Source organism: Coccinella septempunctata, chromosome 2 (genome assembly GCF_907165205.1).
Source record: "Coccinella septempunctata chromosome 2, icCocSept1.1, whole genome shotgun sequence".
Taxonomy (NCBI): domain Eukaryota; kingdom Metazoa; phylum Arthropoda; class Insecta; order Coleoptera; family Coccinellidae; genus Coccinella; species Coccinella septempunctata.
In genome coordinates this window covers 16,816,548-16,888,636 of record NC_058190.1, presented here as the reverse complement: position 1 = coordinate 16,888,636, position 72,089 = coordinate 16,816,548, and the positions used below count along the sequence as shown (strand labels likewise).

Genomic DNA, 72,089 nt, shown 5'->3' with positions numbered 1-72,089 from the left:
AAACACAATCTATGAGTAAGTTTTAACATAAAAATTCTATATATGTATAGACTTTCGCCAAGTTTTTGTCATTTGAGGTTAGTTTTTTTTTTCTTATCGTAGATGAAAGGATTTTGTAGATTTTGTTCAAAATAAACTGAATTAAATATTATGATGCTTGAAATTTTTATAATTAGGCTTCTTTCCCATTCCATATAACATATTTCGGCCAATTTTTAAAGTTTTTGATTATTGTACGAGGATTATTGTATTTAATCATTCCAGATGGAAGGAAAAATGTTTTCGAATAACTTATTTGAGTGGAATGATATAATGATTATTGGGATACAATAGCAGGGTGTTTTTTTTTTTGCGTTAAAATTCTACTTTTATAGACTTTTGACCAGTTATTCTCATTTCAACTTAGTTTTTTGTTTCATCGTAAAGAAAGAACTTTGTAAGTTTCTATTCAAGATGAACTGAATGCATGGAATCTCCGTTATAAGGCTTCTGTCCAACTGAATATAACTGATTTTTGCCAATTTTTAAGCTGTGTATGAGATTATTTGTATTTTTTCGTGAAATTTGCGACAATGCCTGTATATATCGAACGCTGTGAGTTATGTGTGATACTCAGTATTGTATAGTATTCGCGTATCATTAAAAGCGAGGGCCGTAGGCCCGAGCTACGGTCGGAAGGTGAATGGCGAGGGCCGAAGGCCCGAGCTACTGACGAAAGGCGAATCGCGTGGGCCGTAGGCTCGAGCTACGGCGGAAGGCGAATCACGAGGGCCGTAGGCCCGAGCTACGGACAAAAGGCGAATCTACCTACAAGGTGGATCTCATGGCTATACTGATCTGCCAAAAAAAGTAGATCTATCAATAAAGGTAGATCTATGGGCTTACTAGTATTAATAAACTTCATACGCTGATAATTGATTGATAAGGTTCGTGATCTCGGTGTAAATGAATTTGGACAGTTTTGAATAAATATGCTTATGTCTACGATACTTCGTCCGATAGGGGAGTTTAATACCATATAGGTCCCAAAATGAATGATGCATGAAAATGAAATTTTCCGTGACATATAGGATTAATTCAAAAGACAATTTTACCGAATTTGTTCTGGTATGAAATAGTAGTCTAATTTTTGGGCATTATATTCACGACATTAGGAACTCCATATAAATGTTTTTCCTGAATGAATCAATAAAGATATACGTTTTACTTTCAGCTTCTATACTTCATTCACTTTCATTTTAGCACTGGATTGGCCATGGAAATTGGATACCTTTCACTCTGTATGGTACGAAAATGTTGGGTTAAGACGCTTGTCGAAACATTCTTGAGTTTTAAATCAGTACTACGTAGTCCGTTCTACGTGAGTCTCTCAGTAATTACGTATTTCATCACAATGTCAAATCACTTCGGAAAATATTGAGTCGAAAATATGTAACGAACATAATTGACGTTTATACAAACTGATTGAAGACATACCAAATCTATTTATTTATATGGAAAATACAAGTGATCAGTAGCTTGAGGAGAATTACTGTTGTTTTTTCTTCTTTGGCTGGAGGTTGAAAACGTTACATCAGTTGTAGAATTCAAAAAAATCAACCCGAAGATGAAATGCATTTGAAGCAGTGTTAGCATTGAGTTGAATAATCAAAGGTGGTAGGGAATGGGTATCTCTTGAAGAAATGAACGGATAATTACAAGAATGTTGAATTCTTCAACAAAAATCATCTTGCGTGAATAGTAGTCAAAATAATTAAAAGATGTTTGAAGCAAGAGGGGCTTCACCTCACAAAACAACTGGCTCGTATTCATGTCTGTTTATTTTCAATACATTGATATAATGATAATAATTATAGAGGGTGTGGCGTAATGAATGGATAATATGGATCCTGCGCGTAGAGGACTCTTTGGCGGTTCAGATATATATATTTAACGTTTGGTAAAAGTGCCTTGGTTTTCGAGATATTGGGGATTTTCGATTAATCACCCCAAATAATAATAATATCTGGATATTGACATTTTCCATCATAGCGGATCAAAAGAAACTCCTCGATTTATAGGCGTTTCTTAATTGCTCGAGGTATCTTTTGCGATTTTTCAGTACACAGGTTGTTTCACAAGTAAACGGACAAACGAAAACCGTGAATAGAGGGCATTGAGCTGAGTTCAAAAACACCTCATATGTGTGTCTTGTGCATTCCGTTTCCGATATACAGAGGAGTTTATTCAAATTTCCCGAATTTTTGTTCAGCTATAACTCCAAATAATTCAGTTGTATTCGTGTGCTACGCCGATGATACTGTGCTAATAGCTGAGGATGAAGATGACCTGCAGAGACTACTGCACCAGTTTAATATAACCGCGAAAAAATTCAATATGAAAATATCAGCAGAAAAAACAAAATCAGTAGTAATCTCTAAAGAACCAATAAGATGCAAATTAGAAATTTATGGCCAGATGATAGAACAAGTGATGTCGGTTAAATATTTGGGAATCAAGTTAACATACAACAACGATATAGAAGAGGAAGTGAGAGAACAGACAATGAAAGCCAACAGAATAGCAGGTTGTTTGAATGATACGATATGGAGGAATAAGCACATAAGAACGGAAACAAAATCTAGAATATACAAATCTATTGTTAGACCAGTTATGACCTACACCGCCGAGACGAGACCACAAACAAGTAGAACTCAAAGATACCTGGAAACAAGCGAGATGAAAACACTGAGAAAGATTGCAGGAAAAACATTGTGGCACAGAGAAACAAATGAAAGCATAAGACGCATATGCGAGGTTGACAATATTAACACTTGTGTAAAGAACAGAAAACGGGAATGGAACCAACACATAAACAGGATGACGGAACAGCGGATAGTAAAGATAGCCCGAGATAAGTCGCCGGGAGGTCGAAGAAGTGTAGGACGCCCGCGAAAACGATGGAACGACGACAGGCAGAAATGCCTATATATAGAGAAGAAGAAGAAGAAGTATTCGGCTAAAAACTCATTATCCGCTTAAGCTTGTAAGTTTCAATAAAACAGAACATTAAAAGTTGACGAACACAGGACCGGACTCATTGAAGCCATATTCAAACTTAAACTCATGCAAAACACTCTGTTTGTAGTTTTTTTCGTCATAATTTTGAATTTTTCAGGTATCTGCATAGATTTTCTCAAAATCAATGAAATTTTGGTATGCTTTATCAGTGGATATTTTTTAATGAATAATTATTTGGTGGTGAAATGCCTCTAGAAAAAACAGCGCTGCATATTGACTTTTACTTCACAATAATTAATGGTATGAATATGATCGCCAATCAGATGTGGAAATCTAAAAATGGAATTGGAAATGTTCAACTGAATTTTTTCGTTTTTGATATTTTAGCATATCTGGTTATTCAGATAAATCATTCACAGTGATAATAAGCTTTATTATTGATAAAGAACAAAAATAGCAAAAAAAAACTACGCTATCATGAAAATAATAATTATAACTCGATATCTTCCGAATAAATCGCTCTTTATGGACAACGTGGACCTGAAGTAATTTTTCGAATTGATTTTCACCTCATTTGGTCTTTTAGTGAAGGTAATGGTTCGCACTTCGAATAAGTATGATAAATGCACTTTCGAATTCTTCACTTATTCCGTTATATTCATTATTGGATCTATGGAAATCTATGGATTGGTCTGGTCTTATTACAATTTGTTATTGAAACATTGATGATATTCATGCACCAGCAAAAGTATTTATCAGTATTTCAGGTCATTTCATTTGAAGGGTAGGACCCCAACATTGGACTGCTAGATCTCCAGATCTGACACCCCGCGATTTCTTTCTTTGTTTTCATTCACACAACTAGTTGTCCATAGAAAAATAGATTAATTCTGAAGATCAAGTTTTAATATTTAGTTAGCGTAGTTCTTCCATCCATATTTGTGCATTATCAATTTTGAAATATTTCATTATTGTGAATGACTATTTTGAAGACCGAATATGGTATAATTGTTGAACACATTCATTTCATTTCTTTGAAAGAAATCAATTAAGAATTTCTATTTTTCATGAAGTCCTCTATTCCTTAGAGGCGTCTGACCAAAACAATTTTTTCTAGAACATGATCAACAGGAAGGGCAACCCAAAAATCAATTCATTTTGAGACAATAATAATGCAGATAACAAAAAAGTTTAAATTATTATTAAAAAACTACATACACGGTGTTTTTATGAGTTTGAAGTTAAGTAAAGCCTCATTGAGCCCGGTCCAGATTTTTGTCCAATTTTAATGCTCTGTTTCAATGAAATTAACAACTCAAGGCTAAATAAATTTTCAGTCGACTTGATAGAGAATTTCAGGAGTTATAGCCGAACGGAAATTCGAGAAATTTCAAAAAACACTGAAGAAACCTATATATAGGGTGCCCCAAAACTATCGAAACAAACGTCACACCACGATAGAGTAGATCAAATACTATCGAATGACAGCAACATTAGTTGAGCGAAAATGTACGGTTTCTGAGGAAACCTAACCTAAAGTTTCCGATTTTCGAACTATTTTTTCAATCACAAGGCCAATTTGTGATTAAGGATAGCGTTTTTCTCCCATATTATCACCCCTCTTTAATCTGAATATCAAAAATCATGTAGAAAAAACAATTGTTTCAATTAACATCAACATAGGTCGAGACTTAGGTTATGGTTATCGATTAACTACTTAAAATAATTTCAATTAGGGGAGATAAAACAATAATCTTAGTTCAATATAATTTAAAATCGATATCCTTCTTCACAAACTGGCCCTGTTATTAAGAAAAATAGTTCGAAAATCGGAAACTTTAGGTATTTTAATAAAATTCTGATTATTTTGGAAACGGTACGGTTTCGTTGAACTAATGTTGGTGTCATTCGATAATATTTGGTTTACTCTATCGTGGTGTGACGTTTGATTCACTAGTTTTGGGACACCCTGTATATGGGGTGATTTTGAACTCAGCGCAATGCCCTCTATTCACGGTTTTCATTTGTCTGTTTACTCGTGAAACACCCTGTATACTCCTTGTACTCTGAAAATTTTGAAACAAATGCCCTCACCCTCATATGAAAATTCAAATTCTTCTTGTTGTGAGAAACGTTCGTCCAGAGACTCTGGTTCATCCCCCCGACCCTGGATACATTGCCCGTTGAAAATGAAATCGGCATCTGTTTACTGCAAAACACGTGTTAATGCTGATACGAAGGGTTCAAACTTTTCTACCTGATTCGAGCTTTTCAGGAGAGAATTGCACAAGATGAGTTCGAGTAACATTTCGTTTTGCGTGTTATATTGGATAAAATTGAATTTATGCCATGGATGATTCGAGAATTATTGATGTCCAGAATGCTCCAGAATTATGAAAATTTTCAGATTTCATTGAAACTCTTGCGAAAACTGTCTCGTAAATTGTCAAGTTTAGATTTTAATTCATTCAGAACTTTGAAGTTCGACAAATAATGATGTAAATAATTCAATATTATATTTGCCCCAAGACTCGAAACTTTTCGAGAAACGATTTATTTAATGATTTGATGACGAATAAATCAAAAAATTATGTGTGTTGATATTATATTTTCATTCATTGAAGAATATTTAGAATAATGAAGTTCAATTAACCTTATGATCCGAAACATTTCAGAATTTATTTCGTGTTTAGAGAATCCGCTGCATATCGTTTTTCACAATACGACTGTCAATTTAGGACCAATTTTTTATAGCGGAGAATAGTGGTTTTCAGCCTCGGTAGGTATTCACGAAATTCATTTTATTATGTTTTTTTAAGGTGAATCGGCCCGAAATCTTGGATCCCCCGACCTGCTAGTTTCGTATACTTCTATGACAATAGCATAATAACTCAAATTTCAACATTTCCACAGAAATTTTTGAATTTAAGGGAGAGACACATTGAAAAATTCGATAGCAATTTACCGCCTAAACTACGAGCTTGCCGAAGTTGAAACTGGTAACAATCTACTCAGTGCTTCATAATATGTATAGTTTTATGACTCAGTGTTTTTTAGAACCTGTAAAAAAAATTAAAAACTGTAAACTCGTCATCGCCTTCCAAAGGCTGTATCTTGGAAGGGCTGTCGATTTGGAAAATTTACAGGAAATACCCCCGCTTATTTTCATTAAGGAATCACCTCCCTTATTCCTTCGCATTTGTTTACAGATATCCTGTATATAGCTATATTTTATCTATGTTCCTTTTTATTTTAGATAGTAGAAGTTAATCAATCATCTGTATCTCAATCATATGTATCCGAGTATGTATCTATATTATTAACTTAATTTTGAAGATTCATTATATCTTGACAAAAATATAGTTGCAATTTCAAAATATGTTGACTCGAGGCCTTCCAAAGACTTCAATATTGTTTATTTTTTCCCTTACACCCTGTATGATCTATCGAAAAATGCAAATCTGTTTTGGCGAATTCTTCATAAAATCTTACTTGTTTCGATATAATTGGTAATTTTCTTTATGATACATCACTGAAATATTTGAACCAGAGAGATGGTACAAGCTCTTCAAATTTTCGGGAAAATCCAATATTTAAACATAATCGATAATAAAAGAGATGTTTCTGAGCAAAGGATTCCTCAAAATCATTGAGAAATCTGATTCAAGAAAAATATAAAGAGCGTTCCATTTGAAATAACACAATGTCCAACATTCTGTTTAGCCGACGTTGTTCATTTCTGTGGTATTGTGAAATTTGTAGCATTTTTTTCTCCTGATTCTGAAATGAAAATTTTCGGATTGGCTCATTGTCCTTGAATATTCATCACCATTAACATCTGAATTTTCTTATCCAAAAAATGTTTTTCTCTGAACAGGTTATTTTATTATATGCAATGTAACAATACTGATTATTCGTTATACTAATAGGTAGTATTATCTATATGGATCATTTCCATAGAGAGAAGAAATATCATTATGGACAAGACTATTAGGTAGTATTATCTATATGGATCATTTCCATAGAGAGAAGAAATATCATTATGGACAAGACTCAAATCGATTCGTTTTCAGATAGGTAATGAAATAGTTCGCCAAATTCAGAATTATAGTGTTAGCTTGAGATGAAAGAAGTTCAACGGATGCATAGATATACGCACGATGAAATATAAACAGTCATAATCCCATTCGAGAGAGCCAAGATTGGTTCTCTTTCACGTGATTCTTTCCCCTACAAAGGAATGCGATAAAAAATCGTTGAGATACGCCGCCTGGCTTGCAATAATGGAGGAGAAAACGCGCTGCGCCTCTCTTTACTTAATTCCTCCGTATACTGATATTCCGCCTGTCTACATCTGCTTGCACAGTACAACGTTGCCATTTTCGGAGGTGGTAACGAGCAAAGAGTCTTCCAGAGCAATTCTTCGATATACAGCTCAGCACACTAGCGCCAGTGATATACACTCGAACTAAAAGATTGTTCAGTACATAAAGGGGGTGCGTTGTGACCTCAAAACGATTTTTTGATATGTTGGTCCCTGAAGCCTCCTGAATCTAACAAGCTAAAAAACAAGGCAAAACGTTGTCACCTCCGATTTCGGAGGTGACAGCGATATATATGAGGTGGGAGCGTTAAACGAGTTACTATTTTGGAGGTGGTATTAACACTTTATAACTATATATATATATATATATATATATATATATATATATATATATATATATATATATATATATATATATATATATATATATATATATATATATATATATATTCTATTTTACAGTCGTACTTTTAGTATATAGGTATTGGTTAAGGGTACTCGACTGATATACAGGAATTTAATTATTCTCTTTACTCCATGCCGAGCTTTGCCTTGATACGAGGGTTATTCGAATGAATAACTCAATTAAACTAGACTGGTATCGGAAAGACACGAACTCCAATAAGTTTATTCATTTTAAGTCTGAACATCCGATTAATATGAAGATAAATTGTGTAAGGGAGATGAAACACAGGATAAATAAAATTTGTCATCCAGAATTGGTGGATGCGAACATCAAGAAACTCTATGTTATTTTTCAAGAGAATTCTTATCCGAGACAGTTACTCAACAAATTATTGTATGAGAGTACCACAACCTCCATAGAAGAACAACCAAGATCTCAGGAAAGTGAAATTGACCCTACAACAAAATATGGCAGCCTTCCCAACTTAAAAAATTTAACAAACAAAATTAAAAACTGCCTTAAAGAAGAAAATGTTAAAATAGCTACGTACAATACGAAGACCATTAGGAATCTCTACAGCAATTTGAAGGACCCAACACCCACCTTACTTAAATCGAATGTAGTGTATAAAGTTGACTGTTCTGAATGTGACGGCACCCATGTGGGACAAACATCCCAGTGGCTCAAGAGTCGATTAGCGCTACACAGAAGTGATATACGAACTAAGAACCCTCGTTGTGCACTGACTATTCACTCATTGGAGAAAGAACATAAGATTGATTTCGATAGTGCAGAAGTACTTTGCACACAACCAAAATACAACAAAAGACTAAAACTAGAGATGATAAATATAAATAATCAAGCCAACCCAATAAATAAGAAGACTGACGTACAAAGGCTTAGCAATGTATACACGTATTTATTAACTTATCCAAATCGTGAAAGAGAAGAATTCTATGATGGTCCACTAGATTAACAAAATTATAATAAACAACATTATCTGTGATATATGCCAAAGAAAATAATCAAGTTAGGTTAGATGTAGTTCAAAATATTCACATGACAGCTTGATATTTACGTATTTTAATCCTAAGACTTGTCTCCATAAGAATTGCTTTTATATTTATGTTTGTTTTATGTTTTATTACAATATTATTAAGTTATTAAGAAGGAAAAAACCTCACATTCTGTAAGTGTATTTTGTTTTGGTGTATTGAGGTTTCATGATGTTTTGTTTTCATATTTGTAGTGGCCCTGAAGAAGGAAATAAACATTTCCGAAAGCTCGGCATGGAGTAAAGAGAATAATTAAATTCCTGTATCAGTCGAGTACCCTTAACCAATACCTATATATATATATATATATATATATATATATATATATATATATATATATATATATATATATATATATATATATATATATATATATATATATATATATATATATATATATATATATATAGTTATAAAGTGTTAATACCACCTCCAAAATAGTAACTCGTTTAACGCTCTCACCTCATATATATCGATGTCACCTCCAAAATCGGAGGTGACAACGTTTTGCCTTGTTTTTTAGCTTGTTAGATTCAGGAGGCTTCAGGGACCAACATATCAAAAAATCGTTTTGAGGTCACAACGCACCCCCTTTATGTACTGAACAATCTTTTAGTTCGAGTGTATATCACTGGCGCTAGTGTGCTGAGCTGTATATCGAAGAATTACTCTGAAAGACTCTTTGCTCGTTTGCACCTCCGAAAATGGCAACGTTGTACTGTGCAAGCAGATGTAGACAGGCGGAATATCAGTATACGGAGGAATTAAGTAATGAGAGGCGCAGCGCGTTTTCTCCTCCATTATTGCAAGCCAGGCGGCATATCTCAACGATTTTTTATCGCATTCCTTTGTAGGGGAAAGAATCACGTGAAAGAGAACCAATCTTGGCTCTCTCGAATGGGATTATGACTGTTTATATTTCATCGTGCGTATATCTATGCATCCGTTGAACTTCTTTCATCTCAAGCTTACACTATAATTCTGAATTTGGCGAACTATTTCATTACCTATCTGAAAACGAATCGATTTGAGTCTTGTCCATAATGATATTTCTTCTCTCTATGGAAATGATCCATATAGATAATACTACCTATTAGTATAACGAATAACCAGTATTGTATCATTGCATATAATAAAATAACCTGTTCAGAGAGAAACATTTTTTGGATAAGAAAATTCAGATGTTAATGGTGATGAATATTCAAAGACAATGAGCCAATCCGAAAATTTTCATTTCAGAATCAGGAGAAAAAAAATGCTACAAATTTCACAATATCACAGAAATGAACAACGTCGGCTAAACCGAATGTTTGACATTGTGTTATTTCAAATGGAACGCTCTTTATATTTTTCTTGAATCAGATTTCTCAAAGATTTTGAGGAATCCTTTGCTCAGAAACATCTCTTTTATTATCGATTATGTTTAAATATTGGATTTTCCCAAAAATTTTAAGAGCTTGTAGCATCTCTCTGGTTTAAATATTTCAGTGATGTATAATAAAGAAAATTACCAATTATATCGAAACAAGTAAGATTTTATGAAGAATTCGCCAAAACAGATTTGCATTTTTCGATAGATCATACAGGGTGTAAGGGAAAAAATAAACAATATTGAAGTCTTTGGAAGGCCTCGAGTCAACATATTTTGAAATTGCAACCATATTTTTGTCAAGATATAATGAATCTTCAAAATGAAGTTAATAATATAGATACATACTCGGATACATATGATTGAGATACAGATGATTGATTAACTTCTACTATCTAAAATAAAAAGGTACATAGATAAAATATAGCTATATACAGGATATCTGTAAACAAATGCGAAGGAATAAGGGAGATGATTCCTTAATGAAAATAAGCGGGGGTATTTCCTGTAAATTTTCCAAATCGACAGACCTTCCAAGATACAGCCTTTGGAAGGCGATGACGAGTTTACAGTTTTTAATTTTTTTCACAGGTTCTAAAAAACACTGAGTCATAAAACTATACATATTATGAAGCACTGAGTAGATTGTTACCAGTTTCAACTTCGGCAAGCTCGTAGTTTAGGCGGTAAATTGCTATCGATTTTTTCAATGTGTCTCTCCCTTAAATTCAAAAATTTCTGTGAAAATGTTGAAATTTGAGTTATTATGCTATTGTCATAGAAGTATACGAAAATAGCAGGTCGGGGGATCCAAGATTTCGGGCCGATTCACCTTAAAAAAACATAATAAAATGAATTTCGTGAATACTTATCGAGGCTGAAAACCACTATTCTCCGCTTTAAAAAAATTTGTATTATTCCAATAATATACCGACTTAATGAATGCTACGTTGCTATTACTATAAGGCCCGGTTGTTCAGTTCAGGATGAGGCAGAGATTTAAGATGATCCTAGATAATCTGACAGAACTGAACTGAAATGTCAAAATCAATCTAGGATAAACTTTAATCCCGAACTGAACAACTGCTTTACATGTAGAGTTTCGGATTTTGCGAGAATCTACTGCTTTTTCTTCAAAACAACAACTGCGCTGAAGGAAATGTGATTGACTGTTATCTATATCATTTACATCATTATTTGCCGAACTTCAAAGTTCTGAATGAATTAAAATCTAAACTTGAAAATATACGAGATAATTTTCGCAAGAATTTCAATGAAATCTGAAAATTTTCATCATTCTGGAGCATTCTGGACATCAATAATTCTCGAATCATCCATGCAATAAATTCAATTTTATCCAATATAACACGCAAAACGAAATGTTATTCGAACTCGGCATCTTGAGCAATTCGTTCCTAAAAAGCTCGAATCAGGTAGAAACGTTTGAACCCTTCGTATCAGCATTAACACGTGTTTTGCAGTAAACAGATGCCGATTTCGTTTTCAACGGGCCATGTAACTAGGGTCGGCGTTGGGTGAAAGGATGAACGGTTCTTACAACAAGAAGAATTTGAATTTTCATATGACGGTGAGGGCATTCGTTTTAAAATTTTCAGAGTACAAGGAGTATACAGGGTGTTTCACGAGTAAACAGACAAATGAAAACCGTGAATAGAGGGCATTGAGCTGAGTTCAGAATCATACCATATACAAGGTGTTCCAAAACTAGTGAATCAAACGTCACACCACGATAGAGTAAACCAAATATTATCGAATGACACCAACATTAGTTCGACGAAAATGTACCGTTTCCAAAATAATCAGAATTTTATTAAAATACATAAGGTTGCCGATTTTCGAACTATTTTTCTTAATAACAGGGCCAATTTGTGAAAAATGGATATCGATTTTAAATTATATTGAAGTAATATTATTGTTTCATCTCCCCTAATTGAAATTATTTTAAGTAGTTAATCGATAACCATAACCTAAGTAAATGTAAATTAAAACAATTGTTTTTTCTACATTTCCGTTTGGCTATAACTCCTGAAATTCTGATCAAGTCGACTGAAAATTTATAATTAGCTTTGAATTGTTAATTTCATTGAAACAGAGCATTAAAATTCGACAAAAATCTGGACCGGGCTCAGTGAGGCTTTACTTAACTTCAAACTCATAAAAACACCGTATATGTAGTTTTTTAATCATAATTTCAACTTTTTTGTTATCTGCATTATTATTGTCTCAAAATGAATTGATTTTTGGGTTGCCCCACCTGTTGATCATGTTCTAGAAATAATTGTTTTGGTCAGACGCCTCTAAGGAATAGAGCACTTCATGAAAATGTATTTAGAAATCCTTAATTGATTTTTTTTTCGAAGAATATTCTGTTGAATGTGTTCAACAATTATACCATATTCGGTCTTCAAAATACTCTTTCACAAGGATAAAATGTTTCAAAATTGATGATACCCAAATATGGATCGAAAAACTACGCTATCTCGAAACTAAAAATTAAAACTTGATCTTCAGAATGAATCTATTTTTCTATGGACAACTAGTTGTGTGAATAAAAACAAAGAAAGAAATCGCGGGGTGTCAGATCTGGAGATCTAGCAGTCCAATATTGTGGTCCTACCCTTCTAATAAAATGACCTGAAATACTGATAAATACTTTTGCTGGTGCATGAATATCATCAATGTTTCAATAACAAATTGTAATAAGACCAGAACAATCCATAGATTTCCATAGATCCAATAATGACTATAACGGAATCAGTAAAGAATTCGAAAGTGCATTTATCACACTTATTCGAAGTGCCAATCATTACCTTCACTAAAAGACCAAATGAGGTGAAAATCAGTTCGGAAAATTACTTCAGTTCCACGTTGTCCATAAAAAGCGATTCATTCGGAAGATATCGAATTATAATTATTATTTTCATGATCATGATAGGGTAGTTTTTTTTATTTTTGTTTATTATCAATAATAAAGCTTATTATCACTGTTAATCACTTATCTGAATAACCAGATATGCTATAAATATCAAAAACAAATGCAAGACATATATTGAGAACGAAAAAATTCAGTTGAACATTTCCAATTCCATTTTTAGATTTCCTCAGTTGATTGGCGATCATATTCATCCCATTAATTAATGTGAAGTAAAAGTCAATATGCAGCGCTGTTTTTTCCAGACATTTCACGATCAAACAATTATTCATTAGAAATAATCTGAAAAGGCATACCAAAGTTTCATTGATTTTGAGAAAATCAATGAAGATACCTGAAAAATTCAAAATTATGACGAGAAAAACTACAAACAGAGTGTTTTGCATGAGTTTAAATTTGAATATATCCTCAATGAGTCCGGTCCTGTGTTCGTCAACTTTTAATGTTCTGTTTTATTGAAACTTAGAAGTTTAAGCGGATAATGAATTTTTAGCCGAATCCAACTAAAATATTTGGAGTTATGGCCGAACAAAAATTAGGGAAATTTGAATAAACTCCTCTCTATATCGGAAACGGAATGTCTAAGACACACATATGAGGTGTTTTTGAACTGAGCTCAATGCCCTCTATTCACGATTTTCGTTTGTCCGTTTACTTGTGAAACACCCTGTGTAGTGAAAAATTTCAAAAGACTCCTCGAGCAATTAAGAAATGCCATTAAATCATGGAGTTTCTTTTGAACCGCTATGATGAAAAATGTCAATATCCAGTTATTATTATTATTTGGGGTGATTCATCGAAAATCCCCAATATCTCGAAAACCAAGGCACTTTTGCCAAACGTAAAATATATTTATTTGAACCCCCATAGAGTACTCTACCCGCAGGCTCCATATTATCCATTCATTACGCCACACCCTGTATAATTATAATTATTATATCAATGTACTGAAAATAAACAAACATGAATACTAGGCAGTTGTTTTGTTTGAAGGTGAAGCTCCTGTTGCTTCAAACTTCTTTCAATTATTTTGACTACCATTCACGCAAGATGATTTTTGTTGGAGAATTCAACATTCTCGTAATTATCTGTTCATTCCTTCAAGAGATACCCATTCCCTACCACCTATGAGTATTCAATTCAATGCTAACACTGCATCAAATGCATTTCATCCTCGGGTTGATTTTTTTGAATTCTACAACTGATGTAACGTCTTCAGCCTTCAGCCAAAGAAAATAAACAACAGTAACTCTCCTCAAGCTACTGATTACTTCTATTTTCCATGTAAATAAATAGATTTATTATGTCTTCAATCAGTTTGTATAAATGTCAATTATGTTCGTTACATATTTTCGACGCAATATTTTCCGAAGTGATTTGACATTGTGATGAAATACGTAATTACTGAGAGTCTCACGTAGAACGGACTACGTAGCATTTATTTAAAACTCAAAAATGTTTTGACAAGCGTCTTAACCCAACATTTTCGTACCATACAGAGTGAAAGGTATTCAATTTCCATGGCCAATCCTGTGCTAAAATGAAAGTGAATGAAGTATAGAAGCTGAAAGTAAAACGTATATCTTTGTTGATTCATTCGGGAAAAACATTTCAATGGAGTTCCTCATGTCGTGAATATAATGCCCAAAATTTAGATAACTATTTCATACCAGAACAAATTCGGTAAAATTGTCTTTGGAATTAATCTCATATGTAACGAAAAATTTCATTGTCATGTATCATTCATTTTAGGACCTATACGGTATTAAACTCCCCTATCGGACGAAGTATCGTAGACATAGCATACTTATTCAAAACTGTTGATATTCATGAAGAAAAGATAATAATTTCTGTCCAAATTCATTTACTCCGAATCCTTATCAATCAATTATTAGCGTATGAAGTTTATTAATATCAGTATCGTTCTCGAACTATTTACAGGTTTCAGTATGTGTGAATGAATCGGAAGAGCAGCTGTATATGAGTAGAATTCAAGCTGCCCTACTTTCTGTCCTCCTGAAATCTGACAACGTTGCGGGAGGTGAGAGCGCACTACTAATAAGAAATATATGCGGAGGTAGTAAGGTCTGATTCGTTTAAAGAAAAATTTTTCAATGAAAATCTTTTCCCCTCTTTAGGTACCCCTGTTATTTACCTTCCCCTCTACATATATAAGCAAAAATTATTCCAATTAAAAAACTCCTTCACCCGGAGGTCAGGTCGCCCAATGAACTTAACGGAGGTAACAACGAACTACGGGTTCATATATATATATATATATATATATATATATATAAGCAAAGAGAATCCTGCTTCATAATTGACGTCACCATACCGGCTGATGATAACGTCTCTAGAGCCTACGCTGAGAAGTTGAACAAGTATGGAGATCTGGCATTTCAACTCAAGAAGCTCTACAACCTAAAGTCTATGAGTATAATCCCCTTGATAATAACTGTGAATGGGTTGGTGGAGCACCACCTCATCGAGAACACAGAGCGTTTAAAGCTAGACCTCAATATAATATCACAAGCACAGAAACAAGTGATCCTTTATACAACTCGGATTGTGAGGAAGTTTCTGCAAGGTCCGTAGCAACAACGAATGCCTTGGCGGAAGCCCGACAGTCGTTGATATAATTCCCCCTTATAGGTGTGTACAAAAAAAAAAAATATATATATATATATATATATAATTATTTATTTATCCAGCATACTATGTTGCGTCCATATATTGTCTTTGGGCCATACACTATTGCGTCCTGAATAATACTGCGTCCGTATACCGGACGCAGCATTGTTTTTCAAAGTTTTCTCTGGTATTTTGAGGGATTCAACGACAGTGGTGGTCGCAAATCGTGAAGGACGTCGAGAGCTATCTTTGGAACAACTATAGATTTCATTCATATTTTTATAAAAGAGTTATTCTATGTTGAAAAACATATCTCCAGACGCAGTAAAGTGCTTCTCATGAAACCTAAAGTATATTTTTAGTTCACGCAAATTCCGCTTCGGGGGCGCTTCAAATGATGAAAACTGATATACAGTCAATATACATCTTTCACACGACGCATAATGTTGCGTCCTAAATCTGGCAACTGTGTATACAAGTAAACCAAGTTGTATTTGCACATCTGAAATGATTTAGCTTCCTAGGCTCCAAGGTCATCCCGAAAGTCTGTTAGGTGAAGAATTGGATTCTGCCTCTAGAGCAATAGCAGGTCCGATTGAAGTGGCCTTCAATCGGTGTTCTTTTGACTGATATTGTCATTATTATTTTTTCTAATGAAAAAAAAATTATAACTCACGTGAATTTTATTCCACTTCAATTAGAAATCAAACGATAACACTTTCCACAGAATTATCGGATTTATAAATTGACAAGAAAGTCACTCGCGTGAATTTTATTCCACTTCAATTAGAAATCAAACGATAACACTTTCCAGAGAATTATCGGATTTATAAATTGACATGAAAGGTATCGCTTTATCCGCTTATGCTTATGTCATCTCATTTCACTTGTGAATTTAAATTTTTTTATTCCACTGGATGAATAAACGTCAACTTCCCTTGTTGCTAGAGGCAAGTGTATTTGCCTCTTCATTTCCTTTAGTTCCCTAGGGATCAGGAACCTAGCTATAGAGTCATACGGCCATACAGAGCAGTTTTTGTTGATCGGTCGTCCTATAGGCCATCTAGCATTTGTGAATTGGTGTATTCCCCAGATTCTATGTTCTTATGTTGTTATCTACTACTTTCTTCATCGTCTTCAATAGAAACGATGTTGAATTAATTGTTCTTGAATATTGTGGGTCCCCATTTTGGTGTGAAGGGAACTTTTGTCCTTCTCCATTTTCTGTGTATATGACTCATTCGAAGCAGCTTCTGGTTATCTTCAGAAGATGAAGACGAATCTCTTCTAGGATTTTTCTTTACACTTCTGGTGATCTATATAGATTGAAGGTGTTCATTGCCCACTCCCAACATCGTCTTTTAAATATCCCAATCTTCCTTACAAGGATTCTTGGTCTATATTGCTGTATCGATTCTAGTTATGGGTTTACTACCTGTGAAGGTTGTTTTGGTAAAACTGAAAGATCGTTCCTGTTCTCCTTCGGTGAATTATCCGTCTGGCTTATTGAGCGATATTGTGGGGTTGATTACTCATTTTGCCATGACCTTTTGTATTCTGAGTGCTGTGGGATTAGAAGTGACATTACCACAAAAATTAAAAAGTTCTACAAATTATGTAAACTCTTGTATATATGTAGTGTCCTTGTAATATATTAATTAATAAGGACTGTCTGTCAAAGTGTATATCACAGAGATGCGAGATCTGATTGAATTTAGAACAAATCATATTGTACACAGATGACTGAAACAATATATTTGTTCTGGGCGTAGTAAGGTTGAACAAGCGTACGGGTCTAGAATTTGGGCGTCCTACATGAAATCCTACTCTAGCGAGTAGATGTGCCATTCAAGGGTCCATGAAAGAACCTTAAACAAACAACGCCCTTCCTGACATCAAGCTTAACTGCACCGAATTTATTCAACAAAATAGCATGATCTTACTCGAAAAAAACTTCTCTGAACAGCCTCCATTAGTCCGAGAGCTGGCAACGAAATTCGGCAAAAGTTTTGTACTGGCGCATAATTTAATATGATTTAGTATTGAGGGTGTACATTAGTCAGCACCCACTCTCAAAGTCAGGTAGTGTAACACCTAGTGGCGACGCGCTTTGATGTAGGTATATGAAATTACAACACAATCTACAAGTATTTTGTAATGATTGAAAATTTTCACTAAACTAGTTCATAGAACAGAAAAGGTAGTCAGATCTCATTTAAGTGAAACGCGGTTTGTCAGTACACCACATAAGTTGCTGCCTTGACGATGTTGATTAAAAAAAAAAATATTATGTTTCACTACTGTTCACAGTTAATATTCAAAAATTAACTCTACAGTATTTCAGAGTTTATTGTAGACATTTTCCTGAATAAACTCTTATTCTATTCTAAAAGAATTGTATTGGCTGAAACTGAAACGTATAGCTGAAAGTAAAACGTATATCTTTATTGATTCATTCGGGAAAAATATTTATATGGAGATCCTAATGTCGTGAATATAATGCCCAAAAATTAGACTACTATTTCATACCAGAACAAATTCGGTAAAATTGTCTTTTGAATTAATCTTATATGTCACGAAAAATTTCATTTTCATGCATCATTCATTTTGGGACCTATATGGTATTAAACTCCCCTATCGGACGAAGTATCGTAGACATAAGCATATTTATTCAAAACTGTCCAAATTCATTTAGACCGAGATCACGAACCTTATCAATCAATTATCAGCGTATGAAGTTTATTAATATTAGTATCGTTCTCGAACTATTTACAGGTTTCAATATGTGTGAATGAATCGGAAGAGCCGCTGTATTCTATATATGAGTAGAATTCGAGCTATCTTACTTTCTGTCCTCCTAAAATATAATAAAATATAATAAAAAAATATAATATAAAATATATATATATATATATATATATATATATATATATATATATATATATATATATATATATATATATATATATATATATATATATATATATATATATATATATATATATATATATATATATATATATATATATATATATATATATATATATATATATATATATATATATATATATATATATATATATATATATATATATATATATATATATATATATATAGTTATAAAGTGTTAATACCACCTCCCAAATAGTAACTCGTTTAACGCTCTCACCTCATATATATCGCTGTCACCTCCGAAATCGGAGGTGACAACGTTTTGCCTTGTTTTTCAGCTTGTTAGATTCAGGATTCTTCAGGGACCAACATATCAAAAAATCGTTTTGAGGTCACAACGCACCCCCTTTATGTACTGAACAATCTTTTAGTTCGAGTGTATATCACTGGCGCTAGTGTGCTGAGCTGTATATCGAAGAATTGCTCTGGAAGACTCTTTGCTCTTTAGCACCTCCAAAAATGGCAACGTTGTACTGTTCAAGCAGATGTAGACAGGCGGAATATCAGTATACGGAGGAATTAAGTGAAGAGAGGCGCAGCGCGTTATCTCCTCCATTATTGCAATCCAGGCGGCATATCTCAACGATTTTTTATCGCATTCTTCTGTAGGTGAAAGAATCACGTGAAAGAAAACCAATCTTGGCTCTCTCGAATGGGATTATGATTGTTTATATTTCATCGTGTGTATCTATGCATCCGTTGAACTTCTTTCATCTCAAGCTAACACTATAATTCTGAATTAGGCGAACTATTTCATTACCTATCTGAAAACAAATCGTTTTGAGTCTTGTCCATAATAATATTGCTTCTCTCTATGGAAATGATCTATATAGATAATACTGTCTATTAGAATAACGAATAATCAGTATTGTTACATTGCATATAATGAAATGAGCTGTTCAGCGAAATAAAAAATTTTCGGAAAAGAATATTCAGATGTGAATGGTGATGAATATTCAAGGGCAATGAGCCATTCCGTAAATTTTCATTTCAGAATCATGAGAAAACATGCTACAAATTCTACAATATCACAGAAATGAACAACGTCTATATATTTTCCTTAAATCGGATTGCTTAATGATTTTGAGGAATCCTTTGCTCACAAACATCTCTTTTATTATCGATTTATGTTTGAATATTGGATTTTCCCGAAAATTTAGAGAGCCTGTACCATCTCTCTGGTTTAAATTTTTTAGTGATGTATCATAAAGAAAATCACCAATTATATCGAAACAAGTAAGATTTTATGAAGAATCATCCAAAACAGATTTGCATTTTTTGATAGATCATACTGGATTTAAGGGAAAAAATAAACAGAATTGAAGTCTATTGAAGGCCTTGAGTCAACTCATTTTGAAATTGCAACCATATTTTTGTCACGACATGATGAATCTACAAAATGAAGTTAATAATATAAATACATACTCGGATACATATGATTGATATACAGATGCTTGATTGGTAAATTCCCAAAAGCTATGATGGACGCATGAATCGCATGATGAAAGGAGAAAGACAAAAGTTAATTTAAGTATTTTCGCATGCAGTTTCATTATTCAAAATAAATGATGATTCTCATAATTAACAAATCAGGTGCAATTGAAATTTTTGTTTTGGTCTTCGAAAACTACATATATTGATTGAACTTCTACTATCCAAAATAAATAGGTACTTAGATAAAATATATCTGTATACAAGATTTCTGTAAACAAATGCGAAGGACTAAGGGAGATGATTCCTTAATGAAAATAATCGGGGGTAGTTCCTATAAATTTTCTCCAAATTGAGAGCCCTACCAAGATACAGCTCTTGGAAGGCGATGACGAGTTTAGAGTTTTTAATTTTTTTTTACAGGTTCTAAAAAATACTGAGTCATAAAACTATACATATGTACTCGCTTCGGCGGTACATATACTAAAATTGGAACGATACAGAGAAGATTAGCATGGCCCCTGCGCAAGGATGACACGCAAAATCGTGAAGCGTTCCACATTTTTAAGAAGACCACTAATCTATCGAATTAGAAACCTCCTCATGGAAGCGTCACATAAAAACATGAAAATTTTTCTTGCATGGGTAAAGGGTCATATTGGAATAGACGGAAATGAAATAGTCGATGCCTCTGCGAAAGATGCTCGCATAGGCGGAGAAATCTTAAATATTCCTTGCTACCCGGACATCTTAGCTGAATTCAAACACGGCATTCGAAAAAGATGGAAACACAGATGGAAAGAGATCGGTCAAAATAGTAAAAATAAATATTTCCTCATACACCCCGACCTCCCCAAAAAAGTACCACACATTTTTGCGTTCGATGTGAATAAGAAGTATTGTACCATAATTACGAGAATGAAAATCAATCACGGACTATTTAATGAGCATTTGCATAAGATTGGAATCTCAAACTCTCCCTTATGCGCAGAAGACGAAGAAATCGCAGATCTAAACCATTTGATTTTTAGTTGTAGCAAAACTAGAGAAAAACACGAACTGATTGAAAAACTATTGGAGACAAATATACAACTTCCAGTAAATATACAGGCTCTTCTAGCCTCCGAGAACAAAAACGTCTACGATATCTTGGTAGAACACATTATCAAAAATGGCATATTAATATAAAACACCTAGTTTCAAAATTTTTAGTGTGTGGCTGAAGAACTATGTTCAGTGCCAACTAAGAGGGAAAAAAAAAAAAAAAACTATACATATTATGAAGCACTGAGTAGATTGGTACCAGTTTCAACTTCGGCAAGCTCGTAGGTTAGGCGGTAACTTGCTATCGAATTTTTTAATGTGTCTCTCCCTTAAATTCGAAAATTTCTGTTAAAATGTTGAAATTTGAGTTATTATGCTATTGTCTTAAAAGTGTACGAAACAAGCAGGTCAAGGGATCCAAGATTTCGGGCCGATTCACCTCAAAAAAACATAATGAAATGAATTTCGTGAATACCGAGGCTAAAAACCACTATTGTCCACTATAAAAAATTAATATTATTCCAATAATATACCGATTTAATTAATGTTGCTTTTACTATAAGGCCCGGTTGATCAGTTCAGGATTAGGCCGACATTTAAGATGATCCTAGATTAACCTGACAGAAATGAACTGAAATGTCAAAATCAATTTAGGATAAACTTTAATCCCGAACTGATCAACTGGGCCTGATCATGTAGAGTTTCGGATTTTGCGAGAATCTACTACTTTTTCTTCAAAACAACAACTGCGCTGAAGGAAATGTGATTGACTGTTAGCGACACATAATATCAACCATCAAAATTCTGTAGTCTATACAAATTTTTTTGAACTCTCATTATACTATATAGCAGTCTGATACTGAAATCCGCCATTTGACAAAATGAGTTGTCAGTTTATAGACTCACTAACATTTTCGAAAGCTATTGATCTATTAATTAAATCGTTCCATAATTGGTCCCATAATTGGTCGTATTGTGAACAACGATATGCAGCGGATTAACTTAACACGAAATAAATTCTCAAATGTTTCGGTTCATGAGGCTAATTGAATAAGTATATCTTGTTCGTATCATTTGTTGAACTTCATTATTCTAAATTTTCTTTAAATCGTTTCTCGAAAAGTTTCGAGTCTTGAGGCAAATAGAATATTGAATTATTTACATCATTATTTGCCGAACTTCAAAGTTCTGAATGAATTAAAATCTAAACTTGACAATATACGAGATAATTTTCGCAAGAGTTTCAATGAAATCTGAAAATTTTCATCATTCTGGAGCATTCTGGACATCAATAATTCTCGAATCATCCATGGAATAAATTCAATTTTATCTAATATAACACGCAAAACGAAATGTTACTCGAACTCGGCATCTTGATATGAGCAATTCGTTCCTAAAAAGCTCGAATCAGGTAGAAAAGTTTGAACCCTACGTATCAGCATTAACACGTGTTTTGCAGTAAATAGATGCCCATTTCATTTCTCTTATGTAACTAGGGTCGGCGTTGGGTAAAGGGATGAACTTTTCTCACAACAAGAAGAATTTGAATTTCATATGACGGTGAGGGCATTTGTTTCAAAATTTTCAGAGTACAAGGAGTATACAGGGTGTTTCACGTTTAAACAGACAAATGAAAACCGTGAATAGAGGGCATTGCGCTGAGTTCAAAATCACCCCATATACAGGGTGTCCCAAAACTAGTGAATCAAACGTCACACCACGATAGAGAAAACCAAATATTATCGAATGACACCAACATTAGTTCGACGAAAATGTAGCGTTTCCAAAATAATCAGAATTTTATTAAAATACCTAACGTTGCCGATTTTCGAACTATTTTTCTTAATAACAGGGCCAGTTAGTGGAAGAAGGTATCGATTTCAAATTATATTGAACTAAGATTATTGTTTTATCTCCCTCAATTGAAATCATTTTAAGTAGTTAATCGATAACCATAACCTAAGTAAATGTAAATTGAAACAATTGTTTTTTCTACATGATTTTTAATACTCAGAATGAACAGGGGTGATAATATATGAGAAAAACGCTATCCTTAATCAACAATTGGCCTTGTGATTGAAAAAATAGTTCGAAAATCGGCAACTTTAGGTTAGGTTTTCTCAGAAACGGTACATTTTCGCTCATCTAATGTTGGTGTCATTCGATAGTATTTGATCTACTCTATCGTGGTGTGACGTTTGATTCAATAGTTTTGGGGCACCCTATAAATAGGTTTCTTCGGCGTTTTTTGAAATTTCTCAAATTTTTGTTTGGCTATAACTCCTGAAATTCTCGATCAAGTCGACTGAAAATTTATATTTAGCCTTGAGTTGTTAATTTCGTTGAATCTGGACCGGGCTTTACTTAACTTCAAACTCATAAAAACACAGTGTATATAGATTTTCAATCATAATTTTAACTTTTTTGTTATATGCATTATTATTGTCTCAAAATGAATTGATTTTTGGGTTGCCCCACCTGTTGATCATGTTCTAGAAATAATTGTTTTGGTCAGACGCCTCTAAGGAATAGAGCACTTCATGAAAATGTATTTAGAAATTCTTAATTGATTTTTTTTTCAAAGAATATTCTGTTGAATGTGTTCAATAACAAGAAATTCAACAACTAATTCGCAATGATAAAATATTTCAAAATTGATAATACCCAACTATGGATGGAAAAACAACGCTATCTTGAAACTAAAAATTAAAACTTGATCTTCAGAATGAATCTATTTTTCTATCAATAATAAAGCTTTTATCACTGTAAATGACTTATCTGAATAACCAGATATGCTTAAAATATCAAAAACAAATGCAAGACATATAATGAGAACGAAAAACTTCAGTTGAACATTTCCAATTCCATTTTTAGATTTCCACATTTGATTGGCAATCATATTCATCCCACTAATTAATGTGAAGTAAAAGTCAATATGCAGCTCCGTTTTTTCCGGAGGCACTTCACCACCAAACAATTATTCATTAAAAATAATCCACTGATACGGCATATCAAAGTTTCATTGATTTTGAGAAAATCAATGCAGATACCTGAAAAATTCAAAATTATGACGAGAAAAACTACAAACAGAGTGTTTTGCATGAGTTTAAATTTGAATATAGCCTCAATGAGTCCGGTCCTGTGTTCGTCAACTTTTAATGTTCTGTTTTATTGAAACTTACAAGTTTAAGCGGATAATTAATTTTTAGCCGAATCCAACTAAAATATTTGGAGTTATAGCCGAACGAAAATTCGGGAAATTTGAATAAATTCCTCTGTATATCGGAAACGGAATGCCTAAGAGTAAGACACACATATGAGATATGAGGTGTTTTTGAACTCAGCTCAATGCCCTCTATTCACGGTTTTCGTTTGTCCGTTTACTTGAGAAACACCCTGTGTACTGAAAAATCGCAAAAGACAGCAATTAAGAAATGCCATTAAATCAAGGAGTTTCTTTCGATCCGCTATGATGAAAAATGTCAATATCCAGTTATTATTAATATTTGGGGTGATTCATCGAAAATCCCCAATATCTCGAAAACCAAGGCACTTTTATCTGAACTGCCATAGAGTCCTTTACCTGCAGGCTCCATATTATCCATTCATTACGCCACACCCTGTATAATTATTATTATTATATAAATATATTGAAAATAAACAGGCAAGAATACGAGCCAGTTGTTTTGTTTGAAGGTGAAGCTCCTCTTGCTTCAAACTTCTTTCAATTATTTTGTCTACCATTTACGCAAGATGATTTTTGTTGAAGAATTCAACATTCTTGTAATTATTCGTTCATTTCTTCAAGAGATTCCCATTCTCTACCACCTTTGAGTATTCAACTCAATGCTAACACTGCATCAAATGCATTTCATCTTCGGGTTGATTTTTTTGAATTCTACAACTGATGTAATGTCTTCAACCTTCAGCAAAAGAAGATAAACAACAGTAACTCTCCTCAAGCTACTGATCACTTGTATTTTCCATGTAAATAAATAGATTTGGTATGTCTTCAATCGGTTTGTATAAAAGTCAATTATGTTCGTTACATATTTTCGACTTAATATTTTTCGATGTGATTTGACATTGTGATGAAATACGTAATTACTGAGAGTCTCACGTAGAACGGACTACGTAGCACTCATTTAAAACTCAAAAATGTTTTGACAAGCGTCTTAACCCAACATTTTCGTATCATACAGAGTATCCAATTTCCATGGACAATCCAGTGCTAAAATAAAAGTGAATGAAGTATAGAAGGTGAAAGTAAAACGTATATCTTTGTTGATTCATTCAGGAAAAACATTTCAATGGAGTTCCTAATGTCGTGAATATAATGCCCAAAAATTAGATTACTATTTCATTCCAGAACAAATTCGGTAAAATTGTCTTTGGAATTAATCTTACATGTCACGAAAAATTTCATTGTCATGTATCATTCATTTTGGGACCTATATGTTATTAAACTCCCCTATCGGACGGAGTATCGTAGACATCAGCATATTTATTCAAAACTGTTGATATTCATGAAGAAAAGATAAAAATTTCTGTCCAAATTCATTTATACCGAGATCACGAACCATATCAATCAATTATTAGCGTATGAAGTTTATTAATATTAGTATCGTTCTCGAACTATTTACAGGTTTCAATATGTGTGAATGAATCGGAAGAGCAGCTGTATTGTATATATGAGTAGAATTCAAGCTGCTTCACCTTCTGTCCTCCTAAAATCTGGCAACGTTGCGGGAGGTGAGAGCGCACTACTAATAAGAAATATATGCGGATGTAGTGAGGTCTGATTCGTTTGAAGAAAAATTTTTCGATAAAAATCTTTTCCCCTCTTTAGGTACCCCTGTTATTTACCTTCCCCTCCACATATATAAACAAAAATTATTCCAATTACTCAACTCCTTCACCCGGAGGTCAGGTCGCCCAATGAACTTAACGGAGGTCACAACGAACTACGAGTTTATATTTTTTTTTTTTTTTTTTTTTTTAATTTCACACATCTGTGGCAGTTGTCAAATTGACCGGGCGTCATACGCCAAGGTCGATTCCGTGTCTGTTAGTGAGGGTAGATGTCGGATAATGTTGACCGTCCCGAGTATGACCGCCTTCTGCATCCATAAGATGGTATTCGGGGGCAGCTTCATGTCTGTTATGTGCTTTGTAGTCTTCTGATGCACCAGCCCATTGCAACTTATTATTAAAGGTTTGATGTCGACTCTCTCCAGCTGCCACATATCTTTTACAAAAAGAAAGAGTACTGTATAGTGTACTTTGTATTATATTCTCCGTACCAGAGTACGGCCATAGTGAGCGAACCCCCTCAATTCGCCCGTGGTCCTTGATGAATGTTTGCACATTCGATGACTGCGGGAAGTCGTTGAACTTGGGAGCCATGAACTGTTGTAGGAGTCTGCAGAGAAAGTGAGGTTTGGTTCAGTCTTTGCGTGACAGGTGGCGTATCGTGATGAGATATCTCAAAGCGACGTCCCAAGATCGCATAAGACCACCATCCTCCACTCGAGAGATTCAGTGCTATACTGTACTGACGAGGGAAAATGATCCCGAAACCGGTCTACAGTTGCACTTGAATTTTTCGAATTCTCTGGGATTTCCTATGATAGTTCATGACTAACTCACACTATTGGAACGACAATTCCTTCGGAATTGTTGTTTCCATTAATTTACATATCTTTTATTTGTCGTGCCAAGGGTTCGTATTTGGCGATTTTTTCAGCATACGCTTTTGACAGATTTTGATCTAATGGCACTGCGAAATCTATGATAACGGCGGTCTTCTTGGTTTTGTTCCAGACCGCTATGTCGGGCCTGTTGTGTTCAGTGCCTCGATCGGTTATCACTGTCAGGTCCCAATAGATTTTCGTGTGCTCGTTTTCTGTCAATGCTTGTGGGACGTATATGTGGTGTGGCGTGAAGTGGTCCAATAGCTGGTTTTCCAGGCACAGCAGCTGGTGTACAACCTTCCCCATATTATTGTGACGAGCCAGGTATTTGGTGTTTGCAATCGATGAGCATCCCGATGACAAATGCTGCACCGACTCCTCGGCTGTGTTGCATAGTCTGCATTTCGTTGTCTCAACATCTTGCTTCATTATGTGTTTGGTGTATACACGTGTGGGCACTACCTGGTCCTGAATTGCCAATAATGTTCCCTCAGTTTGAGGGAAGAGATAGCCTTGTGTCAGGTAAGTGTTGGATCTCATTATGTCTACCTCCGGCTGGTGAAGACTAGCAAAGAATCTTCCATGCAAAGATTTAGATTCCCAGTTCCGTCTCAATTTTTCAGGTAGGTCTTCTCCTGTGTCGTCTTCCCGGATTCTTCCATCAGCCAACAAGTTCCCAAGATTAGCTGCTATCCATTGGTGTAGAGGAGTTATTCCGAACAAAATAGTCTGTAATTTTTTGTTCTTCTTTCAGGCAGGAATGTTCCAGGTTGCTGAGCCCACGCCCTCCCTCTTTGCGAGGTAAGTAGAGTCTTTCGATCGCCGAGTTCGGGTGCAACATCCCGCATTGGGTAAGTGTTGCTCTTATTCGCCTGTCTAGTCTCTCCAAATCTGTCTTTGACCAGGTGAGGATTCCAGCCGTATACAAGAATGCAGGTATGGCCCATGCGTTGATAGCGACCATTTTATTCTTCGCTGAAAGTTGTGATTTGAGTACTTTTCGTACTCTTCTGATGAGTTCTGTTTCAGCTGTTTTTTTATTTTATTGTTGTTGTATCTCATAGGTCTGATGGATTCCTAGATATTTGTACCTGTCTCCTGTCTTCAAGCTTGCTATCTCTCGGCCATCGGCCAGCGTGATGTTCCCCGTCTCCGCCAGTTTTCCTCTTCTCACCTCCACTTTGGCACACTTTTCAAATGTCAAAACCAAATGTCATACCCACGTCTATGCTAAACCTTCTTACCAGTTCCAGCAGTCCCTCCAGCTGTTTTCTGCCCCTTGCATATAACTTCACGTCATCCATGTAAAATAGATGAGTTAGTGTGATCTGTTGATCTATTGAGTATCCGTATGCAGATCTGTTGAGCATATTGCTGAGTGGGTTCAAGGCTAGGCAGAACAACAACGGGCTCAAGCTGTCTCCCTGAAATATGCGTTTTTCTATATTTATTGCTGGTGTTCTGTATCTATTCGCTTTGTTGTTGACTGATATCGTGGTACGCCACGTTGACATGAGGCACTTTATTAGACCAATCACCAGTTTATTAACTTTATAGATTTCCAGAACTTCAAGGATCCAGGAGTGTGGTATCGAATCGTATGCCTTCTGGTAATCTATCCAGGCCATGGAGATGTTTTTCAATTTTCTTCTTGCCTGCTTCGTTAGTATGTTGTCTATTACCAGAAGTTCCTTACTGCCCCTCCCTCTCTCCTTGCACCCATTCTGTTCCCAAGCCATGATTTTGTTCTTCTCCAGGTGTATCTGTATTTTATGGCCTATAGTTGAGGTGATAATTTTATAAACAGCTGGCAGACACGTTATAGGTCTATAGTTCCTGGGCTGTGTTAGGTCGCCTTTCTTTGAGAGCATGATAGTAGTGCCATGCGTGAAATATTCTGGTATAGTGTGGGGGTGCTTTATCGCTTCTGTTATCAGTGAGGCCAGTGATTTGTGTGTGTGCTTGAACGCTTTTCACCAGTAGTTGTGGATTCCGTCAATGCCTGGTGCTGCCCAGTTCTTCATTCTTCTCACCGTCTCCTCCACATCTTTTTCACTCACCACTATCTCGGGCATCTCTTGTATGCCGTTGTGTTCTTTTCTTTCCTGTTCTATCCATGTTGCGTTAGTTATATGTTTTCCCTTCTGTGACCAAATGCTCGACCAGTATTTCGGCATATCTGCCGGGCTTGGAAGTTTTGTCTTGCTGTTACTTACTTCTTCGTCCATACTCCTGAAGAACTGCCTTTGGTTATTCGAAAAAAGATTGTTCTCTCTGTATCTCTGTGTTCGTTTGTATATATATATATATATATTTTTTTTTTTTTATCTATCACCAAGCTGGGTAGGCCATTGAGGAGCCGGGCAGAACCTTCTACCAAGGCTACTCAAACGGACGTTAAGAACTTCCTCACTATTTTGGTATTCGCTAGAATGACCTCCTTTTGAGCTGTACTCACTAGCTCTTTGTCCAATCCTAGATTCAGGGTATTGTCCACCAGGTGTGTCTCCACCAGTCCATTCGTGGACATGACTAAGGGCACTATGGATGTTGATTTTAGGCCGTACATGGTTTTCATCTCAAACGCCAGGTCATGGTATTTCGTCAGCTTTTCGACGAACGCTTTTTGGATATTGTCATCAGCCGGTATAGCGACGTCCAGGATCTCTATTCTTCGCTCTTTCTTTTTGAACAGCAGAATATCGGGCCTGTTGTGTTGTATGGGTCTGTCGGTTGTAATGAAGTTATCCCAATACAATTTATATCCTTCATTTTCCAGGATGTTGTTAGGGCAGTATTCGAAGGGCTTCACTGTCTTAGTTATGAGTCCGTATTTTTTGGCAATGGCCTGATGATATACTTTTGCCATCGCGTTGTGGCGCTGCATGTAGTCCACTGGGGCCAGTACAGAGCACGATGATGTAACGTGTTGAATCGACTCGGTAACTTGGGAACATTTTCTGCACTTGTCTGTTGGTATGTTCCGTCCGGTGATGTTCTTAATATATGATCTGGTTGGGACAACTTGATCCTGTATAGCTATTAATCTTCCCTCTGTTTCAGGAAACAGGTATCCGGCTGTAAGGTAAGTAAGCGACTCTTTTTTCTTAACTTGATTATTTTTCAGGCATCCAGGGTATCTTCCGTGCAGAGCTTTACTATGCCACTCCTGTATAAGCATTTCGGCGGTTAGTCGCGCTGGTTCTAAGTGGCCTGCCAAATTCAGAGGACTCAGGTTGTTATCTTCTTGACATACAGCTCGATGGAACGGTGAGTTTTTTTTTTGGAAGTACTCTCTCATACTGCGGACTGTTCTGTCGTGCACTATTTCTAGGTTCTGCAGCCCTCTCCCCCCTTCATGCCTTGGGACATACAACCTGTTCATGGACGCGTGGGGATGGTGGATTCCCTGCTTGGTAAGTAATGCCCTTGCTCTTTTGTCAATTTCTTTCAGCTCTAAGTTTGACCACTTGATCACACCAAAAGAATAAGCAATACAAGGTATCGCCCATATGTTCACCGCCTCAAACATCGCCTTCGAGTTCAACCTACTCTGGAGTACCTTCTTGAGTCTGTTGAGGAACTTTTCTTTGTAAGTATTCTTCATTTCTTTGGTTTTAATGTCCAGAGCCTGTTGCACTCCGAGATACTTATAGGATTCTTGTTTTCCCAGTTGCGGGATCGTGAGGTCTTCCATCACAGATAAGCCTGTGCCCTCTTGTACCCGGCCTCTCTTAACATGAACCACGGCGCATTTGTCTATTCCGAGCTCCATTCCAATGTCCTTTGAGAACGCTGCCACTATTCTCAGTTGTTTCTTGAGCTGCTCTTCGTTTGCAGCATAGAGCTTCAGGTCATCTACATAGAACTGGTGGTTAATTTTTATATTCCTCGCCTTCTGTAAAATGTACCCGTATATCTGGTTTTTTAGTAGTCTACTCAGGGGGTTCAGTGCTAAACAGAACCAAAGGGGACTCAAAGTATCCCCTTGGAAAATACCTCTCATGATTCTGATTACGGCGGTCTTATAATTCTCTTGTTTGGTGTTCACCACCAGCTGCGTGCGCCATGTCTTCATCAGATGCTCCAAGAGGTTGATGATGGGCCTCGATATTCCATACAATTGTAACGTTTTTATAAGCCAAGTGTGGGGTACCGAGTCGAAGGCCTTCTGGTAGTCAACCCACGCCATCGAAATGTTCCTTTGCTTCTTCTTGGCTTGCCTAGTTACTATGAGGTCGGTGATCAGGAGCTCCTTGCATCCTCGGGAGTTTCCACGGCAGCCATTCTGTTCCTGCTCCATTATGTTGTTCTTATTCACATGTTGCCAGATGTGGCTGGTTAGTACCCCTGTTAAGATCTTGTAAATGGTTGGTAGGCAGGTGATGGGCCGGTATTTTTTGGTATTTTTTGGGGTCTGTGGTGTTAATTCCCTTTGGCAACATGTGCGTGACTCCGAGCGTGAAGAATTCGGGTATCCTTGTGGGGTCTGTGAGGGTTTCCCGGAAAAGCCTTGCGAGGTGTTCGTGTGAGGCCGTGAAATGTTTCCACCAATAGTTTTGGATTTTATCCACACCTGGGGAAGACCAGTTGTTCGTCTTCTTCAATGCTGTTCTTATGTGTTCCGTGGTGATGTTAATGTCTTCCATTTGGAACTTAGCAGATTCTGCTTCTGCATCCCTAATCCAGTGTGCCCGGTCATCATGCTTCTTATCCTCTTCCCATATTTTACTCCAGAACGAATGCATGGATTCTTCGGTAGGCGCGCTTCCATCATCGGTGATTTCCTGTTCTAGAAGGCGGAAGAACTGCTGCTTATTTCTGTAGTAGAGCTGGTTGTTTTGGTACCTTTTTATTCTCTCATTGTACCTTTGTAATCTACTTCCTAACACTTTTATTTTCTGTTTCAGCCTGTCGTATATTTCTGTTACACTCTCCCTGAAGCGGTTATTCCGAGCTTTGATCTTAAAAGCTGATGCTATTCGGCGTGTCAGTTTTTCGACTCTTTTGGATGGTGCTTCCGAATTCAGGTAAGTATGTATTATGCCAATATTTTTCCTCATGTCATTAATCTTCTTTTCCAGGCGGTGTTTCCACGGTGGAGCTGCTTCCTTCTTTTTAGGCTGTGTGTTCTTGATTTCTATACCCAGCTCTGAGCAGATTGTGATTGCTCCCGCGTACACGTAATCTACTACATTTTCTAACTTCCAGGTGGTCAGTAAGTTTGTCTGCATAATATCGTTCAAGTCCTTCACTTTCTGTAGCATGACTTTGGAGCCCTTCAGCCTTGGTATTCTCGGTCTGCTCTCGGGCGGCAACCCGGCATATAGAAGGTAATTTTTTATCAGCGCCCGTTCAAGTCTGTCAGCTTTAGGTGTATTTTCCATTGCCAGTGGTGTGGGGGCAGGGGCTTCTTCGGCTGAGTTTTCATTGTGATCCACTACAGCGCCACGCGGGTAGCAGCTAAGCTTGATGTTGAACAGTTCGGTTTCCGTGAACTTTTCGTTGTTCAAAAGCCATCTGACCCTATTGGATAGCAGGTTGGCGTAGGACTGTTTGAGTGGGTTCAAGTCGTTCCAGGTATTAGTGAGTGCCTGTCTGTAGTTGGCGTTCCTATTGAGTTCTAAGTCCTTTGCGATGTAATGAACCCGTAATAGAAGGATATTTTCCTCTTCGTTCCATCGTGTTCTTCCATCTTGTCTATATGGATCCTCAGCGGGACGGGTTCGAATCCCGTCCAAGCTGATGCTCCTCCTTTCCCTTCTCAAGGGCTGCAAGATTTGACTTACGGTGCCATCTCGGGGGGCTGCGCCGCTCGCCCCACAGCTTACCCCATCAGGCTCTTCCTCCAGACGGCTCCGAAGAGGGCCAGCCCGCTGCCCTCTACCGCCCTGTTTCATACTTCTAGTTATGATAGGAGCAACAATGACATCAACTTCCAGGCTGCTGACCTTGGAAGTTGGGCGACTCGGGTACGCGGGGCCGTCAGTCCCCGAAAGCATTACGCTCCCCTGCGTATATATATATATATATATAGGGAGAAATATTTGGGAACCTGGCAATTGTCGTTTGGGCAATTAGTAGTTAGTCGTCATTTACATCTATATTTCGAAACTGATTGCGTTTCTTCTTCAGGATGCTAAAATATACATAATAAACGTGGTTACAAAACATACAAAATAAACATTAAAACTTACATCCGACAAGTGTACTATAAAACTAACAAGGAGAGCATCAGGAAGTTATACGATCACATTTAAAACATTATTTTTCTCTGCTTAACAATGAAACAGAAACGAGCTGGTGTGGAGTCAAATCACTTCTTATAGGTTACTGTCACAAAATAAGGTGAACCACAGAAAAGTAACAAGATCAAGTAATGACATCCACTGTATTGTTATCGTCACGACATCGGTCTAGGGATAACAGGTAACTATACACAACACTCAGATTCTTCAGGTCAGTCTTTTTATTAATATTATTTGTGTTCTCGTTGATGAAACACATTTATATACTTATATATATATATATATATATATATATATATATATATATATATATATATATATATATATATATATATATATATATATATATATATATATATATATATATATATATATATATATATATATATATATATATATATATTATATATATAATATATAATATATCATTCATTCATTATGTTGGGTATCTAGGTTAGGATAACTTTTGTATTGTTCATTTATTTCGTATAAACGTTTCGGCGTATGCCTTCTCCAGTATACATTACATCTAAAAACAACAATAAATTAATATAATAAAATCATGATTGTGTAAATATCCTACTTTATGTTTTCATCTTCGTTTTGGTTTCGTCTGTTGTGTATTGTCCTGTCAACTATGTCATTGTTTTGTATGTCAGCAGAGTCTTGTCTTCTTCTTTCATTTGATGGTCTTCGCAACAATGGCATATATATATGACTTAGGTTTTTCGTGTCTTGTTTGTCGTTTACTACATTTTCGCTTTTTATCTGAATATGGATCATTTCTAATGTTTCCCTACGTTTTTGTTGAGGTTCGATTCCCAAAATTTTTGTGTCTTCGTAATTGAACTCATGTTTGCTTGTGTTCTTATGTTTATTAAGAGCTGTGGTAGCGTTCTTCGCGTATTTATGTGCGTTTAGTCTGTCTTTTAGTCTATGTGAAGTCTGTCCTATGTACTGTTTGTCACAGTCCTTGCATGGTATACTATACACGACTTGTGATTTTTTGGTTTTGGGTGTTGGTGCTTTCAATTTGCTAAACACACTACTGATTTGATTACATGGCCTATATACTATTTCACGGTTGTACGGTTTAATTATATTGTTCATCTTCTGCGACAGTCCCTGTATAAATGGTAATTGTATTCGCACTGTGGTCTCCGTTGTTGATTTCTTTGTATATTGTGTGTTGTAGAGTCGGTGTGTCCTTTGTTTTATGAGTTTCTTTATGAATGTTTCAGGGTAGTGGTTTTTGATCAAGAGTTCCTTCACTTCTATTAATGTTTTCTTTCTTTTTTTAAAATTCAAAACTGAACACATCACATATGATTGTAAATATCTTGCTGAAAAATATGACAAGTTGAAGAAGAACTTCATATTCCGTACCATCAACCTATTAATAACTGACACGACAAGAAAAATCAAAACAATTGAAGATAGGATCCGAACATTTCTCCATAACACCGAAAAATACAGGGGTACCGATTCAAGAAATAACTCAGAATATCAAATAAATGAAAGATTGAATTACACAATGACCAAACATAGATCCATTCATAGCAGGAAAAGCCAGAAGTTAATGAAGACACAGAGAGACAGTGTAAACGTTGATAACAGCCAAACAAGAATAGAAAACCTATTGGGGATAGTGCTACCAGACTTCGTGATACAAACATTAAACTTGGGCCCTAAATATGCCATGGAAATAGACAGTGAAGATCAAATCCCTATATATAATATAATCACACAAATTGAACATTCAATTAATGAACTACCAAGGGAAGACCAAGATAATATTCGAACTAATATCACACAAGCTCTAAATACTCATCAGAAACAACTGAAGGGGAAAAAACAAAGACAAAACATCATCAAGTCCAATTTAAAAAAAATTAAAACATTTCTGAACAACCATAATGACTTACAAGTCATCAGAGCAGACAAAGGAAACCAAATAGTTATTATAACAAAAAATGAATACAACGAAAAAATGCACAATTTATTAGATGACAATGCAACATATAAACAAATTAAACGTGACATGACAATCACATTGGAGAAGGAGAACAACAGAATAGTAAAAGAATGGCAAAAGAAACACTATATATCAAAACAAGATGAAAGAACCCTATTAACACACAATAGCAAAATACCAAAAATATATGGATTACCAAAAGTCCACAAAGCTGATATACCACTAAGACCAATAGTATCATGCAACCAATCTCCATTATATAAATTGTCTAAATATATGGCCAATATTCTATCCAAAGCCATAAACAACAATCAATATTATATAAAAAATTCATTTAATCTGAAAGAATCATTAAGAAATGTTAAATTACAGAGTGACCATCGACTATACTCATTGGATGTAAAATCTTTATACACCAACATCCCCAAAGAATTAATAAAACAAGCCATTGAAAAAAATTGGGAGATTATAAAACAACACACACAAATACCTAAGGATGAGTTCATACAAACAATAGAGTATATAACAAATAACAGCTATTTTCAATATGAGGAACACTTTTACAAACAAATTGAAGGTCTAGCCATGGGCAACCCAATATCAGGCACGTTGGCGCAGTTGGCACTGGAGTTGATAGATGAGGAAATTATGCGAGAATATAAGACAACATTTTACAAACGCTACGTAGATGACTGTCTAATTGTAACAACACCAACGGAAATACAAACGATCTTAAATCGTTTCAACAGTGTACATGTATCATTACTGTTCACACTCGAAGAGGAAGAAAACAACAGCTTAGACTTCTTGGACATGACACTGATAAGGAAAAATGTTGAACTATTGACCCGATGGCACCGAAAGGAACAGAACACAAGTCACATCTTAGATTACAACTCCCAACACCATCACTCACAAAAGAAGAGCACAGCCATTGGATACATAGACAAAGCGTTAAAACTTACATCACCGATACTCCGGAAGAAAACATTAATAGAAGTGAAAGAACTCTTGATCAAAAACCACTACCCTGAAACATTCATGAAAAAACTCATAAAACAAAGGACACACCGACTCTACAACACACAATATACAAAGAAATCAACAACGGAGACCACAGTGCGAATACAATTACCATTTATACAGGGACTGTCGCAGAAGATGAACAATATAATTAAACCGTACAACCGTGAAATAGTATATAGGCCATGTAATCAAATCAGTAGTGTGTTTAGCAAATTGAAAGGACCAACACCCAAAACCAAAAAATCACAAGTCGTGTATAGTATACCATGCAAGGACTGTGACAAACAGTACATAGGACAGACTTCACAAAGACTAAAAGACAGACTAAACGCACATAAATACACGAAGAACGCTACCACAGCTCTTAATAAACATAAGAACACAAGCAAACATGAGTTCAATTACGAAGACACAAAAATTTTGGGAATCGAACTTCAACAAAAACGTAGGGAAATATAAGAAATGATCCATATTCAGATAAATAGTGAAAATGTAGTAAACGACAAACAAGACACGAAAAACCTAAGTCATATATATATGCCATTGTTGCGAAAACCATCAAATGAAAGAAGAAGACAAGACTCTGCTGACATACAAAACAATGACATAGTTGACAAGACAATACACAACAGACGAAACAAAAACGAGGATGAAAACATTGTAGAGATGTTTTGTATTATTGATCTGATTTCGGCAATCAACCTGATTACCTGAATACCAATCATTGTTATTGATTTCAAACACCTTGCATTAATAGTTATTATTACAACACTTGCTGTAATCGCAAACTTACTCAATTGATATAAATTGTTATTGTTGTTATGAATAGGGGAATTCAATTGAAGAAAGCTGAAGATTTAACATCTCATCATTTCCACCGGTTTCCCATTACATGGCGATCCTGCCATACTAGTAAAACATCAGTGTTGAATAATTCTGACCAATATTCGTAAAGTGTTTAGTCGGATGAATAAAGTGATGGCAAAGTGAAAAATTCGAAGAACTTAAAATGGGAAGTTCAAATTCCAAGGACACCACCCAAGAAAATGGAGCGATCAATTCGAACTTCATTGTACAAGAGAGTGAGTACAACATCTCAAAGGACATGAAAATCGTGTTTTATTTGATTTTGGCTGTGTTGGTGCTCAACTTGATTTTCAAGGCATATAAAATGCACAAAAAAAATTTGGTGAGGAGGTTCAGGCGAGAGGCTACTGCATCAAGGGCGTCTGTGGCAGCAATCTAGTGATAGGACGCAGCGACGAAAACATTCCGTGAGTGAAGTTAAAGTGCTGTTGTGTGCGTGGAACAAAGGGTGAGCTCGTTTTGACTATTTATGATGACAATTGCGGTTTATTTTTAATTAACAGTTGATAGTAATTTTATGCAGGCTCAAAAAAGAGAAGCTGTATTAGGCAACCTTTCAATAATAATAACTGAATTGAAAAAACAATCTAAAAGAATACTAAAGAAAAATGTTCCAAAGAGCAATTCAATTAAGGTTGAAGTTCGAGATAATTTGGTAGCTCTCTTCAACGAGTTTACAAAAAGCGTAGCTAGTTCTTGGCATTATTTAGATAATACAGATAGGCAATCAATAAAAACTGATTCTCACTATATCCGAGACAAGGTTATTCGTTCTTTTCAAACTTTAGGTGTTAAATATCAGGTTCCAGTGTTTTGTGTAGAACAAATCAATATATAATCGTTAGAAGAAGAGTCCCAAGACGAAGACGAAAAAATCATGGCGATGACTACAACAGAATTTTTCAATTTGGCAAGCAAAATCATTCCAAATCAGTTCGACGGAAATGTTGATAATTTGAGATCCTTTTTAGATTCGTTAGAACTCCTTCAGGAGAATAGCGCGGATCACCAGGATAGAGCCGCGTCTTTTGTAAAAACTAGACTAGTCGGAAAGGCGCGTAATTTAATTTCTGACGGAGATGATCTAAATGATATTGCGAGGAAGTTGAAACATGCCTTAAAAGGTGAAAGTTCGAACCTTCTAACAGCCAAATCATTGAATTAAAGGCAAATCCATAAGGACACTTCCACTTATGCAGCAGAGATTGAGTAGTTGGCTCAGAAATTACAAAATGCTTTCATAAGTGAAGGTGTTCCTAATGAAGTAGCCGAAAAATATGCAGTTCAAACTACTTCCAGGGCACTAAGTCAAAATTAAAATACCGAAAGAGCTCGTGTAGTGATAGAAGCTGGCAATTTCAGCTCTGTCCAGGAAATCATGACAAAATTTTCAAACGTTAACACTCAACCGTCGCCTGCAAACAACGTATTCTTCATGAATAACAGTAATAATTCACGCAACAGACATCCGTTCAATAATAACCGGCGTGGTTCAGGGAGAAATTTTCAAAATTCATACCGTGGTTTCAGAAATTCACACAATTTCAATGCCGGGAGAGGTCAATATCGATTCGCTGGAAATAGGTATGACAATAATAGTAGACCTAGTGGCAGAGGTAACGGACAAACCAATGCCAATGTCAGATTTTTAGAATTGTCAAACCAGGGAAACCAATCGGACCCCCAACCGGTTCGATTGGGGGAGACAGAGCAATAAATATTTATCAGCTAGATTTATCTCTTTCGAATTTTGTAGCCGTTGAAACTAAGATAACTCAAGAAAAGGTCACTTTGTTGGTAGATACCGGGGCTGATGTTTCTATATTAAAAGTAGGGAAAATTTTTTTCCAAAATTCTGTTGATAATTCTAAAATAATTGATATCAAAGGTGTAACTGAGGGATTGACAAAATCTTTGGGTGTTATTAATACTGAAATATGGGTGAAAAATAATCAAACTATCGGACATAATTTTCACGTGGTAAGCGACGACTTTCCAATTCCGGGAGATGGAATTCTAGGCAGGGATTTTCTTATCAAATATAGTGCTAATTCAGATTATGGTCGGTGGACGTTGAATCTTCGATATTTTAATAAGAACTTTGTGATTCCTATTCTAAGCGGAGTTGAGGAAAACCAAATTCATAGACCACCACGTTGTGAAGTAATTAGGCAAATACCATCTCTTAAAAATATTTCGGAAAGTGTATTAGTGTTGAATAAAGAACCTTTACCAGGAGTTTTCATTGCACGAACGGTCTCCAGGAGAAGGTTTGGTAAAAATCATGAACACTACTTTCGAAAGTGTTATTTTGAAAAACATTCAGCTAGAAGTAATAAGTCTAGATAAGTTCAACATCTATAACATTAATGCTGATCATAATGATAGGCATGAAAAACTAATGAATTAACTAAATAAGGAAATGCCGGATTTCATTCGATCAGAAGTTATTAGTTTATGTAAAGATTATTCAGATATTTCTGCATTGAAAGATGATATTTTGACAGTAAATAATTTTTACAAACAAAAATTAAAATTATCGGATCCGAAACCAGTATACACAAAAAATTATAGGCTACCAATGGCACAAAAGGAAGACATTAAAAATCATGTGCAAAAGTTGCTTCAACACAAAATCATAGAACCTTCAGTGTCAGAATACAATAACCCCATTTTATTAGTACCAAAAAAAGGACCAAATGGCCAAAAATCCTCAGGGCTTGTTTTAGACTTTCGAAACGTAAATAAAAAACTAATTGCTTATAAATTTCCTCTTCCACGTATAGACGACATTTTGGATCAGTTAGGTCGAGCAAAATGGTTTTCTGTTATTGATTTATATTCAGGATTTCATCAAATTGAACTGGACGTAGACTCCCGTGACATAACTTCATTCAGTACGGAATCAGGTTCCTATAGGTTTACACGCCTACCCTTTGGTTTATCTGTAAGTCCTAATAGTTTTCAAAGGATGATGACAATCGCTTTTGCAGGTCTAACCCCAGAAAAAGCTTTCCTCTACATGGACGATCTCATTGTAATAGGATGCTCTGAGAATCATCATTTGAAAAACTTGAAAGAAGTTTTTGAAACTTGTAGAAAATTCAATTTAAAGTTGAATCCAGAAAAATGCAATTTTTTCAGGAACGCAGTTACTTTTTTAGGCCACAAAATTACAGACAAAGGCATTCTGCCAGACGACTCAAAGTTCGAGGTAATTAACAAATATCCAACTCCAACTAATGCAGATGAAATTAAAAGATTTGTTGCGTTTTGCAATTATTATAGAAGGTTTATTCCTCGTTTCGCGGAAATTACTCAACCATTAAATCAATTAACAAGAAAAGGTAGTAAATTTATCTGGTCCAAATCATGTCAAGATTCTTTTGTTGAACTGAAAAAAGCTCTCATCAACCCACAAATATTGAAATATCCAGATTTTTCCAAACAATTCATTTTGACCACAGATAGCTCAAATTTAGCATGCGGAGCCGTTCTTTCGCAAATTATTGGCAGACAAGAGTTTCCAATTTCTTACGGATCCAAAGCCTTTACTAAAGGAGAATAACATAAACCGACGATTCTGAAAGAGCTCACAGCAATTCATTGGGCTGTCAAACATTTTCGTTGCTATATATTTGTATGGACAAAAATTTTTGATAAAAACTGACCATAAACCGTTAGTCTATTTGTTTTCGATGAAAGACCCAAGTTCTAAATTAACACGTATGAGATTAGATTTGGAAGAGTTCAACTTTGAAATTGAATATATCAAAGGCAGGCAGAACGTTTGTGCAGACGCATTGTCTAGGATAAACATTGATGACCTTAAAGAAATTAATCATAACACTTCTCAAATTCTTGCGGTGACTAGGTCAAGGTCGAAGTCATCGAACAATACACCAAGCGAAAAAGATGATGAAGCGGCTCAAATAACAAACCAAGTAAAAGTTTATAATTCAATAAATAATTATGATTCATTGAACTTGCCCTATTTAAGATTCAAGGTTGAAAATATAGGAAAAAGCACTCTCGAAAATTATGAAATTGATATGTTAATATATGATAAGAGAAAAGTGAGTACTCATATAAAAATTTCAATCACTAATGGCGATAACCTCGCTTTAGAGCAGGTATTGTCTAAGCTTGATCAGTTCGCTGGTGAAAGAGATTATAAAACATTAAGAATGAATGTGAATGATCCCATATTTACGAGATTTAACATAAATGAATTCAAGAGAGTGGGGCAAAACATTTTACGAAACATATGCATAGTTTTACTTGAACCACGAATAGTAATTGTTGATAAAGATGAAAGACTAAAATTAGTTGAAAAGTATCACAATGATCCTATGTATGGTGGTCATTGTGGACAAAAGCGGTTGCTAAAGAAATTAAAATCGTTCTACTATTGGAAAGGAATGTCGAGGGATGTTGCTCAATACACTAGGCAATGTCATAAATGTCAAATTAATAAAATTAACAAAAGGCATAATCAACCTTTCGTGATAACACCAACTCCTCAGAATGCTTTCGATATAGTATGCATCGATACCGTTGGACCATTTCCTAAAACATCGCGAGGAAATCGATATGCGGTAACTATACAGTGCGAATTGTCAAAATATGTAGTCATATCGCCAATAACCAATAAAGAAGCTCCTACGGTAGCGAAAGCAATCCTAGAGGATTTCATTCTTATATATGGACCCATGAAAGAAATTAGAACGGATATGGGTACAGAATACAAGAATGAAGTTTTCTCGAATCTTGCGGAACTGCTCAAGATACAACACAAAATTTCAACAGCGTATCACAGTCAGACTATAGGAGGATATGAAAGGAATCATAGGGTCTTAAATGATTTCATTAAAATGTATATCAATGAAAGTCAGTCTGACTGGGATACGTGGACTAAATATTTTACATTTTGTTACAATACAACCCCAATGACGTATCACAATTATACACCTTATGAGTTAGTTTTTGCAAGAAGGGCTAACCTTAGCTCGGATATATTCTGTGATAATCGAGTAGATCCTCTTTATAGTATTGAAGCATATGACCAAGAAATACGTTTTAGGTTACAATTCGCGCAGAACAGAGCTAGAAATTATCTTGAAAGTGCCAAAATAAAGCGTAAGGAGTTACATGATAAAGATGCTTCTCAATTGCACATTGAAGAAGGAGACCTTGTTCTCATAACGAATGAAACCAGACAAAAATTTGACCCTTGGTGGAAAGGTCCCTATACAGTTGTCTCTGCAAGTGGGCCTAATTGCATAATTGTCGACAAAGATGGAAGACGCAGTACTGTGCACAAAAATAGAATTAAGAGATATATGAGATAGTGTATCTGTATAGTAGTTTGTAATAATTTTCATTCATTTATACCTAGGATTATTACCAGTAGGATGGTAGCTACCTGTAGGTAAGAAAACATGTAACTTAGCAGTAAGACTTTTATATCTTCGCTTATTCTATCCCGATGTGAATTTATGGTAATTTTGGGTTCAAGTAGATATTTCGAATAAAAGTTTGAATTTCAGAATTGTTAAGAATCTTCTCATTCTTAGGGATCGATCTTCATAAGTGGCCATAGTGAAGATCGTTCCTCAGGAAGGGAAGGTGTAGAGATGTTTTGTATTATTGATCTGATTTCGGCAATCAACCTGATTACCTGAATACCAATCATTGTTATTGATTTCAAACACCTTGCATTAATAGTTATTATTACAACACTTGCTGTAATCGCAAACTTACTCAATTGATATAAATTGTTATTGTTGTTATGAATAGGGGAATTCAATTAAAGAAAGCTGAAGATTAAACATCTCATCATTTCCACCGGTTTCCCATTACAACATAAAGTAGGATATTTACACAATCATGATTTTATTATATTAATTTATTGTTGTTTTTAGATGTAATGTATACTGAAGAAGGCATACGCCGAAATGTTTATACGAAATAAATGAACAATACAAAAGTTATCCTAACCTAGATACCCAACATAATGAATCAATGATACATATAAAATACTAGGTAAAAAACAAAACGAAATGAAAGTTTTAGCGGCATGCAGACAGTAATTGAATTCTGAAAAAAGTACCACCCAGAGCAGGATTCGAACCTACGACCCCCCGATTATCGGTCAGGTACTCTCCCAACTGAGCTACCCGGGCTGACGTGAGGATCCATCTGCATTGTCTGGCTACCACTATCTTCAGAATTCACATGTTAGTATTATCACTTTCGAACTCCGGCGTTCGAAAGCGATTGGAAATGTTATAGGTGGAGGGGATACACATTCGCTTTCAATGATCTTCGGGATTCAACATATCCATTTCCCGGTGCGTCGTCGACATATAGCGATATCAGCGGGGATCGGATGCGAACCTCCGATCATTGAACAGATTAAGCCGAAAATATAAATTGTGATGATAGTTTAGTGTCTGAAAATATAATGAAATGAAAGTTTTAGCGGCATGCAGACAGGAATTGAATATATGTCGACGACGCACCGGGAAATGGATATGTTGAATCCCGAAGATCATTGAAAGCGAATGTGTATCCCCTCCACCTATAACATTTCCAATCGCTTTCGAACGCCGGAGTTCGAAAGTGATAATACTAACATGTGAATTCTGAAGATAGTGGTAGCCAGACAATGCAGATGGATCCTCACGTCAGCCCGGGTAGCTCAGTTGGGAGAGTACCTGACCGGTAATCGGGGGGTCGTAGGTTCGAATCCTGCTCTGGGTGGTACTTTTTTCAGAATTCAATTCCTGTATGCATGCCGCTAAAACTTTCATTTCATTATATTTTCAGACACTAAACTATCATCACAATTTATATTTTCGGCTTAATCTGTTCAATGATCGGAGGTTCGCATCCGATCCCCGCTGATATCGCTATATGTCGACGACGCACCGGGAAATGGATATGTTGAATCCCGAAGATCATTGAAAGCGAATGTGTATCCCCTCCGCCTATGACATTTCCAATCGCTTTCGAACGCCGGAGTTCGAAAGTGATAATACTAACATGTGAATTCTGAAGATAGTGGTAGCCAGACAATGCAGATGGATCCTCACGTCAGCCCGGGTAGCTCTGTTGGGAGAGTACCTGACCGGTAATCGGGGGGTCGTAGGTTCGAATCCTGCTCTGGGTGGTACTTTTTTCAGAATTCAATTCCTGTCTGCATGCCGCTAAAACTTTCATTTCATTATATTTTCAGACACTAAACTATCATCACAATTTATATTTTCGGCTTAATCTGTTCAATGATCGGAGGTTCGCATCCGATCCCCGCTGATATCGCTGTATGTCGACGACGCACCGGGAAATGGATATGTTGAATCCCGAAGATCATTGAAAGCGAATGTGTATCCCCTCCACCTATAACATTTCCAATCGCTTTCGAACGCCGGAGTTCGAAAGTGATAATACTAACATGTCAATTCTGAAGATAGTGGTAGCCAGACAATGCAGATGGATCCTCACGTCAGCCCGGGTAGCTCAGTTGGGAGAGTACCTGACCGGTAATCGGGGGGTCGTAGGTTCGAATCCTGCTCTGGGTGGTACTTTTTTCAGAATTCAATTCCTGTCTGCATGCCGCTAAAACTTTCATTTCATTATATTTTCAGACACTAAACTATCATCAACAAACAAAACGTTATACTATATATATGTTAGATTTAATAAAACACGTGGTTGGTACTTTTTATTCACAAGGTAAAATGGCGGTCGGTTATCTAACACGTGGAGGTGCACTAACAAAAGGGTCAGGTAAAAGCGTACCGCTGGACAGGGAAGTTCGCCTAATTCTGCGCTCGGCCTGTGCCAAGAGAAAGCAGGTAACATTGGAGCACAGAGTTCACAGAGCATAGGTTCTAGCTCTTATTCTTCCTTCGACATTCGTCGTCGGACATTATCAGTATATTTTAAGGGGGGTCAAATTAACATTTGCTAACACGGCCATACTGACCACTGAAACGTCGTCGTTTCACTTAGTAGGCATACACAATATCTTAATATCAAACAACATTGTTAAAGGGAGCTTGTAAACATAAAACAGTTGAATCTTTGTGTACATGGCTCTGTTTGATGCGCTGGCTCGCGCTGCGGCATTATTATAGGTGGAAAAAAGAGCCAAGCGAGAAAAAAACCATCACCGCTTACTGTTTACAGATCAGGTCAGCAAAACACTTGGAATTTCAAAAATTGATAAAATTGTCATTTACAACATATAAACTGTTAAATTAGGTTTGTGACATTGCACAGAAGTTAGCCTCTACTAGGGACTCCCGTCCGGGCCTTACTTGTCAATTGCACAGAAGTTAGCCTTACTAGCGACCTCCCGTCTAGGCCTTACTTGTCAATATCACAACTGTGAAATTGCACAGAGGTTAGCCTCAACTAGGGACTCCCGTCCGGACCTTACTTGTCAATTGCACAGAGTTAGCCTCACTAGCGACATCCCGTCTGGGCCTTACTCGTCAATATCACTACTGTAAAATTGCACAGAAGTTAGCATCTACTAGGGACTCCCGTCCGGGCCTTACTTGTCAATTGCACAGAAGTTAGCCTCACTAGCGACCTCCCGTCTAGGCCTTACTTGTCAATATCACAACTGTGAAATTGCACAGAGGTTAGCCTCAACTAGGGACTCCCGTCCGGACCTTACTTCTCAATTGCACAGAGTTAGCCTCACTAGCGACATACCGTCTGGGCCTTACTTGTCAATTTTACATATTCGTATTTGAAGTACCGAAAACTTATCATGAAATTTCAAGTGCTTTGGAAAACATTCAACATAAAATGAACATGAGACAATACAATGGATCATAACATAACAATAAGAATCTCATAAGGAACAGTATAGAACATAAAATCTGATGGATATGAGAATATTTCACTTCATCATGGCGCATCATTGAAACTAGCACTCACTCATCACTATTTTTAGGCCAAGATCTCATTGGTTCTATTCTGGACTCCTACTCTTATCAAGGCATATAGATCGTTTGGTAGGACTGCTTGCACTGCGAAAGGTCCAATAAATGTTGGCTTCAGTTTTTCTTCATTCGATAGATGTCACCTTCATGGAAATTTTCTGATTAACATCAATCGGTAACCTAACCTGATGTTCGAGACCTGCCAGCGTTATATTATACTCCTGGATTGCTCAACGGGAACATTTTACATTCTTGAGAGCTCTTGTCTTGTGTAAATCTTCATAAGAATTCACGTACAAAACAGATCAAACTTTTGCAATTGGTTTTGATTTTCCTGAAACATAACAAAGCGCCAGTATCTTATTTCCACTAGGTATGTCCCGACTAAGTTAGTCGACATGCTTGAAAATTTTTGTTATTTGACAATATTCGATTTATTCAATACTTCACTAATCGCTCGTCCAATCCTGACAAGTCTAGATTCAAATCTAATGTGCTAATTGATTGTTACGAACACTGGGGGTAACTAAAGTTTGACTGAACTTGTTTCTCTCTTTTTCTTAACAAAATAAAAATCTTCAGTATGTCCCTTTCTATCACAGAAATTACATTCAAGACTGGAATTTTCTAGATTAGAACTAAAACAACGTTTCTTTACAATAATCTAACTTTCTATGCCTAAATTTTCCACAGTTCCTACAATTCCCATGAAAGGTTTTGTCTGATTCTGTTTTCAGTAGCTGCTTCATTTTTCTAGTTTTCTACTATTATCTGAGACTAATATGGAGCGTCGGAATCCTAAGAAGAAGGCAATTTTAGCTGCTGCATTTCATTCTTAGGTTCTTGCATTAATAATCTATTCTTAACTTCTACATTAGTAATATCATGTGCTATCAAGCTCAACACTATTTTCCACGGAAACTTTTCACAAAGTTTCCTGATCGAATTCAACTTGGCATGAGCATACTCTACTGACGAACTAAAATTTGCACTACTTATCAACATGCTAGCTTTAAGCCTCGTGGCCGGAGTTCCTTTCTCAGGGAACGCTATCTCTAAATTCCTAGAAAATGTTGACCAATTTCTAACAATCGGTTTCCAATTTTGATAAATTTAGGCTGCACGGCCTTTCAGGGCTTGCCCAGCTTTTAATACTACAATAGTATCAGACGTACCTGTTTCGAATTTAATTTGATCAACTTCCTCAATCCACTCCTTGGTTGAAAAGGATGTATCGTCGGGATCAAACTGGGCTAACGATAATTATGCGGTCACCACGTGGTCGGTGTCGTTCCTTAGACTAAACATGTTGGCTAGCAACTCCATCATCTTCATTTGAAGTTGGGCCTGGTTCTCCATTATCCGCATTACCGAAATGGCTTCACTTTCTTCGGGAGCTTTGTTGAGTAAAAAAACCCTTTCTCCCCTTGAGTGTAGTGCATTGTAATTATTCACGAAATAAGCTGAAATATTCCATATTGAGGGCATCTCGCACAGCAAAACTTGATTATTTCTCCAACATAAAGGAAAATCCAGAATGTTTTCTCCAAGATACCAGAAACATTTATCTGAAATAGAGAGAAAACAAAAGCAGAAAAGGGTACCATAAAAAAATTAGATTCAATATGTCAGATTGACCTAATATTGACAACCCAACTCAATGTATAGCATGTATAGCTCTAAAACCATCCTGCCGTATCAGTATTGGTATACGCCATTCCCCTTTCTCAGTGTAGGGGTGGAATTTTAGTCTTTTCTCCTCGTAGCCTTTTTTGCATTCTCCATTCAGAATGATCAATTGTATTCAGTGCTTGAACCCTTTCGTTCCATCTGCTTGTTCTTAGATCTTTCAGGGCATTTTTCAGAACTTGGCTATGGCGATTGAGGTTCCATCTATTCAGATCATTTTTATTCATTCGATGTATTCTTCTGAGTCTTCGATTTTCTCGTATATATAATTATATTATTATATAACTTATATAAGCTCTCAATATAATCTCTTCCAGTTTATAAACCGCACATTCCAGATCCTCTAGAGTGCTTATTGTTGGAATTTCTGTTGTTTCCTTTTGTATTAAATGGCTGTATTCAGCCCAATTTGTATATTCTCTCATTTCCATCAGTTTTTCTCTTGATTCTTCTCCAATTTTCAATTCCACGGGATTGTGGTTTGAGGTTCCATCTTTCAAAGTTTCAATCCAGAATTCTTGAGTTATATTTTTCAATATCGCGATATCTATTACATCTGGTATTCCTATACCAAAAGCAAGATATGTCGGTAACTCTTGTCCAATCACTATGGCATTTTGTTTTTCGGCGAAATCCTTGAGTTTTTTGCCATTTCTATTCTCTGTTCTGCTGTTCCATAACGGGGATTTACAGTTGAAATCTCCGATGCAGATTTTCGGGTTTGTTCCTTCCAACATGTTGTTTATCTCTTCTTCCAATAAATTGTTTTGTGGTGGCTTGTATGCCGAGGTAATTTCGACTCTTTGACGATTTAATTCGGCAACAATCGTCACTGTTTCTGTTTCTCCTTGTGTTTCGTCGGATCTACTTTTGAAGTAGTGTTTCACCAATATTGCTAGTCCTTCTCCGGTGTTTGTAATTCTGTCACATCTAGACGTTTCATAATTCATGAAATTCAGTCGTCTGTTCCGGTTTATTCTTGTTTCATGTAGGCCTATAATATCAAGTTGTCTCTCTGATATTATTCCTTCTATCTCGGCTCTCCGAGTGTTGATCCCGTTTATGGGAGGACTTGACTCTGTTGTGATGTGATGCCATGATAATAATCATTTATTATGACAACGCGTGGATAGCTGAGAAAAAACAAATTGGTACTCGTGGTAATGTCGACAGGAAATTCATGATTCAAAATATTTTTGACGAGCTTGGCCAATAAAACCGCACTTGATAATTAAACCATCTATAGACACTGAAAGATACACAGTGGTGCCGTAAGCCTGCTCTGATGCATCACAAAAACCACTTAACATTGCGGAGAAGAAATAATGCAACGAGGTATCGTTAGGTTTGATAGTAAGTGAAAGTTATTCACTATTCTCGACCACTCATGAGTGCAAGGAGCGGATATAGACTCATCCTAGTTTTTCTACCCATATTTTATGCGTTATAGGTTTACTAGAAATCACAATGGGAGCCAAAAAACCGAAAGGGTCAAAAATGCGCGCTATATAAAACCGATCTTTTAGTGGGCGTATCACTGAATAGATCAACACTGAATCAGAATGAATCAGTTTTGGGTATCCATCGCAAGCCTAAAATTTTGATTCCCACGGAATCGTCTTCGAAGCTAACCTGAGACTTGATATGGTGGGCAGGCAAACCCGTTAAAACGTTCAAACAGTTGGTAGACCATTTTTTTCAATGAGAAGCATCCTTTTTACAATAATTCCTGAAGATCATTTCGCAATTCAACTGCTTGATGCACCTCAAACGCCCCTGTGATAACGTCATCGACGTATATATCGTTTAAAACAACCTGAGTTGCTGCCCTCATCAAAAACAAGTTGGTTCAATACACGAATGGCCAAAATGGCCGAAGGTTTTAAACCATAAGTGACTGAATTCAGGAGCAAATAGCTATAGGATGCATTCGGAAACGTAAGGGAATAATAATTGTAATATCCTTTTGTAATTTAGGACCCCTAACAGCGGGTTTTATAAAGATTAGGTGATTCCTCGATTATCAGATTGCCCATTCAAATCTGATCATCCGATCAACTAAATTCGCGTTTCATAAATCTCAATTGTGAAATCGGAAACCTCGGTCAGTTAATTGGAATATTCGATCTGACAACCTCGCTTTTCTGAAGTCCTAATCAACAGAAACATAGAAACACCACATTATGTTGATAGACACGCTTATGATTATGTCATTTATGCCCGTTTGCACCGTTTCGCTCTTAACCATAGTCAAACAAATTGATATTTTATTACGTTGCTTAGCGGTTGCCGGGTTGCATCGTGGAATCATAATTGTCGTTTACGTTAATCATCGATAGGTTTGGCAACACCACTTATAGCATGGAAAATACAAAATTTCAGCCAAGCACATCATAGAAGATAAATTAAAATGAAAAAGAATTCAAGGTTTTGTGACTAAAGTTCTGTTGACAAGGTGGAAAATTCGAACATTTCTTTTGGAGTTTCGGTGTTGTGTTTCGAATTTGAAGTGCGAACATGGGTAGCATCCACACATTCTATTAGTCAAGGAAAAAAAGCCTTCTTGTAAAAGGACTGTGGCATTTGCACTATATCATTAGCTTTGGCATTTTAATTAATACAAAATTTAATTTGCCAATTGCTAATGAAAATTAAGCAATAATTTTTGATGCTGTCGATACATCTACATTTATGAAATTGGCAACAGAAGCCAAGTGACCACCACTAGCATAAAACCTCAATGTAGCTATCATTTGATTTATCGTTGCAACACTTTCATTCCCGAAATATCTATATTTGTATAATATAATTAATTACATTATAGCTGGACCCGTCCTGTGTGAGCTTGCTAATTTGACTTATATGAAAAGAAGTGCGTTGTGAATTCATAATCTTAATCCTCAGTGCACTCTGACAGGTCGATATGAAAAAATCTGAATGTGTGTGCTTTATATTAAAATTACATACAACAGCGGACGATCTAAATTTTGTTGAATTCAGAAAGATATTCTGGGTGTGTGAGACTGGCCCTAATATCATAATATATACTCCAGTTAGATACAACTACAGAATAATAAAGGTAAGATTATCTGAAAATTTTCATAGGCAATTGAAAACAGTGTTCAAGTAAGAAATCAGCAACTTGATAAATTTTTCAGAATATTGTTATTTACTATGTGTTTTGATTCTATTTTTCATGTGAGAAAGAGGTTTTCAGTTCTCATATTTGTTATAAAAAAAGTGCTACATAATTTTTAATTCTGGAATATCTTTATGTACCATTATTCACAAGGTGGAAAGTTGCTTAGAAGCTTCACCCCTGATATTTGTAATTCAAGAACTTCAAATTTCACTATAAATAGAGGTATTAGTTTATATATCTCAGGCAGAATATATGAGCTTGATCCAGTAATAAAGAATACTCTCTTTGAAGTGAAAATCAAGCAAGAAATAAACTTCTTATATTTAATTCTTATATTTTCGTTGTGACGGATTACTTAAGTAAGTTCTGTTTGACGTTTCCACTATTTTTCAGCTGTTTGCAGAGCTTTGGAGGAGAATGTGTTTCTTGTATTTGGTGTTCCGCGTATAATATTAAGTGACTTTGGGTCCCAGTATAAAGTCACAAGTCACAAATAGTGGGAGTAATTGAAATTGCTGGGAAAGTATAAAATTCGACCAAGATTCAATGCAAATTTTCATGCTCAGGCGAACCCAACTGAAAAGATATAATCGTACATTAAAATTCCTATGTTTCCGACAATCATCGTGAGTAGGACGTGAATTTGGCTCAGTTAACCTGTGCTATGAAAACTTCACGGGAAGAAACTACAGGTTATACACCTTCATTTCATTTCATATTTCTTGGTAATCACATCATCCCGGCTAGCAGCCCCTCTAAACCAGAATGACGGTAATCAGGGCTCAGCACAGTGAGGCTATGTACCCAATCTCAGTTAAGATCTCGATCGTTGTATTCTTGGGGTCCCGAGGAACTGCAGGAGGCTTGGTCGAACCAATGCCCAAAAATAGTCTTTAACAAATCACGCAGTGTTCAATAATCACAAAGGAGCAACAAAATTACTTAAAAATTCACAAAATTTACATCAAATTAATTTCCATTAATATCTTAGTCGTTGAGTTAAAATACTATTTTCAAATATTTCTATTTTTTGGAGGTCCAAAATGGGACGCGTGAAAAAGTACGAATCACGCCATGACAACCATTTTGAAACTCGTTATATTCCTTATTATGTCAACTTTGGACGGAGAATGATGATGCTTTCCAACTTTACGTTGTCTGAACAATTTTCGGAGGAAAAATGTGCGGAGACTCGATCTGGTGAGTTCCATAAGCTATACGCTGAGTTAAAAGGAAGGTTAAAAAGTGAAGTGCTGCGGAAAGGAATGCCCAGTACTACAACTTAACACGGGGAGAATTCATATTACATCAACCAGTGTATAGAAATTTTGTTCTTTCGGATGCTAGCAAATATTTCACTAAAAAGTTGGCTCCGAAATGGCTTGGACCTTTTTTTTTTTGCGAAAATGACCGATACTGGAATTTCTTTTTCAAGAAATACTCACTCTCGTACTTTGAAATTCGGAAAGTAGACATTCCAATTGTGGAATACAATTTTTGAGATTGAGTATTTTCCTTATTTCGTCCAATATATTGCGAGTTGTAATTTTTAAGGAGCAATATCATACCCGTATTTGGGGGTATCATTTAAGTACTGGAAGAATTACTTATCGTCTAAGGCCGTCCACCATCAAAGTGAGTTTTTAATCATGAGTTAATTTTTATATAGGACGATTATATCGTGAATTTTTCCTTTGTTCTAGGGCCTTTTATTACCAACATTTCTTCTCAATTTTACGTTAAGATATAACATAAAATACAAGATCGCTGACGATTGAAAATTTATTTCGCCTAAGACCCAACAAAGTCGAATCGATTGGATGCTGCAAATTTTGGTTTGCGTTAAATTTTCTTCCCTTAGTCTGGACACAGATTGGAAAGTGGTGACAGTTTTGATTATAGTTTCAACCCTGCTGATCATTTGTTATGAAGAGATCCGAGTTATAATTGGTGATATCGATCAAGAATATACCGGGGCAAAGTGAACTTTTCCATTGAAGTTTTTGTAATTTTGAACTCTTTCAATTCATATTCGTTCATACATTTTATCAGATATATTTCAAAATCCTTATTGTGGCTTTCTCTTTATTTTTTTTTTCAAATATTTTTCTACTTTAATATCAGGTGATATTGTTTGTTTGTTTCGAAACTCAGGTGATAAAATCGAAATTTCTCAAGACTTATTAAGAAAAATTTTCTCTCCACAAATGAGTGGATATCTCAAAGTCTAGACAACCAACAAAGATGATATAAAGTTGGCCATTCATTATTATTAATTTCTATACATAGAAATTCTCATTAAATTATTTTATTATCTAGGATTCCTCTGAATTTTTATTCTTTATTTCTTGTCACAAAGTATATATATCATACTTTGACAAGGAAAATAATAGTGGGACTTTTCTTTGTGTTAGGAAGGGGTGAACATTTTTTCTTAAATATAAATTTAATTTTTTTTTGAACCTAGGGTGACTCGCCACAGATTCAAGGAAAATTTGAGAATATCTCTTCTTGGTCACCACCTTAATCTTAATACTCTTCGATATAAATTTGCATTATCGATATTTTCTGACCAAAGTTCTTTCGGAATATTTTCAAGCATTTTTTCAGAATTACAAATCCAGCTAACATATCAGACATGGAATTGCGTCCTTTAGAGATGATCAACTGGAGAAATTGTCGGATGAGGACAGACTTCAAGATACTAATTTTCAGCAAACGTTTCGTTTATTTTTCTGCATAAACTTCATCAGGGCCTGAAAGAGCACAAATTCTAATTATCCCAGGTAATAAAAAGGGGTCGGAACACAAAAACATCAAAAGGGACAAAAGCAAGGTTAAAACACATGATGTCACTCAAAAAGTTACACACCTCAATCAGTGAAGCAAAATATGCAAGAGCAAGAACAAGGAATCATCAACATGTACACAATCGCACGATTCAGGAACATGAGCAACAAAGTGTAAAATAAAAAGAAATAGATCGTAAAACATCGAGCAGGCACATCAAATTCACTAGAATACCAATTCTGACCATCCGCTCCAAAGAAAGGTGTCAACGACATCTATATGAACGCGTATAAACAATAATGTGCGTTTAAAGTTTTCTGTTTTTGACAAGCCACAGAGAATAACAATTATAGAAGACTACAGTGACTCTATCAAACACAGTGGCGACAATTGTGGTCTCGTTTTTCATCGTTTTAGCAAGAATATGGCGGATTTGGTCACGTGATGTGACGTGAGCCAATCCGCATTCCGAATTAAGGTAAGCGCACATACATCGGCATCGGACGGACGGCATGGAAGGAACGGCACGGAAGCGGCGGAATTTTTATGAAGGTATCGCACATATAACATCGGAATCGCCGGAGGAATAGATTAATTGGGAATATGTCTTCGAGCGGTGAGGAAATAGCGATTGTTCTGAAAGAAGAAAATTTTCGAAAACCGAAGGAGGCGTTGATGAATGTGGATTCATGATATACATATATGTATATGTATTAAAAGGAATGGATTTGGAGAATATGTTCTCTTTTTTAGTTCTTTGAAATACATAAGAGGAACCACTAATGATGTAAAGTGTGTAAAAGCTACAATTTGAAAGAGGAGACTTATACATAGTGGTCCATTTAATACTTTCGAATAGAATGAATGAATTTTCAACCCCCCATATTTCCTTTGACTATGATTGCTATAGTTTCATGCATTGAAATTATACAACTCAAACTAAAATATAATCACGTACCCACAGTTCTAGTGAAAATTCATGTTTCTGCCCAGCTTATTCGTATGAGTACCCAGACAACAAAGGAGCTGCCGTAGGTAGAGACCTGCAAAATGACGAAAATGCCGCGGCAATCTCCGATTGGTATCGCACATGTGTCGGGATCGGCTGGCACGGCACGCATCGGTCGGAATTTGAATCTCGTTCCTCAATTCCCGTCGGATGCGATGCGATGCGATGCCTGCCGTCCGCACATATGTGCGTTGCTCCATTCAGTTTCATGGAAAGTATTTTATTCCGATCCGTACCGTCCGTTCGATGCCGTAGTATGTGCGCTTACCTTTAGAGATCATAGCATTGAAATCTATGCTTCTAAGCCGCCATATTCTTGCTAAATTTCCAATTGTCGCCACTGTGTTTGATAGAGTGACTGTATAGAAGACCACACAATAACCATCACAAATAAGATAAAAAATTAAGAAATTTCAGGTCTCTTACCAAATTTGCTTACATAATACTAAGGTTCTGCGTAGCAGTGCGAAAGTTCACAGTGTCATTTTTAAGTTTGTTTATAAGCAACATTTCCGCTATAGGCGACATTCGAAAGTTTGCTTCACTATGCAACACTTTCACATTAATAATGTCAAAAGTTGAAACATGGTGGGAGCTCAATGCAGTTTTTTCTCTTTTATCAATATTCACTAAACCACAATCATATCTGTGTTGTTTCACCCTCACATCGAATTTGTTCTTCGTAATCCCTATGTACCTCTTATCACAATTACCGCACGGTATCGAATAAACCATTCTCGATCTTTGGAGTGTGGGTGTGGGATCCTTCAATCTGGAAAATAAATTATTTCTAGTTTTCCTGATGTATTGGACAATCTTAGTATCCTCTTTCTCCAACGACTTGCAAAGTGCCCCACTCAGACCCCTCTGCAACGGTATTTTGAAATATCTGACACTTTTATTAGAATAATTATGTTGGCCGGTTGTTGTTCATTTAGGATGGTGTGATAGACTTTTCGTACTCTGGCCGCCCCTTACGGTTGCTCGGGCGCCAGTGGGGTAATCAGTCAAACCCCACGTCTCTCACAGAATCTCCAAAGAATTGGAGAGCCCAGGTAGACTTGAGTATCAGTGGGAAAGGGTATCGATGAAGACTAAGGCGGTAGCATCTTCTAAGTGTCTGCTTTTCAACGGTCTTTAGGCGTCAAAAAGAGTACTTACCTCTTCTAACTAAACTCTTAGATGAAACTGATTTAATAAATAGACTCTCACTAGCAAAATAATTGGCAACAAAAATAAATGTTCAACTATTTATTTCTATTAAAATGAACTGTACACAACAAGAAAATATACAGGTACACTAAATCGTGGACGTCAACGGCTGGGTCTGGTCGGCGCAGGACGGCTAGCAAAATTTCACTTCAGGAAAATGAACGGTCTCAACTAAACTAAGTGTAAAGAAATATGCACGGTTTCGGAAAAATAAACTGAATTAAGTCGAGTCTCAATTGAGCTAAGTGTAAAGAAACATACACGGTTTCGGAAAAATATACGGAAGTAAGTCAAGTCTCAATTAAACTTAGTGTAAAGAAACATGCACGGTTTCGGAAAAATATACGGAAGTAAGACAAGTCTCGAGTGTAAAGAAACATGAACGGTTTCGGAAAAATATACGGAAGTCAGACAAGTCTCAATTAAACTAAGTGTAAAGAAACATGCACGGTTTCGGAAAAATATTTCACCCAAGGAAAGCCACAATTGAATGAAAAGTACGAACGGTTTTCAAAAAAAAAATAAACGGAATTCAGTCAAGTCAAAATTTAAAAGCACCAGTTCAGCGGGGTACGCCCTCTATCTCTGTCTCTGTAGTTTGTCTATGATCTCTGTCGATGTCCTTCGATCTCTCTCTCTCGGTGACCTCAAGATGGCTGACCGTCAAACAGCGGCCACAGAGTCCGGCGGTGAGGGTATTTGACGGTTATGGAATCCCAACTCTATGCTCGGCGAATCTAACCTATAACTATAATTCAAACGGTTGAAAATCGGGATGAAACGGTACAAACGGTACAATATTCAAGAATCGGAAAAGTCAGGGGGCCCAACGTCCGCCTGGGACCCAAATGCCACCCTACGGTAACGGAAAGCACTATATACAGCAGGGAATGGTTAGCTCACGGTTTTCAGCCAAGCAAAAGTCTAGAGAGAATATTATTCCATAAAGGTGCAATGAAGCGGTAATAATTTCAAGAATCACTTGCCTTAGGTTTTCCTTTGCCTTGTAAGTGCGGTTTTAATAACTTTCCACACACTTCACTCGTTCACCTCTCATCAAAGATTCATACTGATCTTGACCTTCAGCGCCGGAACTCGAAGAAGTACCACTCCTCGGGAAAACTGTCCCCACTATCGGTAACTCATTTCCCCATTGGCTGCACTCAAATTGCTCGGTCAATTAGCCGGCTCGGAAAGAGACAGAAACATTTGAAGAAAAGGAAAAACTGAACAAGTTGAAAGACCTCTCTCAAGTCAGAGAAATTACGGTTGAACGGAAAGAATTATAAAATATATGAATTCTGAAAACAAAAGACGGTCTCCGCTACAAACATAAGACTGGTCGGTAGAAAATAATGACATAATATCAATCGGTAAAGACCTCCTATGATGCTATAACGGTTTTCTTCAAAAATATTACGGTGGACAGGTCTCATTATGCAAGTATCGGTGAAGAAAATTCCTTTTCGTGGCGGGGCAAAATCTGCCTCGTCACAATGGCATTAACAATATTTCCAGGGGATCCGTTCATCCTTGCCAACTTCATTATCAAGTCAAAGTTGTTTTACTTAAACAGTGGATGTGAAAGCTTGTCAGTCCTACATATGTTTAAGAGACTTAAGAATCCCACTCTTTTGAAAGCTTGGATGACCTGACCTGAAATGTATTATTTTTCCCGAATTCGTAGGTTTCTGGTACCAATCATACACTATAAAATTATTGAAATCTCGTAGTAGTATATCCAGAAAGGGGAGTTTTCTATCGACGTTTTCGATGGTGAAGTACAGGTTTGGATTATAGGAGTTGAAAGCACTCAAAACAGCCCCATCAGAACCCTCAGGTATGTGACAGACTTTTCGTACTCTGGCCGCTCCTTACGGTTGCTCGGGCGCCAGTGGGGCAATCAGTCAAACCCCACGTCTCTCACAGAATCTGTAGACTTGAGTATTAGTGGAGAAGGGTATCGATGAAGACTAAGGCGGTAGCGTCTTCTCAGTGTCTGCTTTTCAACGGTCTTTAGGCGTCAGAAAGAGTACTTACCTCTTCTAACTAAACTCTTAGATGAAACTGATTTAATAAATAGACTCTCACTGGCAAAATAATTGGCAACAAAAATAAATGTTCAACTATTTATTTCTATTAAAATAAACTGTACACAAAAAGAAAATATACAGGTACGATAAATCGGGGACGTCAACGGCTGGGTCTGGTCGGCGCAGGACGGCTGGCAAAATAACCCCCAGTTAACTCAGTATAATAATAATAAATAAAATTCAGCAGTCACAATTGAATGAAGTTCGGAGGAATATGAACGGTTTCGAAAAATAAACTGGATTAAGTCAAGTCACAATTGAATGAAGTTCGGAGAAATATGAACGGTTTCGGAAAATCAACTGAATTAAGTCAAGTCACAATTGAACGAAGTTCGGAAAAAAATAAACGGTATCGGAAAATAAACGGAATTAAGACAAGTCACCAGTTCAACTGCAGTACGCCCTCTATCGTTGTCTCTGCAGTTTGTCTATGATCTCTGTCGGTATCCTTCGGTCTCTCTGTCTCTCTCTCTCTCTCTCTCTCGATGACTTCAAGATGGCTGACTGTCAAATAGCGGCCACAGAGTCCGGCGGTGAGGGCATTTGACGGTTATGGAATCCCAACTCTATGCTCGGCGAATCTAACCTATAACTTATAATTCAAACGGTTGGAAATCGGAACGAAATGGTAAAATATTCAAGTATCGGAAAAGTAAGGGGGCCCAACGTCCTCCTGGACCCAAATGTCACCCTACGGTAACAGAAAGCACTCTATACAGCAGGGAATGGTTAGATCACGGTTAATTCGGATTTTCAGCCAAGCAAAAAGTCTAGAGACAACATCACTCCACAAGGGTGCAATAAAGCAGAAATAAATGTGACAAATTACTTGCCTTGGAGTTTATCATCTCGTTAGTTGGGTAAACTATTTCTCTCTTGGGGTGTAAGGGGAAAGGATGCGTTTTATAGCCTCTCCTCTCAAATGCCAACCTCACCTACTCGCGGTGCACCCTGTTCTTACGAACGAGGCTCTGGCGACCGAACATGAGCGGTATAACTCTGTTTCCCACAATTACGTAGCCTAAACATTGGCTTGAGCAGGAAATGGCTCTCTGCGTTGCTCAAGTTACGTCTCAGACCTTGTCGTCTCAGGATACCTGTGCCACAAGATAATCTAGTCGTAGCCGCAACCAAAGTTGCACTGACAGCGTTACCAGTGCAGCTTTTGAACACCTTCTAACGCAGCTCCTACAAAAAGATGGATCAGTCGAACAGGACAAAATTCGTATCCGGAGGTAAAATACCCTCCCATTCGGATCTCCGGGGGAGAGTGCCTGAGCGAGTGAATCATCGAACAAACACCAATGAAAAGCACATAGCTTTTGCAGCATGGAACGTCAGAACCTTGCTAGACAACCCCAAGGCCGACCGACCAGAGAGGCGTACTGCCCTAATCGATAAGGAACTGCAACGAACATCCATTGCAATAGTTGCTTTAAGCGAAACACGCTTTTCGGACGAAGGTAGCTTGGTAGAACAAGCGTTTACTTTTTTCTGGTAAGGCTAGCCGGAAGGCGAAATCAGACAACATGGCGTAGGCTTTGCCATTAGAAACGACCTGGCCGCCAAACTTACCGAAAATCCAGTTGGTATCTCAGAACGTTTAATGACCCTACGTTTTCCTGCAACGAATAACACGTTTGTGAACATCATTGCAGTATACGCACCCACTTTGAACTCCTCTGACAACTTAAAGGACACTTTTTACGAAACACTCGTTGCTACATTAAGTAAAATCCCAAAACGGGAACGAATTATTCTCCTTGGAGACTTCAACGCTAGAGTGGGCAGAGGTCAAGACTCAGAACTATGGCCGGGAATAATAGGGAAACACGGCACAGACAGCATCAATTCGAATGGAGAACGTCTGCTGGCTCTTTGTGCAGAACACAATCTGTGTATAACGAACACCTATTTTATTACGAGATCCAATTCAAGGGGGACCTGGCGCCACCCGCGCTCAGGGCATTGGCATACCCTCGACTATGTGATCGTGAGAAGGAAAGATCTGAAAGAGGTGTTGGTCACTAAACCCAGAGCAGATCTGGAGTGCTGGACTGATCATAGGCTGGTAATCTCGAGAATGAAAATCTCAATGCGCCCAAAATACCAACGCAAGCCGAAGTATCTAAGAGAGCGCCTTCAAATATCCAAACTACAAAACCCTTCTACAAAGGACAGATTCACAGCTGCCGTCAAAGATAGCCTAACACCACCGGATTATAACGACGACATTGAGACTCATTGGCTCCGTTTCAAGTCATCCCTTACAAATACAGCGAAAGAAATACTGGGCACAGAACGCTCCCGAAAATCCCCAGACTGGTTTGCCGACAGCGAAACTCATAACGCATCCCTTTTGGACGCAAAACACAAAGCGATGAAAACCGCAATTAACAAGCCTGGCGATGTTGCAGCCCAAATAGGTTTCATAAACATAAAACGCGAGGTCCGTCAAGAAATAAGAAAAATCAAGGACAGCTGGTGGAAAGAAAAAGCTAGGGAAATACAAGCTTACGCCGATAACCATGACTACAGGCGTTTTTTCGAAGCTATTAAAACTGTTTACGGTCCAAGCAGAAAAGCTAGCTTTCCTATAAGAGATGCTCATGGAGCTATTCTAACTGATGATAGAAAAATTCTCGAAAGATGGAAGGAGCAATACTCACAGGTCTTGAATCAAAATAACGACTCGGATTTATCCATTTTAGACCTGCTTCCCGCGTATAGTCCGATGACATCGCTTGATGACGAAATTTCAATGTCGGAAATCATAAGCGCGATTAAAAATATGAAAAATGATAAGTCACCTGGTCTAGACGGCATTCCGGCGGAGATATTCAAAGCCTTGGATGAGGACATTGTCAATAGTCTCCTAATATTATTCCGCAAGATCTGGGAACAGGGAGATGTGCCACAAGACTTCAGAGACGCTTTAGTTATCAACCTCTATAAGAACAAAGGCGATACGTCGAATTGCAACAATTACAGGGGCATATCGTTGCTTAATGTGGCCAGTAAAATTCTCTCGAAGATTATGGCTAATCGTCTGGTTCCACTCTTAGAGAAGCTTTTACCTGAATCCCAGTGCGGCTTTCGAATAAATCGAGGTACGGTGGACCTAATTTTTACACTGCGACAGCTACAAGAAAAGGCCCGTGAACAACAATCAAGGATTTATACAGCCTTCATCGATTTAAGCAAGGCATTCGACTCGGTGAATCGGAGAGCGCTCTGGAAAATCATGGCACGTCTAGGAGTACCCGAAAAATTCCTGGCAGTGTGTAAAAGCCTTCATACCAACAACACCGCTAGAATACAGCATAATGGCTCTACAACCGACCATTTCTCAACCAACTCTGGCATAAAACAAGGCTGCGTATTAGCGCCTTTACTGTTCAATATTTTCGCCATAGCTGTATCGATAATTGCTGACATGAGCATGCCCGTAAGAGGTGTTGGGATAAGATTCAGATTTGATGGGGGCCTGTTTAACCTGAAGCGCCTCAGAGCAAAAACCCGTACCAAGTTTATCACGGAACTTCAATATGCAGACGACTGTTCACTCATCGCTAGCAGCTCAGAGGATCTACAGATAATGATGGACACCTATAAACATATATACGAAGCTTTAGGCCTTAGACTCAATATTGACAAGACCAAAATCCTGGTAAGTCCGCCAGAAAGCCTTCAAACAGATATCAGCCTGGACAATGAAACTCTAGAACAGGTCGAGCAGTTCAAATACTTGGGAAGCTTCATAAATACTAGGGCTAACCTTGACACGGAAATACACAACCGTATCAATTCGGCATCACGGGCATTCTGGAAGCTGAAGGACAGAGTGTTCCAAAATCACGACCTCAATCTGAAGACCAAGACAGCTATTTACAGAGCAGTGGTCCTCCCAACGCTTCTTTACGGAAGCGAAATCTGGACTCCCTACAGGCGACATATTAAACAGCTTGAACAGACGCAGCAACGTCATCTAAGACAGATAATGCACATCAGATGGTTCCACAAAGTTTCGAATGCAGAAGTCTTGCAGCGCGCGAGTTGTACAACAATTGAGACTCAAGTAACGAGGGCCCGACTCAGATGGAGCGGCCACATTCTGAGGATGCAAGACACAAGACTCCCCAAAATAGCTCTATACGGCAAACTCACTGAGGGAGCCCGGAAACCAGGAGGCCAGTATAAGCGGTTTAAGGATACACTACATCAATCCCTAAAATCAGTTAATGCTAATCATAACTGGGAACAACTAGCGTTAGACAGGTCACAGTGGAGGTCTTTGGTCCACAGTTATAATGGAGAATCGTATCCTTCATACAGCGGCGGCCAGATCTGGTTGGAGACTATCCATGCCCTGAGTGTGGAAGGATCTGCAGGTCACGGTTGGGTCTCTTTAGTCACAGGAGGGCACACAATCGCAACTAGCACTAAGAAGTTACAAGTCTGTTCGAATTTTTTTTTTTCTTCTTTTTGTAGATTTATTTCCGGTAACGGGATACAGCAATGAACTCATACTGATCTTGACTTTCAGCGCCGGAACTCGGAGAAGTAGGTACCCCTTCGCGGAAAACTGTCCCCACTATGGGCAACTTATTCCCCCATTGGATAAACTCAAATTATTCGGTCAATCAATGGGCTCGGAAAGAGACAGAAACAATTGAAGAGAAGGAAAAACGGAACAAGTTGAAAGACGTTTTTCGAGTCAGAAAAAGTACGGTTGAACGAAAAGAATTCTGAAATATATGAATTCTGAAAACAAAAGACATATACGGTTTCCGCTACAAATATGGGACTGGTCGGTGAAAAACAATGACATAATATCAATCGGTAAATCCCCCATATGATAATTTAACGGTTTTCTTCCGAAATACTTCGATTATCAGGTCCTATTTTGAAAGTATCGGTGAAGAAATTTCCTTTCGTCTCGGAGCAAAAATCTGTCTCATCGCAGGTATTGCCATACAGACATCATCCACGTAGATGCTCAGGATTGGCGGCTCAAAACCCAAGATTGAGAGCACACACCCCAATAGATCATGCATACAGAGTTCAGTAAACACAGGGGATGCAGGATTCCCCATTGCACTTCCAAAGATCTGTGCATAAAAGCTGCCAGCACGCCGTTAAAACTTTTATTTTATTCTTACAAAACTAAAATCCGACACTTGTGGAGATTATTCATTATGCTAAGGTTTTTTCAATTCTCTACTTCCTCATTTTGGGTGAAACGGCATCTAGTAGTTCTCAGATAACAAATCGATTTCCAGGAAACAATATTACCCACATCTTCCATATTTAATTTGAACATAAAAGGTATATGAATTGACGCATGTGTAGAATTGCATTTCAGTGAGTTATTTCTTATAAGATAAGTACGAATCGACACCATTTCAAACTATTGTTGAGTAAACTTTTCTCAAAAAGAATGTTGCCTTTTATGAATTTTCCGATTCTGAGTGATATAAACATATATTAAGCATATATTTTCTGAATATATATTTTTTTTTTTTGAGAATTCGATAATGTCGAATTTTGGTACAGCAAATTCGCCCAATGCCCAAATTCAGCCATCTGAGTGTCTAATTCATGTACCCAATTCTTCACAAACATAACAGTTCTTCCTAATTCACAGTATTCTTGATATTCTTTCGCATCCAATACATCTTTTCTTCTTCGAAAATTCGCGTGGGGTCATAAATTCGACATCAGTGTCGAAGTTATGTACATTTCGAACATGAATTCGATACCGACGGTAAGTGTCTAACGTCCAGTTTCATAATCGAATTAAACGTCACTTTAATTTTAAAGCTTCCTTTAACCTTACTAAAAATGACACTAAAGGAAGCTTTAAGCTCAAAGTGACTTTAAATTTGCTTATGAACTTGGACGTTATAGTAATGTATTTGCTTATTACTTCAGATCGGGTTTGAACTATTTTCTGAGAATGTCATTTATGAAGAACCGGTTTTCGCTGTCTGGAAACACCTTATCAACAGAAACGCAGTTAAAAAATGTAGTAGAAGCATCTTAATCAGAACAAGAACATCTGAATGAGACTGAAAACTCAATCAGAAAAGAAACTACTAATAGAACAGGAGTTAATTCATACATTACTGAGAAACAGAATGAAAATAAAAAATATCTATGTCTGCTTCCTGGTCTTGTGGTCCCATCACCATTCGAAACTTCCTTATTCTGGCCAGAACCGACAACATCAAAAAAATGGATAACAAAAAAGGACAAAATACTATCTGTAGCTACATCAGATGCATGGAAAAACTACTTTTCGAAAAAAACCGAAGAAAAGAGAAGAATTACTGAAGAAAAAGAGCAACGGAAGCACTAGAGAGAGAGGAAAATAAGACAAAAGTGGAAGAAAATAGTAGTAGAAGAAAAAACAATCAAACGCTTACCGCGAGAATGATGGAAATCAGATTAATAAGAGAAGAAAACATTCAAAATGAAAACACTCAAGAGTGTATGAACGATATCTAAAAATTCAACGAAAATATGATAACTGAAATAATGGAACAAATTGCTCCACCGTTGAAAGTAAAACATTTAATATCAGAAAAACTTCGGATAACTATTCCTATACGTTTGTAGTTTTTTTGTGAATGGATATTGAAATTTTTCGCTTGAATTAAACTTTCAGGTAACTTTTTTGTTCTTATTGTTATATAAAAATATGAAATGAGCAAATTGTCTGATTTGCGTACGTATTGGGTCGAATTTAGGGACGCTGTCGAAAATTGGCGCCAATCGTGTCTAAATTGCGGACAATATCATCCGATGGCTTTCGGAATTGTTTACAATTGAGTAATCGGAGAAATTATTGTTTTTCAGAAATACCGAATATCTTTGAAGCTTCTCTGAAAGGTATATAAAAATTGAAGGCATACACTTACAGAAAATTCAACGGCTCCAACTCTTGAAGCTATTTAAATATTTTTGTGAAGGGAATGTAAGTGCCACTAGGCTTATACTGTCTGAATTCGGGATATTTACCTTACTGTGTATATATTTCTATAACAACTGGAAGAAAGGATAACTTGGATCTTAAATTCAATAACATCTATATTCAATAGGCATCATAAGCGAAAAGAGTATTTAGAAGAATAAAGTTCAACCAATACTATACATGATATGAGTTATTTTATTTTTTCTTCATGTGCTGAATAGCAAACTGTGAATCTGTGTGAAAGGACTTTATTACTATGTGTTCCTTATTTTTTTTGTGATTGACGAAAATATTTCATAATTCATATAAGAAAAATTTGTTTTTATACAATGATACCACTTTCCTCACTTGTTAGTGAAGAAACTATTTCGTACTTCAGTGCGTTTCCGAAAACTTTTCAGCCCTCATTTCTTTTTTAAATGGATAAATTTGCGCACTCGTTTGAAAAATAACTATTTTCAATACACAGAAATTTCCTGACGCTTCTGCTCGTTCGGTAAGTTCGGTACATTTTGACTGCAAACTTCAGTTAGAAAATGAAGGGTATTAAAATTCAAATGAATGCAAGAATAAAATTCATATTGGATGATAAAGTTGCCCGTAGTATTCCATTACATTGTTATTTTCCACGAACGATAAACTTACATAACAAAAAGTCACGAGTTTTCTGATGAATATACAACAGCGGTTATCAAATTATAATCCGAATTCGTCATGAGAAAACTCGTAACTATCTAAGTTTATCGTTTTTGTGTTGCATAAAACTGGTTGACATTAATATTCATTTCAATTTATTGAGGTGAATCAAAGTATAATTATTTTATATGGTCGAACATCCTATTAGAAGGCATCAACCTCGAGCGCACACACACGGAATATCTTTCAAGGAAGAATGTCATCAAGGATGTCTCATAATTTGCATATTTTAAAACGATAACATTTAGAACATAAAAATGGAATTAGGAATCTATTCCGGGAACAAAATGAGTTGATGAGTAGGTTTTTTCATCTTTACATATGATGGATTTGCTGAATTTTAATTGAATGATATCTCTGACCATATTTTCGATAAAATCGTAGTGAGGTTGACCTTTGCGCACTTTTGAAGTATTTCGTTACCGTGATTCATATTCAATTCTGAAGTTAATGATCTAATATGATATTGACTCACTTACATCCAAGAAAATACACCGCACAGTTAAATATTTCATCCTAGTGAAAATCTCAATATATATAAAAAAGTCGCCATTTTGCGGGCTATTTATAACTCAAGATTGGATGAACTGTTTGTTATGAAAGATGATTTGTTGGATTTTTCTACAGCCGAGTTGACATAAAATACATTAAAACTCTGAAAAATTTGATGAAATGAAAAAAAATGGAAATAATTGTGAATAACGCCAGTAGGTGTCGCTATACGGTTAATAGCGTTTTCGTGAAAGTGTTATATATGATATTAATTCGGTGACCTACATTTTCTTATGATTTTATCGCATCTGAGTCCAGGTGTTATTACACCTGTCTTTCTACCGAATCCTACGGAAAATCCCCATTCTACTATTATCGCCATTAGATGGCGATGTACACAATTACTGTGTATTATGAGTTACCTAAACGCCTTAGCCTTAGAAATCTAAGGTCTTAGCTATGGAGGGTAGAGAGGAGGAGAAGTAATAGGCGAGGTGGCGCTGTTAAGCATCAAAAATGAACCATTGAAACAGGGATTACTTGATTTTAAATGTCGAAAAAAAAAAATTAAGTGATTTCAACCTAGATATTGGTAATTTTCGTAAATAAACCTTCGTGGAATTTGAATTCATTACATATTTGTTGAAAATTTGTGTGAGCATTTATGAAACTACGGGCAAATTATAATTTTTCCAACTCAATGTGAGTACAACATTTCTATATTGTAATGGGCTTAATTCATCACCGGTATTTTTTTATAATAATTCCCCTTACTCAGCAAAGACCCCCTGAGAGGCTACAATGTTGATAAAAACTCTATTGAAACCTGAAAGTGTTCAACGAAAACCAGAAATTATTCTACAATAAATTGAAAATGTGCAGCAGCACCCAAAATAAGGATTAGAAGTTCTCTGTTCTTGTGTGCGAACAATGATTTACCAAACAAACTGGTGTTCATCCCAATAAGCAGAGAAAACATACAGGGTGGGCTTTTCGAAACGAAACAGATGAGATAACGGGCACAATAAATTTATTTCGAAAAAATGCTCGGACACGTCGATTTTTACTTCGAGGGGGACAACTTTTAAGGTCAAATTCACAACTATATCGCTTCAACCCTTAGTGTTAGAACACCAACCCCTAAATTTTGAATAGGAAGGATAGGGTGAGTGATACCTCATCTGAAAGCCCTTTTTCTCCAGAATTTAGCGTATTAATTTTTTTCTCATTTAATGCATTTCTTTTCGAAATATTCAATTTTGAATTTCGTGAAATCATCAATTATTTGACTAATTCATTCTGTGGTTACGATGGTAACCGTTAATTGTCAACATTAGACAACGAAATGATTATTATTGGTAATTTATTTCTGCAACAAAAAATGTGAAAATGGTTCATTCTTTGGCAGAAAGAATTGAAATTATTTCTTTATTTTTCAAGAATAACGAATGCGGGAATTTTGCAGCAGATTTATTCAATTCATTCATTGAATGTTAAAGAGTTACTGTTGGAGCTGATACGCACAAGAGAATTCAACCAAATCCTTGATGGCAATCATGTCGAGTCTTCCAAAATTAACAGAAAAGTACTAAAAGCAAAGTTGCCGACCTGATATTGAATGTTGTGTTGTGGAGAATAAAATATTTGTTTCAAAAAAATTAGTTCTACATTCCCTACCATATAAATCAAACCCTCCTTATTATTAATCCACTAATAATTAACAGACTTCCTAAACAATTTTCCTTTCTTCAGATTTGAATTAAGATGCATCTTAGAATGCATTTTTGGAAAACATACATTATATTTGTTCTTTCTCCCCATACTGAGTTGAGAACAGAAACACGACACTACTCAAGAAAGTTGGGTAATATTATAGTTTGAGCTCTATGATTTCCTATCACGTCAATACTTAGTCGGTTATAGAACTTACACTGACTTGGTAATTATAGATTGAGGGATAATTTGAGAGGAGCATGTATTCATCTTGAAATTTGGGATTTGTATAAGAAGAAATGTAAATTAATGAATTCATAATTATTATACTGTATATCATTCGATATTATTGGTTCCAAAATATCGTTTAAAAAAAATTGTTTTAATGAATGTTGTATAACTCATACAAAGAAAGGAAAGCTGCAATTTTATCCAAAACCAATTTTGTATTTTATTTGTTTTATATGTTGGGGAAAAAATCCATCAAAAGTTATACAAATTCGTTCTTGATTAATTGTTTTTATAAGATTGGTTACCAAAATCGTCAAATTCAACTTTGTTGAAAATAACTGAAGTTGCATCAATTAATTCACCATGAATTACACGACTCTACAGAAAACTTTTTGTTCTTTGTCCTAACGTTTATACTAGTATTTTCCGGTTAATTATGCACAAAAACGAAAAGAAAATAACTTGCTTTTGTGATAGTTATAGTATCAATAGTCATTCTTCATTTTTTTTTATAATTTTTAATAATTCAAAAAGACCGTCCGATGAGAGTGGGGTGTTTACGTTCACAAGGTGCTGCTAGAGGGCACTCGAGTCATAAACAATGATTAGGTGTTGTTTACTAGCCCAGACAAACTTCAAATATAGTCAAGAAAGTGTAAATACGATGCTGATGCATTTTGTTTTATATGTGGTCAATTTATTATAATTCGTGACGTGAAATACGAATTGAAGACATCTCACGTTCTCTCTGAAGCCTATGAATCATATTTTGACTTTCCTGTTTGGAATCAAGACAAGCCATGGGCTCCACATGTTGCTTGTAGTTATTGAAAAGGCTATCGTTGAATCAGTGTCCTGAACACAGAAGCAAACTTTTTCATGCCATATATTTTTTTTTTCGTCTAATTAGGATCTAAACTATCGAAATTTTATGCTTTGCAGTCAAAGTCAAATTTGATGTTGACCCGTGTTATAAATGAAATATAAATTATAATCATCAAGATGTTTCATTATCTTCTCTTCGAAAAAGGCGCCCATACAATCTGTCACTGTCAATTTTTTGATACAGTGACTTCATATACCACAGTGTCGACAATAGGCGTCCGCTTTTTGATTGGTTGGACCGTTTTCGACCTTAAATGGCGGACAATGTTTACATTTGTGGCAGACTATCCTCCAGTGAAATCTTGACAAAAGAAGACGTGCTATAGTGCTCCTAGTGCTATAAAAGAGAAAACGGAAGAGAAAGTCGAAGTGAAAGTGCCCACTAACAAAGCTACGGAATATTTGATTCCGTCTGTGAAGTTTGTGTAGGTTCTATATTTGTTATCGGAATTTTAATTTGTTAAAATTTTCAAAGTTGGTGTTCATCCTCAGTGTCCAGAATTTGTTGTTCGTTGGTACTGCAGAAAGCATCAGGTGAGCTTATTTTTCGTATCTTTTTCCTGATTTTTCTCATAGCGTAGAGAATTTTTGATGAGTCGTTTTGTTTTTCTGCATGATATATATTTTTCTTTTTTGTCTTGAAAAATTTTATTTCAAATTGCTTTGAGTAGCAAAGTGATTATTAATTAGATTTCAAAATGTCTGACCATTCGGACTGCGATTCCGTAAAGGAAGAAGACGCGCTAGGAATCGCTAATGTCATGTCCGAACTCGATATTTTGAGAGAGGAGAACGCAAGTTTGAAAGCGAGGGTGAATGAGCTAGATAGATGAGTATCTAGCTTAGTTGCTGAGATTAAAAATCTCAGGGAGAGGCTCGAGTTGCAGGAGGGAAATAAGGAAAGTCCTTACTCCAAAGCACTCAAAAAGAACATTGTTTTGAAAAATGTCCAAGAAGTGACCTTATCGGTTCAAAAACAGAAGATGGAGGTGGTCAAAACCCCTCAAAACAAAATTTCCCCACCCGCCAAAGGAGTGAGAAAGGATAGCTCTTCGTCCAATGAAGACTCGAACAAAAAAAGAGTCTTGGAAACCCCAGCACAACAGAAAACCACTCCAGTGGAGGTGAGGAAAGAAAAAATCCCCCCAGTCACCCTGAGAGGTACGTCCGAATGGACTTCAATTTCAAACGCCTTGATGCGGAACGGTATAAATACCAAAGAGCGTCGACAGTAAAGGACGGTATAAGGATCGTCCCACAAACCGCCGATGATCACAGAAGGATGACGGACTTCCTTCTTAAAATAAATAGGGAGTTTTACACTCTTCAACGGGAGGAAGAAAAGAAAATCTACGCGGTAGTGAGATATCTACCGCTGGATGCAGATATCCCGACGATCCTTGACGACCTCAAGGATCAAGGGATCGTCGATGCTGAGGTCATAAGGATGACCTCAAATATAACAAAGAGGCCGATGCCCGTATTGCTGGTTAAAACCCAGTATAAGGGTATCTTCGATGTGAGAAGGCTCTACAACATGAACTGTGTTGTTGAACCTAAGAGAAGGACGACCGGGCCTGGACAATGTTATCGCTGTCAGCGATATGGACATGCCCAAAGTAAGTGCACTTTTCCATGGAGGTAATCACAGCTCCAAGGAGTGTACGCTTACCAGGGAGAACGAGGATCGAAATGCTTCTTGTGTTCTCTGTGGAGAGCAAGGACATCCAGCCAGCTACAAGGCATGTAGCGAATGGAAATTGGTCACTAAAAAGACCAAGAGATCGCCAAGATCGAACCAAACCAGCTCGAGGCCAACACAAAATACTCCGAAGCCAGCCCAAAACTCTTCGGAAGTGAAGAAACCCCAGGAAACTGCAACCAAAGTAGTCAAAGAGACGAAGAAACCAGTTCTGATGGATATCGAGAGAGCTTTTGATAGAGTATGGCACGAAGGTCTAATCTACAAGATGAAAAAAGCAGGATATTCGACCAAGCTATGCAAGATTATAAGGAACCATCTGAGGAATAGAAACTTTTATGTGAAGATAGATGGAGCAACCTCTCAAACCAGACAATTGGAAGCGGGAGTGCCTCAAGGATCGGTACTTGGACCTCAGCTTTACGTATTATACGTTTATTATATCCCGAAGAATGCTAGAAATATGCTCACCTTGTACGCAGATGACACAGGAATAGCGTTCAGACATCGACGCCCAGAGATCATACACCGGAGACTGCAGGAAGCCATAGATGAATTACTCAAATGGTGCATCAAATGGAAAATCCAAATCAATGGAAGAAAGACTCAAGCAAAATTACTGCAGTTGATAAAATAAAAGCCGCAATGAGTAAACTTTATCCACTCATAGGCAGAAGAAGTCATATGAATAAGAACATCAAGTTGACGATGATTAAAACTATTGCGCGACCACTACTCACATATGGATCGGCGGCATGGGGCTTCGCAGCCAAGACCCACATCAAGAGAATACAGGCCACTGAGGATAAACTCCTTAGAATGGCGATGGACGTACCCTGGTTTGTTAGGAACAAACAAATCTACAAGGACTTGGAATGGGAACCAGTTACAGAATTTATGAAGAGAAAGGCGGAAAGGATATTCGACAAAGCCAAACAACATCCAAATGAGGAACTACGAAGATTAGTCGACTACGATCCAACGGAAGAAGCTAGAAGGTCAAGAACCTACTACCGAAGACCGAGAGATCAGTTAAAAATTTAAATGTAACCAAAGAAGAGCTTAACCTCTAAAAGCTATAGGCAGCATTCAAGTATCAACACGACTATGATCGTGTGAGAGTCCAGAAACCATAAGAGTCAACTGGTTAATAGGCAAAATGCCCGGAACCTATGAAGAAGCAGTTAAGGGTTTTTAGTGGGTATCGAGCTCAGAGAGTGAGAATCCCCACACTGTTCCCCCTCAGCAGAGGGTGTGTTCGTCTGTTTTGCAGATTTTCCCCCTGCTACACCAAAAAAAAAAACATTTGTGGCAGTTTGCCTGATTCGGTGCCTGTCCCGTGCTATTCGAGTCGTTCTTAAGTGTTTTGATTGGACGAAAAATCGTCTTGATCTAATTTGATATATTCTGTAAATGACTGGATTGTGCTTTTTCGCATTTCTGAACAATAATCTATGTTGGTAATTTGCCAAGAATCTCCTAGTTGTTCATTCATAAATTTGGTCTGTGTATTTCGACCGTTATT

At 36.6% G+C, this 72,089-nt stretch overlaps 3 protein-coding genes, 1 long non-coding RNA gene and 2 other non-coding genes across 6 annotated transcripts; 3 read left to right on the top strand and 3 right to left on the bottom strand.

Moving 5' to 3' along the window:
* The first annotated feature begins 2,376 nt into the window (after positions 1-2,376).
* LOC123307030 lies at positions 2,377-8,706 on the top strand. Its single transcript, XM_044889232.1, has 2 exons — positions 2,377-2,990; positions 8,004-8,706. The coding sequence occupies exons 1-2, from the start codon at positions 2,377-2,379 to the stop codon at positions 8,704-8,706; spliced, it is 1,317 nt and encodes a 438-aa protein (XP_044745167.1).
* Positions 8,707-20,580: 11,874 nt separating this feature from the next.
* Positions 20,581-20,687, top strand: LOC123308841. Its single transcript, XR_006537186.1, has one exon. It is a non-coding gene; the product is annotated as a U6 spliceosomal RNA (small nuclear RNA).
* Positions 20,688-31,171: 10,484 nt separating this feature from the next.
* Positions 31,172-32,860, bottom strand: LOC123307029. Its single transcript, XM_044889230.1, has one exon. The coding sequence runs from the start codon at positions 32,858-32,860 to the stop codon at positions 31,172-31,174; it is 1,689 nt and encodes a 562-aa protein (XP_044745165.1).
* Positions 32,861-32,949: 89 nt separating this feature from the next.
* LOC123308487 lies at positions 32,950-33,345 on the bottom strand. The gene is made up of 2 exons (XR_006537135.1): positions 33,056-33,345; positions 32,950-32,997 (listed from the first exon to the last, which is right to left on the bottom strand). It is a non-coding gene; the product is annotated as an uncharacterized LOC123308487 (long non-coding RNA).
* Positions 33,346-35,147: 1,802 nt separating this feature from the next.
* LOC123307028 lies at positions 35,148-36,566 on the top strand. The gene has a single exon (XM_044889229.1). It carries the CDS (start codon positions 35,148-35,150, stop codon positions 36,564-36,566), a length of 1,419 nt encoding a protein of 472 aa, XP_044745164.1.
* A 6,520-nt stretch (positions 36,567-43,086) lies between these two features.
* Trnai-gau lies at positions 43,087-43,159 on the bottom strand. The gene has a single exon. It is a non-coding gene; the product is annotated as a tRNA-Ile (tRNA).
* Positions 43,160-72,089: the final 28,930 nt, after the last annotated feature.

What these genes read in the sequence shown, in the direction of transcription:
- LOC123307030 (XM_044889232.1), top strand. Translation starts at nt 2,377, where the DNA reads ATGAAAATATCAGCAGAAAAAACAAAATCAGTAGTAATCTCTAAAGAA. An exon ending in ATAGAGAAGAAGAAGAAGAA is followed by an intron (nt 2,991 to 8,003) that starts GTATTCGGCTAA and finishes AAATTGTGTAAG; the next exon opens with GGAGATGAAACACAGGATAA.
- LOC123307029 (XM_044889230.1), bottom strand. Translation starts at nt 32,860, where the DNA reads ATGCTTTCGGGGACTGACGGCCCCGCGTACCCGAGTCGCCCAACTTCC.
- LOC123307028 (XM_044889229.1), top strand. Translation starts at nt 35,148, where the DNA reads ATGACAATCACATTGGAGAAGGAGAACAACAGAATAGTAAAAGAATGG.